This window comes from Anolis carolinensis, chromosome 1 (genome assembly GCF_035594765.1).
Source record: "Anolis carolinensis isolate JA03-04 chromosome 1, rAnoCar3.1.pri, whole genome shotgun sequence".
Lineage (NCBI taxonomy): Eukaryota > Metazoa > Chordata > Lepidosauria > Squamata > Dactyloidae > Anolis > Anolis carolinensis.
This window is the reverse complement of record NC_085841.1, coordinates 365,040,391-365,112,479: the sequence shown is the minus strand read 5'-3', so window position 1 is coordinate 365,112,479 and position 72,089 is coordinate 365,040,391. Positions and strand designations below refer to the sequence as shown.

General features: G+C 44.5%; 1 long non-coding RNA gene across 1 annotated transcript; it reads right to left on the bottom strand.

Annotated features, from left to right (window-relative positions):
• Nucleotides 1–59,601: 59,601 nt before the first annotated feature.
• LOC134295625 (uncharacterized) lies at nt 59,602–68,275 on the bottom strand. The gene is made up of 2 exons (XR_010002256.1): nt 64,821–68,275; nt 59,602–61,500 (listed from the first exon to the last, which is right to left on the bottom strand). It is a non-coding gene; the product is annotated as an uncharacterized LOC134295625 (long non-coding RNA).
• Between the last annotated feature and the right edge of the window lie 3,814 nt (nt 68,276–72,089).

Genomic DNA, 72,089 nt, shown 5'->3' with positions numbered 1-72,089 from the left:
GGAGAAGAGAGCCTTCTTTCAGCAGCCGAACTCAGGGCCAATGCTAAGCAGCTACCTGAGCAACCTGACACTTTGGCGCTCATTACTGTTGTGCAGGGCCCGGGCCTTTCTTTCTTTCTTTCTTTTTTTAAGTGATCTTTATTGAAGATTTTCCATAACATAGAATAAAACAACTGTAGTATGTGGGGAGGGGGTGCGGTGAGTTAAGGGATGATGGGAGGGAGGGGACTGTGAGGTGGGAGGGGAGAAGGAAGGAATTGGGGAAAGAGGGAAAGGTATTGGTCTTCTGTTGTCTTCCGTATCGGTTAGTATTGTCTAGTATTTGTAATTGTTCTTTCTAAGTTTATTGTGAAATATAGTTTCTAAACTTTTCCCAGTTTGTTTGCTTAGTTCCTTTTCCTCTTGACTCTTTCAATAAAAATGTTAATTTGTCCATTTCTTGAATTTCTGTCAGTTTCTGAAACCACATTTCTTTCGATAGGGTTTCGTCCGTTTTCCAGCATTTGGCAAAAGCTATTCTTGATGCTGTGGAGCAATATATAAATAAAATGTCATCGTTTTTATCGAACTGTGTGTCTGTGTCTGTTATTCCCAGTAGATAGTATTCTGGTTTAATTGGGAATTTCCTTTTTAGTATAATTTGTATCTCTTTGTGGATTATCTTCCAGTATTTTTTAGTCTTTCCACAGGACCACCACATGTGGTAAAAGGAGCCTTCCTGCATCTTACATTTCCAACAAGTGTTGTTATAGGATTTATACATCTGTCCTAGTTTTTTAGGCGTCATATACCAGCGGTGAAAGACCAGGGGCCCGGGCCTTTCTGATATGGAAGTATCTGTGTCAGGACAGGATCAGGTTGAAGAACAGGAGCTGATCTGCCCCACCTGGCTTCAGCTGATGAAGGGACCATAAACCAGAAAATAGTAAACTTTTGCCTATGTGGCTTTGCCTCTGCATATGCCCCTCCCTTCCTGTGAGCTGGTGCCTTTCTCCAGAAAGTTCAAAAGAGAGAAGAAAGCTCAGAGTAAACAAGTGAGGTCACAGGTGTCATTTATGCCAAGTAGGTGTGGAAGGTGAGGAAGACCCTCAGCCATTGGTCAATTTTAGATAAGCCAAGATATATATTCTTTGTTTGCTACGCACATGTTGCAATGGTCATTTGCATGGTACGTCCCCACTAGAGTGGGTGCCTACGGCTGTTTGACTTATCATTAGCTGTGGTAACAATAAATGTCGCACCGCAGGATAGCTTCACCTTGCGGAACACACCAGGCTGTACACAGGTTGAAGTCTTTTGTAGTTTATTAGGAAATAGGAAATAAATAGTTCCTAAAAGGCAAAAGTAAACCAAGGCTATACAGATTAATCCAAGAAAATCTTAGGCATAAAACAAGGTTCCACTAATACATGACATAGTCCCATGAACTTGGTTACAGGATAACCCAAGAAAGCAAGAGCTGCTTCTAACTCAAACGAGACGTTGCTTTGACAAAGATTCCTCGACTGTTTTAATAGCATAACATGAAGGCATTCCTTTGTCCTTTGACCTCTCTCTTATTTGCAATTCTAAGACTTCTACGAACTCCCCTAAATTCCAAGCGGCTGGCCTGATCCAGAGTATCGTCAAGGCCAAATTGCTTGTTAGTGTTATCAGGCTGAGAACTGCTCTCCCTTCCTGCTTCTTGCACCTGAGAAACATCAGCATCAACAACACTATTCTAATGCACTTTTATCTATTTACGAATTTGTTACTCATAATGTGCACCTTGCTTATCCACTATTGCAACCTCATTGTTTTTAATTTGATGTTTTAATTCTGTGTTGTGTTTTTTCACATATTGTGTATATTTTATTATTGGTTTGTTGTTGTCCTTTGATGTTTTATATTTTATCATTGCTTGTATTTTGATTTTGCTGTAAGCCGCCCCGAGTCCCCTTCGGGGGAGATGGAGGCGGCATATAAATAAACTTATTATTACTATCAACACAACGACGTTGTATGGCACAGCAAACAAGATAGATATGCTGGATTTCGTTTCGCAAAACCACAAGTCGAACACTTCCCAAGTGTCTAGGACTGTGTGATGTATTTTCGGATGATGTGTGCAGATCCCAGTAGGGTGGCCTTTTGCAGTTGGCAGATGGTGATTTTGTCAATGTCTATTGTTTCCAAATGCCGGCTGAGATCTTTTGGCACAGCACCCAGTGTGCCCATCACCACCGGGACCACCTGTACTGGTTTCTGCCAGAGTCTTTGAAGTTCAATCTTGAGGTCCTGATAGCAGCTGAGTTTTTCCTGTTGTTTTTCATCTATGCGACTGTCACCTGGGATGGCAACATCAATGATCCAAACCTTGTTCTTTTCCACAACTGTGATGTCTGGTGTGTTGTGTTCCAGAACTTTGTCAGTCTGGATTCGGAAGTCCCACAGTATCTTTGCGTGCTCATTTTCCAATACTTTTGCAGGTTTGTGATCCCACCAGTTCTTTGCTGCTGGGAGGTGGTACTTGAGGCATAAGTTCCAATGAATCATTTGGGCCACATAGTTGTGCCTCTGTTTGTAGTCTGTCTGTGCGATTTTCTTACAGCAGCTGAGGATATGATCAATGGTTTCGTCGGTATCCTTGCACAGTCTGCATTTTGGGTCATTAGCTGATTTTTCGATCTTGGCCTTAATTGCCTTTGTTCTGATGGCTTGCTCCTGGGCTGCAAGGATCAGGCCTTCTGTCTCCTTCTTCAGGGTCCCATTCGTGAGCCAGAGCCAGGTCTTCTCCTTATCAGCTTTTCCTTCAATTTTGTCAAGGAACTTTCCATGCAGTGTTTTGTTGTGCCAGCTGTCAGCTCTAGTTTGTAGTGTGGTTTTCTTGTACTGGTTATTATTATTATTATTATTATTATTATTATTATTATTATTATTATTATTATTTCCTCCCGTGGGAAAGCCTCCTTGTTCCCCATCTTCCACAGCAGGAACACCCTGCACTTCAATCCCATAATTCCCATCAGAGTCATCTTGAAACTCATCCTGAACCTGAATCCCTCTATCTTGAACCTGTATCCCAAAATCCTCATCAGAGTCACTCTGAGGCTGAGTCACAACAATAAAAGGCTTGTTTTATTGCACTCTTGGAATTCTCTCCTTTACTTCCCCTCCGGCCCAGTCTCCAACACTGAGAGTTGATGCAATTAACTGCGAAGGTCCAATCACACCTGGAGGGTCATGACCAGTGCCAGGGGTCAGGGTGCGTGTTGGGTGGGTTTCTTCAAACACCATTGATCAATCATGCTCCGGACCAGCACCCTGATGAATTGATGAATTTCTGCCCTCACCACTTCCTCCAAAGTCAGACTCAAAGACATCTGCAGTCTGAAGTTCAAACATCTATTTAATATTTACAGAGATATTTACAATTGCAGCAAACTCCATCGCTCGAAGCCGGCATTCTTCAGCTCGGCTCTTCTCTCACACAGCTCAACAGACAGATAAGAAGGCACATTCCTTAGTCCAAAGGAGGTTCCGACCTCCAAGGCCGGAAATCATGTCTCATAGGTCACAGCAGGCTGTCAGTCAAACTGGCCTGCTGTTAACTGTTTCATTGCTGAAACACACACTTGCAAAACAGCAGAAACACTTGATTTACATTTCATATACACACAACCAAAAATCCAACAAGTTTGGCCAAGCCTGGGATAAATGGACACAGGTCAAACATCAGAAATGGGAACCACAAAAATCAGCTGCAGAACTGTGCATTTCGTGTCAGACCTCAGAATTTTGCATACTGATTCTTCCTTTCGGTGTGCAAAGTACTTTCAATATAAATCTTCCCTCCTGTAATGTGAACCCATTAGACCTGGCCCTTCATCTGTGGGCAGGGCAGCAGAGAACCAACCCGTCCGCTCTTCCCTGTGGCATCGCTCCATCTTCTGAACATGCCCAGCTCCACCAGCCTTTCCTGCCGGGCTTTGTTCTCCTTGGCTGGGCCTGCTTTCTCGACGCCACGCAACACTGTCAGGACACAAAACTGTGAGTGACTGACTGTGGCTGCTGTTCCTTTGCCTGTTATCCCCAAACGTTCGTCTTGATTATTCCTGCTGTTTTGCCCATAAAGCCGATCGTTTCCTCCGGAGGCCAGAATTAAGCCCGCCGCCTCCTTCAAAGAATGGAGCAGGGAGTGAATAAATCATCGGGGCCGTGCTGTACGCAAATGGTATCAAAGGCCCAGCACGGCACCGACATTTGATTGAATCCCGCCCCTCCCCTCTCCCCAAATCCACCCTTGAAGAACATCTCCGAACTATTTATTTCTCTCCTCTGGGCAAACTCCGGAGATAATGGACAAAAAATGTCAGAGGCAATGAAGAGGCATGATGATGCTTCCCAGCAGAATAGAAAGCATATTCCGAACAAGAGTCAATACAGTCCCGGAGCCGGAAAATGCCAAAGACGGCAACAGAGCCGGCGAGGGAACGGGCAGTTCAGTCAAAGTGCAGGACACGCTCGGTGGGTTTCCAGGCAAAGGGAAATTGTCCACCCAGAAGGGAAGGCTCTTAGACAAAGCCATTTTAAGAATTAAACGAGTCCTAGAGCAAGAAAATGGAGTAAACCCATGGATTCAAACCAACGGAGTGGAATCCGCTGCTACCTCAAAGTTGATGGAGTCGCCTTCTTTGGAGATATTTAAACAGAGGCTGGATGGCCATCTGTTTGGAGTGCTTTATGTCTGCATGAGAGATGTAGGTTGGACTGGATGACCCTTGCAGTCTCTTCCATTCTCAAAAACCTCTGACTATCAATTGATTGGTGCCTCTGGTGGCTCAGTGTGTTAAAGCACTGAGCTGCTGAACTTGCAGACCAAAAGGTCCCAGGTTCAAATCCGGGGAGCAGAGTGAGCGCCCGCTGTTAGCTCCAGCTTCTGCCACACTAGCAGTTCGAAAACATGCCAATGTGAGTAGATCAATAGGTACCGCTCCGGCTGGAAGGTAACGGTGTTCCATGCAGTCATGCCAGCCACATGACCTTGGAGGTGTCTGTGGACAACGCCGGCTCTTCGGCTTAGAAATGGAGATGAGCACCAAACCCCAGAGTTGGACACGACTGGACTTAACGTCAGGGGAAACCTTTACCTTTTTATCAGTTGGTTGTTGTCGAAGGCTTTCATGGCTGGAATCACTGAGTTACTGAGAGTTTTCCGGGCTGTATGGCCATGTGGGTTAAACCTTTGTGCCGGCAGGACTGTGCAAATCCGGGGACAGCATGGATGAACTCCTTCTGTCAGCTCCAGCTCCCCATACTAGGACATGAGAAAATCTTCCCACAAGGATGGTAAAACATCGAAACATCCCCTGCATCCTCTGGACAACATCCTTGCAGATGGTAAATTCTCTCACACCAGAAGCGACTTGCAGTTTCTCAAGTTGTTCCTGATACAAAAAAAAGTTGCAACAAAACTCCATGAGTATATGATCTTTCTCCTTGATGTCATCAAGGAATCAGAGAATTGAAAAAGACCTACAGTGCCATCCAGTCCAACCCATTCTTCCAAGCAGGAAGACACCACCCAAGCCCTCCCAACAGACGGCCATCCAGCCTCTGCTTAAAAACCTCCAGAGAAGGAGACTCCACCAGACTCCAAAGCAGCACCATATTCCATGGTCAAACAGCTCTTCTCAGAGGCGGTTATGGCTAATGTTTACATGGACCCTCTTATCCCAAGATTTGAATCCATTGCTGTCTTGGGCAGCAGAAAACAAGTTTTTCCCTTCCTCCTCCATGTGACAGCCTTTCAGCATTTAAATATGGTTCTCAGGTCTTCTTCTCTTAACCTTCTCTTCTCCAAGACATCCAGCTGTTTCTATAGGAAAAATATAGACATGTGTAAGGCACTAACAGAATGCTAGGCATCGGCTACATGAGAAATGCAACCCCATGCACATCGCATCCTCATTTTGGGCACATCTCATGCGCATCTGCATACAGCAATGATGGGCAACCTTTTGCGCTTGGTGTGTCAAAATTCACCAAAAAACCTAGCATGACTTGGGTGGTGTGTCACTTAGGGAAAAAAACCCACAATTTCACAATATATATAGTTTAAATAACAAAAATATATAATTGTAATATATAACTGTATTTAATAAATCAAAAACTATTTACTACCATTATTTCCATGTACAACAATCTATGGTACCTCTTGCAGTTTCCACGCTGATTTCTCTCTATCGTAGTTTCAATGTAGTCATGAATAATCAATAATATAATAATATAATAGTAATAATACGAGGGCTATCCAGAAAGTAGGCTACGTTTTGGATTTTAAAAAGTATAGGATAAATCATTTACCATATGCAGCTGAAAGACACATCTCAAAACTACAATCTCATGTAATCCCCATTTAAATTTAGCCACGTTTCTTATAGATAAATGAGTTTGAAAAGTACTGCACCAGTACATTTGCCGCCTCTCTCCTCCGTTTCCAACAATGGGGCCGTGGCTGGCAGCGCAGCGTTTTGGCTATGCTGCAGGAAGGGAGAAGGGGGAAGAGCTGACGACACAAGCGGGGAATTTACTGGTGCAGTACTTTTCAAACTCATTTATCTATAAGAAACGTGGCTAAATTTAAATGGGGATTACATGAGATTGTAGTTTTGGGATGTGTCTTTCAGCTGCATATGGTAAATTATTTATCCTATACTTTGATCTTTTTAAAATCCAAAACGAAGCCTACTTTCTGGATAGCCCTCGTATAATAATATACTACAATAATATTATATATATTATATATGTAATGTGCATAATTCCCATGGAGTAAAGAGCAAAACCACTGGACCAAATCACACCAAATTTGGTCACAAAAGGCTTTATTTATTTATTTATTTATTTATTTATTTATTTATTAGACTTGTATACCGCTACTCCCAGTTTGGCTCGGAGTGGTTTACAGAAATAGATTAAACAATACAATTTGCTTTAAAATAACAAGAAAAACAGACATAGCCCCGAGTTTTTCACCCATCAAAAGCTTGTCGGAAGATAAATGTTTTGCAGGCTTTCCGAAAGGCAAGTAGGTCTCAGATAGTCATCCAATCAATCTGCGTGCGGCAGCATGTCAGCAAAAATGGCTAGGCGTGTCAGTGCTGACACACGTGTCATAGGTTGACCATCACTGGCATACAGCATGGCACCAAATGTCCACATCTGCTTCCGCCGACCTCAATTCCACATAAGACAAATGTCCAGCTATCTCTCCACCAGAATCGAAATTGGGGCCACCCCGGAGCAGATAATCCCAGGTTTTGTTGTCACTGCTTTTTTACAAAAGGGAGTGAGCTGTTTTTCTCGCACCTCCCTCCCGAAGGATGAAGCATTTGCATAAAATGTGCTATTAAGCGATAACTCCGTTATCCGAGACCTCGGGGTCTGCCTTTAATGCTAATTGGATTCACGTGTCTTCAGGTCCTCCCGAGGAGCAAGAGGCAGGGTGAGAACAAGAAAGATTACAACAACAACAAAAGGGCTTTGATAACCAAATGCAAGCGCGAGGCAAGGTTTTGCAGAATTAAATCTTTTAAATTTGTCTCCCCGTTCGACAAGTCAGTCGCAACTCAAGTTATGAAAACGTTGCCAGTTGCAATTACTCTCAGTGAAACAAGAGCGTTTAATATCCGCTGACAAAATAACCAGGATTTGCAGTGAGATTAGAGATGCACCTGCGCTGTAGGCTTAAGGCAGTTGGATCCTAATTAACTCTTAAGGCTCAATGCTATGGAACCCTGGGAGTTGTAGTTTCACAAGGTATTTATGTTTCTTTGCTAGAGGGTCTTGGTGCTTCCAAACTACAACTCCCATGTTTCTATAGCATTGAGCCATGGCATTAATTCTGCCCTGCCTTGGTTTTCTCTGATTTGTCAAAACCTTCCCAATTTCCTCTTAGCATCCAGGAGTTTCAGGCATGCAGTTGTGCCATGTCACTCAGCAGGTTTACTCAGAATTAAGAGTTATTAAGATTAGCTTGGCTTATTCCCTGGTGGGAAATAATATGTCTAAAACCGCACACTGACAGGGGGATTCTAGGCATGGCTTACATGCGCATCAGTCACATGAGGTTCAATGAGACGTCCCATCCGGAACGTGAGAATGGGACAGCGGCCTCAGGAACCTTGGATACCAATAAAGACTTGAAGGAGATCTCAGTGACCAAATGATAGTAAAATATAGTTATTGGGTTGCTGTGAGTTTTCCGGGCTGTATGGCTTTGTTCCAGAAGCATTCTCTCCTGACATTTTGGCCACATCTATGGCAGATGTGAGTGAAATGTCAGGAAACAATGTTTCTTGAACATGGCCATGCAACCTGGAAAACTCACAGCAACCCAATGATTCCAGCCATGAAAGCTTTTGACAACACATTAAATATAGTTATGTCTAAAAAGGAATCTTGAAGCACCTTAGAGCAGTGGTTCTCAACCTGGGGTCCCCAGATGTTTTGGCCTTCAACTCCCAGAAATCCTAACAGCTGGTAAACTGGCTGGGATTTCTGGGAGTTGTAGGCCAAAACACCTGGGGACCCACAGGTTGAGAACTACTGCCTTAAAGAGTAAGGGTGCATCCACACTGTAAAATTAATGCAGCTTGACACTGCTTTAACAGTCATGACTCAATGCTAGGGAATCCTGGGAATTGAAGTTTGATGAAACAAGAACACATTTTGGCCAATTTCAGGTGTCTTCCCAATGAACCCACCAAGATTGACACAAGCACTGCAGGTGCACCCCACACCTCAAGGCACATTTCAACATTCAGTTTAGGAAAAGCATATACCTCACAACCTCTGAGGATGCCTGCCATAGATGTGGGCGAAACGTCAGGAGAGAATACTTCTGGAACAGGGCCAGACAGCCCGGAAAACACACCACAACCCAAAGCCTTAATCCCCTCATAATGCCCTGGGGAACACTTAATGGGTTTAAGAAGAACCACTGGGTTTTCCCAGATTCCCTTTCACTTTATTCCTGGGAACATTTCCTCATCCCAGTCCCCAGATCAGACCCATTATGTGACCAGATGAAATCCATTGTCCCATTTCGGACCAGAGCCATTAATACCAATAGCCCCAGAGCAGGCACATTCCTTTCCTCCTGCTCCCCATCCCCAGGTGGACGGAGAACAGCCACTAACTTCAAATCATGCAATAAAATTTTATCCAACTCTTGCCACACCTGCAAACCAATCAACAGCAATGACAGGTGGCATTCCTCCACCTATTAAGAAGTGGATCCTAGCCGGCACCGACCTGGGCCAAGCAGCATTCGGCACAGCAAAGTGTCTTGGCTTTGAATAGTTGTCAACGTACTGTAAATAAACCTGCATGTTCACAATTGCAGGTATGTCAGCACAGATTCTGCTGGCATCCACGCTTGGCCAAGGTGAATATAGGCATCTTTGGTCGTTTGGGGAGCTTTAAACACCGGGCTTCTGAACCAGAGCGGAAATCACTTGACAAAACTGCATCTCCCACGATTCCATCATATTGAGACATCAATTCCACAGTGAAGAGGCACCCTAAGAGAAGAAATTGACAGCAGAAGATTTCATAGACTAAGGAAGAAAATATCAATGCAGTTTGACACTACTTAAACTGCCATGCGTTGATGCTATCCAATCCTGGGAGTTGGAGTTTGGTGAGGCAGTGGCGTACTTTGGCAGTGAAGGATGAAGACTGTTGGGAATCACCCTGGACTACTCAAGTCTAGATGTAGTTAGATAGATGATAGAGTTAGATTGAGGGAATCCTTTCCCTGTTTCCAAAGCATGCCTAGACAGGCTTTACTGTGTTACACTCTATCCTGTTCATGTCACATCCCTTACTTTGAAGTTAGCAGAAATGTGAATCTCTAGGGACACTAACTTCTCATTGGTCAGAATGTCTTTTATGGCCCTAATAAACTGGACCATGAGGTTGGAACCACTTTGGTTCTTTCTTCTCCCCTTGTTCTTCAAGCTAACAACATGTCCTGCCATCTCTCCTGGCAAGATACAGGGAATGCTGTGGATGTAGCCTACCTGGATTTCAGTAAGGCCTTCGACAAAGTCCCCCACGACCTTCTGGCAAATAAACTAGTAAAATGTGGGCTAGACAAAACTACGGTTAGGTGGATCTGCAATTGGCTAAGCGAACGAACCCAAAGGGTGCTCACCAATGCGTCATCTTCATCATGGAAAGAAGTGACAAGTGGAGTGCCGCAGGGCTCCGTCCTGGGCCCGGTTCTGTTCAACATCTTTATTAACGACTTAGACGAAGGGTTAGAAGGCACGATCATCAAGTTTGCAGACGACACAAAACTGGGAGGGATAGCTAACACTCCAGAAGACAGGAGCAGAATTCAAAATGATCTTGACAGACTAGAGAGATGGGCCGAAACTAACAAAATGAAGTTCAACAGGGACAAATGCAAGATACTTCATTTCGGCAGAAAAAATGGAAATCAAAGATACAGAATGGGGGACGCCTGGCTTGACAGCAGTGTGTGCGAAAAAGACCTTGGAGTCCTCGTGGACAACAAGTTAAACATGAGCCAACAATGTGATGCAGCAGCTAAAAAAGCCAACGGGATTCTGGCCTGCATCAATAGGGGAATAGCGTCTAGATCCAGGGAAGTCCTGCTCCCCCTCTATTCTGCCTTGGTCAGACCACAACTGGAATACTGTGTCCAATTTTGGGCACCACAGTTGAAGGGAGATGTTGACAAGCTGGAAAGCGTCCAGAGGAGGGCGACTAAAATGATTAAGGGTCTGGAGAACAAGCCCTATGAGGAGCGGCTTAAAGAGCTGGGCATGTTTAGCCTGCAGAAGAGAAGGCTGAGAGGAGACATGATAGCCATGTACAAATACGTGAAGGGAAGTCATAGGGAGGAGGGAGCAGGCTTGTTTTCTGCTGCCCTGCAGACTAGGACACGGAACAATGGCTTCAAACTACAGGAAAGGAGATTCCACCTGAACATCAGGAAGAACTTCCTCACTGTGAGGGCTGTTCGACAGTGGAACTCTCTCCCCCGGGCTGTGGTGGAGGCTCCTTCCTTGGAGGCTTTTAAGCAGAGGCTGGATGGCCATCTGTCGGGGGTGCTTTGAATGCGATTTCCTGCTTCTTGGCAGGGGGTTGGACTGGATGGCCCATGAGGTCTCTTCCAACTCTACTATTCTATGATTCTAAGATGTAACTATTTAGATGTTTGTTATTTTTCCTTTCTTATTTTTCCTTAGAAACCAGTCTAGGGTAGACTAGACAGCTCCCAAGCCTTTCTATCTACAATGGAGTTCTTTTTACCTGAATAAATACTTTTTGAACTTTTATTGAGACTCTGCAGTCCATTGCAATCCTAAATAGACAAAGGCTTCTCTTGCTCGCCCCGTGTAAGTAACTGTTGCATTTGAAAGCTTTGCTTTTGCTACTCTGCTGATTTTGGTGGAATCTCCCCCAGAGAGGGTTGAATTGAGTCTAACCGCTCAGAGATTACCACAACAAAGACCTTGTAAAATGACAACTCCCATGATTCCATAGCATCGATCTATGGCCGTTCAAGTGCTATCAAACTGTATTATTTCTAGGGAAGTGGTTCTCAACCTGCGGATCCCCAGATGTTTTGGCCTTCAACTCCCAGAAATCCTAACAGCTGGCAAACTGGCTGAGATTTCTGGGAGTTGTAGGCCAAAATACCTGGGGACCCACAGGATGAGAACCACTGTTCTAGAGGATGCTAGGATCCATCTGATAAATAGATGTTTTCTTTTGCTGCAGTCCATCTGCTGCATCCATTTACCACCAATAACCCTGATCCAACAGCATTGATGTTTGCCATTTTTCTTGGACAAAGTTTTAGGAAGCCCTGGAATTGCATCCAGATCCAGATCTAACCAACCATCTTGAAAAGTGGACCTCCAGCCGATCTACCAACACCTATCATGTTCTTGTTTTGGAGCTGGCATCAGAATGAAAGGGGCACGCTGACCCAGGACTCTTGCTAATTATTGGCTCCAATCCTATATGTGATTGTACCTCCCGCATTGCCACCCTTCATTAGGGCCATTCAAGAAAGCAAACCCCATTGAGCTCATTGGTGCTGATTCTCAGTAATTGCAGTCTTCAGGACACCATCTATCCGCTGCATGAAGCCCGTAATTTGCTGTATAAAGACGAAGCGTCCTGTTCTCATTTAATTTCCACGTTAAACGAATTCCAAACAAAATCAAGGAGGCAAAATGGATCAGCTGTTAAGACTCAACTAATCATCCCTGTTTGCTTCCCTCTAAATGCCCAGCAGGAGCAGAGGCAGAAGAAAGAGTTTAAAAACAAATCAACTTTGCACATTAAAACAAAAAGAAAGACCAAGATTTCTCCAGCTGGGTGAGAAATATCAAAGCACTCCAATTGCTGTTAATTTGCCAAAGCAATCTATATAAACTCTAATTATGCCTCTCAGACTCTTCGGAATCTGATAAATAGCTGCGTTTGATGTGAAATATCATTATAATGTCCGCCCCACCCTTCCCTCTCTGTGATTGTTTTGAGATCCCCAAGAGTTGAAGGAACAGGTCCAGGAGGGCCCTTTCCAGCACTTAGGAGCACTGCAACTTCCAGAATCTGGAAGCTATAGTCCAAGATAGTAACTTCTCCAAACTTGGTCCCTCAAATGCCGTTGCATCAACAGGAAAGCGGTGCATCAGTAGTTGATGGTTGGAGCCCTCAGTGGTGCAGTGGATTAAACCTTTGTGTTGGCTTGAAAGTTGTGTTGCTGACCTGAAGGTTGCCTGATCAAATCCAGCCCAGGGAGAGTGTGGATGAGCTTCCTCTGTCAGCTCTAGCTCCATGCGGCAACATGAGAGAAGCCTCCCACAAGGATGGTAGTAAATATCAAAACATCCGGCCAATGTCCTTGCAGACAACCAATTCTCTCACACCAGAAGTGACTTGCAGTTTCTCAAGTCACTCCTGACATGAAAAAAAAAAGTATTTGATGGAAGCCAAATCAAGTAGAATTTGGTCATACAAATGTTTTGGACTTCAGTTTCCATAATCTGGCTAATGGTCAGGAAGTCTTGGAGCTGAAGTCCTAAATGCTAGAAAACCAACATTTCAATAGAACTGGAATAGGTGGTTTATATTAAATTTAATACAGTTTGTATTAAAATGCTCCCTGTTTGTTCTGCTGCAAGGAAACCATGTTGTTGGTTTGTCTTCATTTTCTACTTGGGCCATCTTCAAACAGCACTCTCAACTTCTGGAACAATTCCACCAGTGTTGCCCTGAAAAAATCCTGCAAATCTCTTAGGAGGAAGACAGGCAGACAAAGGTCAGTGTGAGGATTTGTAAAAGAGGCACCATGATGTGATGAGTTGACTAGAAAGAGTATGTGGCGACAGCTGATTGGCTGAGCCAGTCAGGAGCCAGAATTCCAATTGGCTGCTGTCTCTAGCTTGGTGCTGAGACAAACGGTTTTAACTGCCACTTTCATCTCTGAGAGGGAAGAGAGAAGCTGACTGAAAACGGACAGGAAGGAAATGGCTGCCATACTCTCCAAAGCCTGATTATTTATAAGGCAAATGAGGCATATTTAAAGACTGTTTAAAGAGACTGTTCATTCCCTATGTTCTCTGTGTAAATTTAGAAAGACTGCTGTATATATTGTTGCCCTGTCTGAACTTTTGAACTGAAGTAAAGATATTGTTACTTGTTACACAAGCCTGAGTGACATTTTATTATACCGCAGGGTTTATCTTGATTCAGAAACTGTGGTAAAGCTTCTTTTTATTTATTTCTACAACCCTCAACAGTCAGCATCTGGAAGAGGAAGCGAAGACCACCAGCATCAAAGCCATGATCCCCCACCATCAGCTTTCGCTGGACTGAATGTCCCGTTGTCCAAAAGCCACATCAACATCTCCCAAAGCAATGACTTTACTGTCAGCAAAAGAGATTTAACTAGGAAGCCCTGGCCCTTGAGCATCTAACTGGAGGTCAGCTGTTACCAACAATGCTATGGATTTTGAGGAGAACGCAGGGAGGGTGAAAGGGAGAAACCTGCCAGGAGGAAGGCACCTCAACCAAACCCTCATCATGACCACCTCCACTTGGAAATGCATATCCTCACTGTGGAAGAAAGACCATGTAGATCCAGAACAGGTCTCTGTAGTTATTTACGGACCCACCGCCAAGACTCTATCCTTGGAAGACAAACTCGGCCACAAGTGATACCCTATTCTATTAAATTTAATACAGTTTATATTAAAATAGGGCCAGGCTGTGGCACAGGCTGGTTAGTAGCCAGCTGCAATAAATCACTATGAGTTCGAGGCCAGCCCATGTCAGAGTGAGCACCCGACCATTAAAATAAAAAAATAGCCCAGCTCGTTGTTGACCCAAGCAACACGAAAGATAGTTGCATCTATCAAGTAGGAAATTTAGGTACCATAATAATAATAATAATAATAATAATAATAATAATAATAATAATACAGTAGAGTCTCACTTATCCAACATAAACGGGCCAGCAGAATGTTGGATAAGCGAATATGTTGGATAATAAGGAGGCATTAAGGAAAAGCCTATTAAACATCAAATTAGGTTATGATTTTACAAATTAAGCACCAAAACATCATGTTATACAACAAATTTGGCAGAAAAAGTAGTTCATTACACAGTAATGCTACGTAATAATTACTGTATTTACGAATTTAGCACCAAAATATCACGATGTATTGAAAACATTGACTACAAAAATGCATTGGATAATCCAGAACGTTGGATAAGCGAGTGTTGGATAAGTGAGACTCTACTGTAATAATAATAATAAGAAGAATAAGAATAAGAATAATAAGAATAATAACTTTATTTTTATATGCCACCTCCATCTCCCCAATGGGGACTCAGAGTTGCTCACACGGGCCAAGCCCAGCAAATCATATAACATCATAAGATAAGCGGTTAAAACAAACAAGCATCTGGTTAAAACTAATTACAGTAATCCTCACTTATCCAAGTTTCTGGATTATCCAAGGCATTTTTGTACTCAATGTTTTCAATATATCGTGATATTTTGGTGCTAAATTCGTAAATACAGTAATTACAACATAGCATTACTGCGTATTGAACTACTTTTTCTGACAAATTTGTTGTATAACATGATGTTTCAGTGCTTAATTTGTAAAATCATAACCTAATTTGATGTTTAATAGGCTTTTCCTTTACCCCTCCTTATTATCCAAGATATTCGCTTATCCAAGGTTCTGCCGGCCAGTTTAGCATGGATAAGTGAGACTCTACTGTAATAGCAAAATATTGAAACAATCATTCAAGAAATTAAAAGTCCAATATAGGACAACAATGTGTCCTATATTGTGTCCCCACTATGTGGGGAGGCTAATTTAGCTAATTTACGACACCATAAAAATCGTTCAGCAGCGTTTGGAATGAGGAAGTATCCAAGGACTCGGCATCACAGTGGATGATGAAGCAGCAGCTCCCCCTATGGCTGGAATCGAGCATATTCTCAGGAAGCTGGAAGCTGGAGAAGGTTAAATTGCCTCTGTGTCTGTCTCTGTCTCTGTCTCTATGTTCATATGGCACTGAATGTTTCCCTTGTATGTGTTAAAGTAGGAATGATTGTATATAGATTTGTTTAAATGTAATTGAGTCATGGTGGTGCAATGTGTGCTGGAGATTGCATCATGCACTGTGTACTGTTTACTATGTCAGTATGTAAAGGGTTAAGTGCCTGCAAACTTGGATTGCATCAGACAGCAGAGTCTGGGGTAAATTGCCCTCTGCTTCCTATCTTACTTTCTTCTTTGTTTTTCCTTCCCATCTGTGCCTGCGTGAGTACTGTGTATTCCGCTCGTGAGTAAAACTTTTGATAGAGAGCTGAAGACTCCAGCGACATTTTTATCTAGTGTTTTCTCGTCTCTGTCTCTATGTTCATATGGCACTGAATGTTTCCCTTGTATGTGTTAAAGTAGGAATGATTGTATATAGATTTGTTTAAATGAAATTGAGTCATGGTGGTGCAATGTGTGCTGGAGATTGCATCATGCACTGTGTACTATTTACTATGTCAGTATGTAAAGGGTTAAGTGCCTGCAAACTTGGATTGCATCAGACAGCAGAGTCTGGGATAAATTGCCCTCTGCTTCCTATCTTTCTTCTTTGTTTTTCCTTCCCGTCTGTGCCTGCGTGAGTACTGTGTATTCCGCTCGTGAGTAAAACTTTTGATAGAGAGCTGAAGACTCCAGCGTCATTTTTATCTAGTATTTTCTCGTCAGCGACTTCTGCTGCATGTGTGCCTAGCAAATCGCTCTGACAGTATGTGTACATTGTGATCCGCCCTGAGTCCTCTTTGGGGTGAGAAAGAAGGGCAGAATATAAATACTGCAAATAAATAAATAAATAAATAAAATGCTCTCTGTTTATTCTGCAACACGGAAACCGTGTTGCCAGTTCTTTCGTTTTCTGCATTGGTGCATCTTGAAGTCCAAAGGTCTTTAAGGTGCCACTCAGACAGGAGGATGTAACACTTGCCATTGGTTTTCATTGCCTTGAAATTAGCCTGCCAATGAGCCATGACCAAGTCCTTCTAATGCGGAAGGGAAACAACCAAGCCCTGGGCGCTGCAGGCACGATGCTACTAAAGGGGTATTCGTCATTCTCCTGGAGCTGTCCGAATGATGTCAAACTGCATTGTAGATCCAGCATGGTCCAACTTGGTCCCTCCAGGTGTTTTGGACTCCAACTCCCACCATTCCTAACAGCCTCAGGCCCCTTTCTATCCCCCCTCAGCCGCTTAAGTGGCTGAGGGGGGATAGAAAAGGGCCTGAGGCTGTTAGGAACGGTGGGAGTTGGAGTCCAAAACACCTGGAGGGACCAAGTTTGACCATACCTGGTGTAGATGCACCCTTAGAGAATGAATCATAAGCCATAACCAAGGCCATAGAAGAAGAGATGATCAAGAATAGGCAAGATTCTGCATCACTTCAGCAGAGTCTTAATATCTATGATTCTTTAATAGTGACTTTCAGCTTGTGTTGTTTTGTCCAACGTGCTTCCGATTTCCCTCTCCTCCTTTTTCCTCTTCGTTGGAAGATCTGGCTGCTTGCGGACAACGCCATTCGTCTTCCTTCCCCCACCCAGTTCCATGTTAGCAGCTAGCAATAAAACTTTACTTCAAATTAATTTCACCAACGCATGTTCCGCTCTGCCTGACGTGAATGCATTAATAGCCGGTTGTTCTTATGCAGTGCGCAAACGGTTCTTGGCGCGACCATGAAGAAGAGCTTGGAAATGTTGCTTTTTTCGCAGATTTAGCTTCTAGATTCCTCAAAGAAATGCAGGCTGTGTCCCAAGCCATGCCGCCTGGGGATTCTGGTTCAGCTGGTTAGGAATTTGCTGGGAGATATTTTGCCTAGTGCTGTCCTCCTTGGTACGAGGGTTGAATGAAAAGTAATGCCTCCACCTTCATAACTCCTCAACAGATGGCAGTCCTGGTCTGCGACAGGTACGGGCTTGTTCAGTAGATTCTCCTCTACAGTTCCATTTGGCGGGAAGCCTTAGCATTGAACAGTTGTGTTGTTAAAGTATGAAATATGGAACCCTGCGCAGATGGTCAGTCAATGCGACTTAAGCAAAGTGCAGTAATTGAATTCTTGACAGCAGAAGGTGTCACCCCAAAGGAAATTCATCCGAGAATGCAAGCTGTTTATTTATTTATTTATTTATTTATTTGCAGTATTTATATTCCGCCCTTCTCACCCCAAAGGGGACTCAGGGCGGATCACATTATACACATATAGGGCAAACATTCAATGCCCATATACGCATAGAAACGAGACAGAGACAGACAGACGCAGAGGCAATTTAACCTTCTCCTGAGGGGATGTTCAATTCGGCCACAGGGGGGAGCAGCTGCTTCATCATCCACTCTGACCGCACTTCCTCATTCCAACGTCGTAAATTAGTGTAATTTGCCTCCCCACTTTTTATAAGTTGTACCTTATCTCCTACTTGATAGATGCAACTATCTTTTGGGTTGCTAGGTCAGCAATGAGCAAGGGCTATTTTTTATTTTTAATTGACGGATGCTCACCCCACCACGGGCTGGCCTCGAACTCATGACCTCATGGTCAGAGTGATTTATTGCAGCAGGCTGCTTACTAGCCTGCGCCACAGCCCAGCCCCTATGGTGATTGTGTTGATGTGAGTACTATGGGAGTAAGTTGAAAGATGTTGAGGTGGGAACATCTGACTTGCGTGACAAACAAAGAGTTGGACGTCCTGTGACAACAACCACTGAGTTTCACAAGCAAAAGTTTGGCAGATTGATTCAGGATGATCGTCATATCACCCACAGAGAAATTTCAAGCATAATCAGCATTTCACAAGAACATGTGGGTCACATTATTGCTTTGCTTGGCTATCGGAAGATCTGTGCACAATGGGTCCTGTGTGATGCTGGTTGCGGAAACGGAGTGTCGACTTCTTCCGTGACAGATTCAGAAAACTTGTTCATTGCTGGCAGAAATGTATCCAATTGTCTGGTGATTATGTGGAGAAGTGAATAGTGGTAGTTACAGAGCACATTCTAAGGATTGTTTCTGCGTTTGATTTATTAAAATATTCCCATCCAAACCCAAGTAACGAAGGTGAAGGCATTACTTTTCATTCAACCCTCGTATTAGCTTTCCCTCCCAATTTGCATCTGCAAATGTGATAAGTGCATTCTATTCCTTCACTCAGATGATAGATAGAGATCCTGAATGGCCCAGGACAGAACCCTGTGGCTCCCCACTGGCCCCTTCTTGGAAGCTCCCTTTGAGTTTGGCCAGTCAACCCATTCCCCATCCAACGCACAGGAGCATTGTCCAGCCCACATTTTATGAGGTTCTTTGCAATAATTGTCACAGGTTTTATACAAGAATAAAACAACGGGAATACTGTGCCCAATTCTGGGCACTGCAATTGAAGAGATGTTGACTCTAAGCTGGAATGTGTCCAGAGGAGGGTGACTCAAAGGATCAAGGGTCTTGAGAACAATCCCCATGTAAAGCAGGTAAACACAACACTGAATGAGATGTGTAGAATAACCACAGGATGTCTTAAACCTTCACCTGTTGATAGACTCTATAAGCTAGTTGGCATCCCCCCCCCCCCGATGTGCAATGGGAAGTTGCTGCCAATTGCGAGAGAAATAAGGTTGAACACGATGAAAGCCACCCACTGCATGGCTATCAGCCTCCTCCCAGTAGACTCAAATCAAGGAAAAGTCTCATGAGAACCACCACTCCTCTAAATGTTCCTCCAGCAACAGCAAGAGTATACCTTTGGGCAGCAAAATCAGGCAATTCCAACTGAATGGCCCCCCATGAGGGTCTTCCTCCAGGGATACACCAAAAATGGGCAACTTGGCAGTCCCTGGACAGACTTAGAAGCGGAGTCAGCAGATCAAAAGACAACCTGGCAAAATGGCACAACCTAGAAAAATCCTCCACCTTGTGCGACTGTGAAGCAGAACAACTAAATCTGCATCCATATGCTTGCCCATCATGCCCTGCCTCACGCACATTGGAAGAACTATGTCAAGCTACAGACAATGCAGTCGCTGTTGCCCTTTTTTGGTCTAAAACTATTTCGCTGCTTGTGATCCCCTTTTAATCTATTTATGCAATGCTTTTGACATGAAAATAATCAAGCTAAACATGCCCAGATCCGTCAACCTGCTCTAGCCTGTTCTCCATCCCTCTTATCGCCTTCTTTGCCCTTAACATTTTATACAAGGGTTATATTCAAATCTAGGCACTTATCATAGCAATGAATGAGCTTGGCAACTCCTTCCCCACAAAACTCTGCAGCTTGCATCCCCAACGCAGTGTTTTGGCAACAATGCGCAGCTGTGGTAAGGGGTGACCAGCTGGCTGAGGACGCAAGCGGCAGAGTTTTGTGGGGAAGGAGTTTCCAAGCTCATTCATCGCTATGATAAGTGCCTAGATTTGAATGGGGACTATGTTGAAAAGTTGTATTTGGGTGTGGCTTTCAACTGCATTTGGTAAATGTTTTCTCCTATACTTTTTTCACTTTTAATTCCAAAACGTAATCTACTTTCTGGATAACCCTCGTAATAAGGCACCTCAAATTTCACGTCTGTCACTTCACATCCTGTACAACACACCCTAATTTTAAGCTGACATGACTCACTAGGAGTTAGTGGAGAAACTCCAAAACAAGTCTTCATTTTGATCCTGTCTTCCAAGATAGGGTTAACCCTGGAGTGAAAATCCAAAAAGGAGAACTCTGCCAAATATTTTAAAAAGCAAGCATTCTGAAATGTACATTTGAAAAACAGCAAAGGCCACAGAAGCTGCGTCTTTGAACAAGGACTTGTCACCAGCAACAAACATCCCTTGATTCAGATAATAGGAGGTTCTCCCATGCAAACATTTGAGTCACGGATTTGAAAAGGGCTCTTTTGTTCTCTTCTAATTAAACATGATGACATGTTGAAAGGAACACCAGCCAGAAAGAGACTTCCCGATTCCTTATATCCCGCCGATACAAAGCCACGCAACATAAGCTACACAAATGGGCTGATAAATATTCTGTACCCTGGAGTGAGCCTTTGATTTCGGTAATGCGTTGGGGTTGTCAAATCCAGAGGTGTTTCTAAGGGCAACCAATAAATCCCGGTGCTGATAAACTCAACTTTCGATGCATCGCCGCGAATGGGAGAGATGGCTTTCACGGCGTCTTAATGCGAGAGATGATTGTCAAAGAACTGTTTACATGCGCTCCAGATTGCTTGTAAATGGAAAAATCAAAGAAGTAAAGAAATTACAATGCTTGAGGGCAGACAGGGGGCCTGGGGCTCTAAGACACACAGCTCCAGATGACTGCCTATCCCCAATTCTTTCATTTCTGTCCTGAGATCATAGAGAAAGCAGAGAAACAGACATGATAGCAGCCGGAGGTTTCCATGGCATGGTGGATCTCTTTAAGTTTGAAATCTTGAACTCAAAGAAGCTCTCTGTGGTCCTGATGCCAATCTCAAAAATAGCTTCAGCACCCTGGATAGTTCCGTTCAAATTGAGACTTATGATGGATTTATCCACATGCTCTCCTTTGATGTAAAAGTCACCAACTATCCCAGCCAAGCAGTGGAAGAGTGTTGATGTTGATGTGAAACAGCCTATGGAAAAGGGATCTAGGACTCTTAGCTGACCAAGTTGATCAGATGTGGGAGATAAGAAAGCCCAAACAATTCTAGACTGGATCAATAGGAGGATAGTGTCTGGATTGAGAGATGTTATAATTCCATTCTGTTCTGCTTTGGTCAGTCCACACCTGACATAACACCAGGGAAGGGTGAACAAAATGATCAGTGGTTTGGAAATTATGAATGCCTATATGGAGCAGCTTAGGGAGTTGGAGATGTTTAGTCTGGAGAAGAGAACATTGAAAGAGGACATGAGAGATAAATAAAAATACTTGAAATGATGTCATATTGAAGATGGAGCAAACCTGTTTTCTGCTGCTCCAGAGATTAGGACACAAGGAGCAATGGATTCGAATTGCAGGAGAATCCACTTGAATATTAAGATGAATTTCCTGAGAGTAATAATAAAAAATTATTTATATCCCGTAAGGATTCAGGGCAGTTTACAACAAATCGGCAAGCGTTCAATGCCATAAGATGCTGGATGAAGAACAAAATAACCAAAACCAACCAAGTCCCACAAAACGAGTCAACATTCACATTAAAATAATAAAGACATAGTAAGAACTATTCAACAGTGGAATATACTATGCTGGAGGCTGGTGGATTTTTCTCTTATGGAGGTTTCTACCAAGAGATTGAATGGTCACCTCTTGGATTCCTATGTGATAGAATGGAGTTGGGGCTACTCAAAAGGATTCAGGGTCTCCAGACCAAGCTCTTTAAGATGCTACTCATAAGGATTCAGGGGCTCCAGACCAAGCTCTTTAAGATGCTACTCATAAGGATTCAGGGGCTCCAGGCCAAGTTCTTTAAGATGCTACTCAAAAGGATTCAGGGTCTCCAGACCAAGCTCTTTCAGATACTACTCATAAGGATTCACGGTCTCCAGACCAAGCTCTTTAAGATGCTACTCATAAGGATTCAGGGGCTACAGACCAAGCTCTTTAAGATGCTACTCATAAGGATTTAGGGGCTCCAGACCAAGCTCTTTAAGATGCTACTCAAACGGATTCAGGGTCTCCAGACCAAGCTCTTTAAGATGCTACTCAAAAGGATTCAGGGTCTCCAGACCAAGCTCTTTAAGATGCTACTCATAAGGATTCAGGGTCTCCAGACCAAGCTCTTTAAGATGCTACTCATAAGGATTCAGGGTCTCCAGACCAAACTCTTTAAGATGCTACTCATAAGGATTCAGGGGCTCCAGACCAAGCTCTTTAAGATGCTACTCATAAGGATTCAGGGTCTCCAGACCAAGCTCTTTAAGATGATACTCAAAGGGATTCAGGGTCTCCAGACCAAGCTCTTTAAGATGCTACTCAAAAGGATTCAGGGTCTCCAGACCAAGCTCTTTAAGATGCTACTCATAAGGATTCAGGGTCTCCAGACAAAGCTCTTTAAGATGCTACTCATAAGGATTCAGGGTCTCCAGACCAAGTTCTTTAAGATGCTACTCAAAAGGATTCACGGTCTCCAGACCAAGCTCTTTAAAATGCTACTCATAAGGATTCAGGGTCTCCAGACCAAGCTCTTTAAGATGCTACTCATAAGGATTCAGGGTCTCCAGACCAAGCTCTTTAAGATGCTACTCAAAAGGATTCACGGTCTCCAGACCAAGCTCTTTAAGATGCTACTCATAAGGATTCAGGGTCTCCAGAACAAGCTCTTTAAGATGCTACTCATAAGGATTCAGGGTCTCCAGACCAAACTCTTTAAGATACTACTCATAAGGATTCAGGGTCTCCAGACCAAGCTCTTTAAGATGCTACTCATAAGGATTCAGGGTCTCCAGACCAAGCTCTTTAAGACGCTACTCATAAGGATTCAGGGTCTCCGGAACAAGCTCTTTAAGATGCTACTCATAAGGATTCAGGGTCTCCAGACCAAGCTCTTTAAGATGCTACTCATAAGGATTCAGAGTCTCCTGACCAAGCTCTTTAAGATGCTACTCATAAGGATTCAGGGTCTCCTGACCAAGCTCTTTTAGATGCTACTCATAAGGATTCAGGGTCTCCAGACCAAACTCTTTAAGACGCTACTCATAAGGATTCAGGGTCTCCAGAACAAGCTCTTTAAGATGCTACTCATAAGGATTCAGGGTCTCCAGACCAAGCTCTTTAAGATGCTACTCATAAGGATTCAGGGTCTCCAGACCAAGCTCTTTAAGACGCTACTCATAAGGATTCAGGGTCTCCGGAACAAGCTCTTTAAGATGCTACTCATAAGGATTCAGGGTCTCCAGACCAAGCTCTTTAAGATGCTACTCATAAGGATTCAGAGTCTCCTGACCAAGCTCTTTAAGATGCTACTCATAAGGATTCAGGGTCTCCAGACCAAGCTCTTTAAGATGCTACTCATAAGGATTCAGAGTCTCCTGACCAAGCTCTTTAAGATGCTACTCATAAGGATTCAGGGTCTCCTGACCAAGCTCTTTTAGATGCTACTCATAAGGATTCAGGGTCTCCAGACCAAACTCTTTAAGACGCTACTCATAAGGATTCAGGGTCTCCAGAACAAGCTCTTTAAGATGCTACTCATAAGGATTCAGGGTCTCCAGACCAAGCTCTTTAAGATGCTACTCATAAGGATTCAGGGTCTCCAGACCAAGCTCTTTAAGACGCTACTCATAAGGATTCAGGGTCTCCGGAACAAGCTCTTTAAGATGCTACTCATAAGGATTCAGGGTCTCCAGACCAAGCTCTTTAAGATGCTACTCATAAGGATTCAGAGTCTCCTGACCAAGCTCTTTAAGATGCTACTCATAAGGATTCAGGGTCTCCAGACCAAACTCTTTAAGACGCTACTCATAAGGATTCAGGGTCTCCAGAACAAGCTCTTTAAGATGCTACTCATAAGGATTCAGGGTCTCCAGACCAAGCTCTTTAAGATGCTACTCATAAGGATTCAGGGTCTCCAGACCAAGCTCTTTAAGATGCTACTCATAAGGATTCAGGGTCTCCAGACCAAGGTCTTTAAGATGCTACTCATAAGGATTCAGGGTCTCCAGACCAAGCTCTTTAAGATGCTACTCATAAGGATTCAGGGTCTCCAGACCAAGCTCTTTAAGATGCTACTCAAAAGAATTCAGGGTCTCCAGACCAAGCTCTTTAAGATGCTACTCAAAAGGATTCAGGGTCTCCAGACCAAGCTCTTTAAGATGCTATACTCATAAGGATTCAGGGTCTCCAGACCAAGCTCTGTAAGATGCTACTCATAAGGATTCAGGGTCTCCAGACCAAACTCTTTAAGATGCTACTCATAAGGATTCAGGGGCTCCAGACCAAGCTCTTTAAGATGCTACTCATAAGGATTCAGGGTCTCCAGACCAAGCTCTTTAAGACGCTACTCATAAGGATTCAGGGTCTCCAGACCAAACTCTTTAAGATGCTACTCATAAGGATTCAGGGTCTCCAGACCAAACTCTTTAAGATGCTACTCATAAGGATTCAGGGTCTCCAGACCAAGCTCTTTAAGATGCTACTCATAAGGATTCAGGGTCTCCAGACCAAGCTCTTTAAGACGCTACTCATAAGGATTCAGGGTCTCCAGACCAAACTCTTTAAGATGCTACTCATAAGGATTCAGGGTCTCCAGACCAAGCTCTTTAAGATGCTACTCATAAGGATTCAGGGTCTCCAGAACAAGCTCTTTAAGACGCTACTCATAAGGATTCAGGGTCTCCAGACCAAGCTCTTTAAGACGCTACTCATAAGGATTCAGGGTCTCCGGAACAAGCTCTTTAAGATGCTACTCATAAGGATTCAGGGTCTCCAGACCAAGCTCTTTAAGATGCTACTCATAAGGATTCAGAGTCTCCTGACCAAGCTCTTTAAGATGCTACTCATAAGGATTCAGGGTCTCCTGACCAAGCTCTTTTAGATGCTACTCATAAGGATTCAGGGTCTCCAGACCAAACTCTTTAAGACGCTACTCATAAGGATTCAGGGTCTCCAGAACAAGCTCTTTAAGATGCTACTCATAAGGATTCAGGGTCTCCAGACCAAGCTCTTTAAGATGCTACTCATAAGGATTCAGGGTCTCCAGACCAAGCTCTTTAAGATGCTACTCATAAGGATTCAGGGTCTCCAGACCAAGGTCTTTAAAATGCTACTCATAAGGATTCAGGGTCTCCAGACCAAGCTCTTTAAGATGCTACTCATAAGGATTCAGGGTCTCCAGACCAAGCTCTTTAAGATGCTACTCAAAAGAATTCAGGGTCTCCAGACCAAGCTCTTTAAGATGCTACTCAAAAGGATTCAGGGTCTCCAGACCAAGCTCTTTAAGATGCTATACTCATAAGGATTCAGGGTCTCCAGACCAAGCTCTGTAAGATGCTACTCATAAGGATTCAGGGTCTCCAGACCAAACTCTTTAAGATGCTACTCATAAGGATTCAGGGGCTCCAGACCAAGCTCTTTAAGATGCTACTCATAAGGATTCAGGGTCTCCAGACCAAGCTCTTTAAGACGCTACTCATAAGGATTCAGGGTCTCCAGACCAAACTCTTTAAGATGCTACTCATAAGGATTCAGGGTCTCCAGACCAAACTCTTTAAGATGCTACTCATAAGGATTCAGGGTCTCCAGACCAAGCTCTTTAAGATGCTACTCATAAGGATTCAGGGTCTCCAGACCAAGCTCTTTAAGACGCTACTCATAAGGATTCAGGGTCTCCAGACCAAACTCTTTAAGATGCTACTCACAAGGATTCAGGGTCTCCAGAACAAGCTCTTTAAGATGCTACTCATAAGGATTCAGGGTCTCCAGACCAAGCTCTTTGAGATGCTACTCAAAAGGATTCAGGGTCTCCAGACCAAGCTCTTTAAGATGCTACTCAAAAGGATTCACGGTCTCCAGACCAAGCTCTTTAAGATGCTACTCATAAGGATTCAGGGGCTCCAGACCAAGCTCTTTAAGATGCTACTCATAAGGATTCAGGGTCTCCAGACCAAACTCTTTAAGATGCTACTCATAAGGATTCAGGGTCTCCAGACCAAGCTCTTTAAGATGCTACTCATAAGGATTCAGGGTCTCCAGACCAAGCTCTTTAAGATGCTACTCATAAGGATTAAGGGGCTCCAGACCAAGCTCTTTAAGATGCTACTCATAAGGATTCAGGGTCTCCAGACCAAACTCTTTAAGATGCTACTCATAAGGATTCAGGGTCTCCAGATCAAACTCTTTAAGATGCTACTCATAAGGATTCAGGGTCTCCAGACCAAGCTCTTTAAGATGCTACTCATAAGGATTCAGGGTCTCCAGACCAAGCTCTTTGATATGCTACTCATAAGGATTCAGGGTCTCCAGACCAAGCTCTTTGAGATGCTACTCAAAAGGATTCAGGGTCTCCAGACCAAGCTCTTTAAGATGCTACTCAAAAGGATTCACGGTCTCCAGACCAAGCTCTTTAAGATGCTACTCATAAGGATTCAGGGTCTCCAGACCAAGCTCTTTAAGATGCTACTCATAAGGATTCAGGGTCTCCAGACCAAGCTCTTTAAGATGCTACTCATAAGGATTCAGGGTCTCCAGACCAAGCTCTTTAAGATGCTACTCATAAGGATTCAGGGTCTCCAGACCAAGCTCTTTAAGATGCTACTCAAAAGGATTCAGGGTCTCCAGACCAAGCTCTTTAAGATGCTACTCATAAGGATTCAGGGTCTCCAGACCAAGCTCTTTAAGATGCTACTCATAAGGATTCAGGGTCTCCAGACCAAGCTCTTTAAGATGCCACTCATAAGTATTCAGGGTCTCCAGACCAAGCTCTTTAAGATGCTACTCATAAGGATTCAGGGTCTCCAGACCAAGCTCTTTAAGATGCTACTCATAAGGATTCAGGGTCTCCAGACTAAGCTCTTTTAGATGCTACTCATAAGGATTCAGGGTCTCCAGACCAAGCTCTTTGAGATGCTACTCAAAAGGATTCAGGGTCTCCAGACTTTGATCCTTTTAGTCTCCCTCTTTCTCTGGACACCTTCCAGCTTAGAGTCAATATCTCTTTTGAACTGTGGTGCCCAGAACTGGACACAGTGTGATTTCAGATGAAGAGGTCAGACCAAAGCAGAATAGAGTGGCTCCAGAACTTCCCTCAATCTGGACACTGGACTCCTTTGGATGAAGCCCAAAATCCCATTGGCTTTTTGAGTATCACACTCTTGGCTCATGTTCAACCTGTTCTCCATGAAGACTCCAAGATCTCTTCTGCATGTAACTATATTGTCGTGCCAGACATATGTGCAGGCTCATACGGGTGACAGCTCCATGGCCAGCCCTTCCTGTGCAGCGGAGCCTCCTCTTTTGCAGGGTCTGTTCTTCTCCTAGAAACTCTTTTGCCTTCTGTGGCCTTTTGTCACACACCTCATTAGCTGGTCCTTGCTAACAGCTTGAGTGCCAGCTCCGAACTGCTGGGTGGAATGGCTTAAGAACTTGCAATGACCTGGAAGAATCCACGTTCTTGAATAATGAAGTCAAAATTAATAGCTTTAATCTGCTTCTCCCTTCAGGCTCCACTTTCCCTCCCTGGGTCTGAAGTTTCCAGACAGAGGAGAACGGCACTATTTTAGATGGAACGTGTCACTTTCCCTGCTAATCTCCCCACACAGGAAATCATTTCCAAATCCATTCCTGTCGCGGAGGATTTGCATAACTGTCACCGGCGAAACCTCTACAAAGCCGGAGCTTAATACAATGTGAACGAAGGTGTCATAAAACATCGCTACCCTGCCATCGCTCGCAGAAGGCTTTCAAGGTTTAGGGATTTCCAAACGCCAGGAAAGGCTGTTGCCTTTAGGACTGGAAACCGACCCTTTTGCCCTTTGAGGGTCAGCATGAAACTGAGTGTCTCAGGATCCTTCTGCACGACACCTTTTCAGCGCGAGGATCCCACTTTCATCACCATGGCTGCAATCTATAGAAGCCTTGGATCTCTCGTCTCAGGAGGCACTAAAGCTGAGAGTTCTGCTTACTTCTCCCTAAACTGAAAATCCCATGATTCTGTAGGATGTCTGCAGTTATTCATACTTTTAAACACAGAATGCAAAAGTGCCCTTAGGCAGAATTGTGAATAATGTCAATCTGAGTTTAATGAGGTTGCCCAGTGGAGACGAGAGCAGCTCATCTGCAGCCATTTCCACCCAAAGTGGCAAAATAACCACAAAGAAAATTACATCAGTTCATTAGGTTGTGTGGAATATAGAAGTGCCCCAATGGACACATTCAAGAGATTTGGGCCGGGCTGTGGCGCAGGCTGGTTAGTAGCCAGCTGCAATAAATCACTATGACCAAGAAGTCATGAGTTCAAGGCCAGCCTGTGTCGGAGTGAGCACCCGACCATTAAAATAAAAAAATAGCCCTGCTTGTTGTTAACCTAAGCAACCCGAAAGATAGTTGCATCTACGTAAAGGTAAAGGTTTCCCCTGATGTTAAGTCCAGTCATGACCGAATCTGGGGGTTAGTGCTCATCACCATTTCTAAGCCGAAGAGCCGGCATTGTCCATAGACACCTCCAAGGTCATGTGGCCAGCAAGACTGCATGGAGCAACGTTACCTTCCCGCTGGAGCGGTACCTATTGATCTACTCACATTTGCATGTTTTCAAACTACTAGGTTGGCAGGAGCTGGGGCTAACAGCGGGCGCTCATTCCACTCCCGGGATTTGAACCTGGCACCTTTTGGTCCGCAAGTTCAGCAGCTCAGCTTTCTAACACACTGTGCCATTTCCTACCACACTGTGGTAGGAAATTTAGGTACCACTTATGTGGGAAGGCTAATTTCACTAATTTATGACACCATAAAAATCATCCAGCAAGTTTGGAATGAGGAAGTATCCAAGGACTCGGCATCACAGTGAATGATGAAGCAGCAGCTCCCCCTCTGGCTGGAATCGAGCAGACCCTCGGGAAGCTAGAGAAAGTTAAATTACCTCTGCGTCTCTGTCTCTGTCTCTATGTTCATATGGCATTGAATGTTTGCCATATATGTGTACATTATGATCTGCCCTGAGTCCCCTTCGGGGTGAGAAAGAAGGGTGGAATATAAATACTGTAAATAAATAAATAATAAATAAATAAATTTGCTGGGAGAGCTTTTGTCCCATCTGGTTTGTAGATCGAGTCCAGAGGAGGGGCAACCAAAATGATCCAAGGAAACCATGAATCCCTCTGAGGAGCTTTTGCATGCTAGCCCGGGAAGGAACACTTTTCCACTCAGCTCCACACAGAGTCCAGTATGAGCTGTCTACAGCAGTTTATTTATATGCAAAGGCGAAAATGGACATTTCCCAAAAAGCAGTAGAAAAGGTGCTGTGAAATAGTCCAAAAATACAAATAGCCCAAGGTAGCAAGGTACATGAATTCCATGAAATCAGGAACATAGACATACATCCATAAGCATGAAAACATAACAAAACTATTGCTGAACAAAGGCAAACCTGAGAGCTAAACATGAACTTGCTATTAACTCAATGTTGTCTGCTCTAAAGAGACCAGGAAAATATCACTCAACTTAAGCTCAAGCCTGACCAGGAAGCCATGAGATCATCCCTTTGGCACCTGGGTCTCAAGGACTGCTTCCCACTAAGTTTTTCTGACATTCTAATTAACCTTTCTTTTGCTCTCTCTGAGCAAAACCCTAATCTCATATCACAGGATAACTCCCAATCTTCTGAAGGCTGAGAAGGCCAATTCTCACAAGAAACAGAATCCCAAACATCCTCTAACTCAGTGGTTCTCAACCTGGGGTCCCCAGATGTTTTTGGCTTACAACTCCCAGAAATCCCAGCCAGTTTACCAGCTGTTAGTGAAGGGACCATAAGCCAGAAAATGGTAAACTTTTGCCTATGTGGCTTTGCCTCTGCATATGCCCCTCCTTCCTGTGAGCTGGTGCCTTTCTCCATAAAGTTCCGAGGGGAGAAGAAAGCTCAGAGTAAACAAGTTAGCTCATTGATATCGCTTGTGCCAAAGTAGGTGTGGAAGGTGAGGAAGACCCTCAGGCATTGGTCAATTTTAGATAAGCCAAAGGTATATATTCTTTGTTTGCTGCGACATGCTTTGGCGACGGCTATTTGCATGGTACAGACCCATTAAAGTTGGTTTGCCTTATCATTAGCTGTGATAACAATAAAAGCCTGGTTTTATGGCTCTCTTGGAATTCTCTCCTTTACTTCCCCTCTGGGCCAGTCCCCAACATTAGGATTTCTGGGAGTTGAAGGCCAAAAACATCCGAGGACCCCAGGTTGAGAACCACTGCTCTAACTCTTCTGCAGCTTTCGGCCCTGCTCTCTGATTCACAGCCTGCATTTTTGTTTGGGGTTCATCCTGGTCACACAGAGACTTAGTGCAAAATCCATCATTCTCCTCATCCTCCAAAGCAGAATCCCCAGCATCAGGCTGCTGAGCCCCAACAGGAGCAGCTTGGGAAGCTAGGACTGTTTAGCTTGGAGGAAAGGTGGAGAAATGACATGATCACTATGTTGAAATCTTTCATAGGAGGTCATATTGAGGAAACAGAGAGTAGACACGATAGCCATGTATAAATATTTGAGGGAAAGCCATAGGGAGGAGGGAGCAAGGTTGTTTCAGAGTTCACCCCAGTTTAAGGCTCTTCCCATAACCTTGTAGCACCTTAACTTCCTTCTTGTTTACAAGTTCCACTCAGTGCACTTTGCCCAGCTCATTTTATGTTTTTATTGCTGTGTTTTTCATGTGTTTTATCATGATTGTGATTTTTTAATGCCTTTTAAATTTATTTGTGCGTTTTTGTATTTGATATTACTGTATGCTGGTTTTATATCTGTAAGCCGCCCCGAGTCCCTCTGGGGAGATGGTGGCAGGGTACAAAAATAAAATTATTATTATTATTATCAACACAACGACGTTGTATGGCACAGCAAACAAGATAGACATGCTGGATTTCGTTTCGCAAAACCACAAGTCGAACACTTCCCAAGTGTCTAGGACTGTGTGATGTATTTTCTGATGATGCGTGCAGATCCCAGTAGGGTGGCCTTTTGCAGTTGGCAGATCATGATTTTGTCAATGTCTATTGTTTCCAAATGCCGGCTGAGATCTTTTGGCACGGCACCCAGTGTGCCCATCATCACCGGGACCACCTGCACTGGTTTCTGCCAGAGTCTTTGAAGTTCAATCTTGAGGTCCTGATAGCGGCTGAGTTTTTCCTGTTGTTTTTCGTCAATGCGACTGTCACCTGGGATGGCAACATCAATGATCCAAACCTTGTTCTTTTCCACAACTGTGATGTCTGGTGTGTTGTGTTCCAGAACTTTGTCAGTCTGGATTCGGAAGTCCCACAGTATCTTTGCGTGCTCATTTTCCAATACTTTTGCAGGTTTGTGATCCCACCAGTTCTTTGCTGCTGGGAGGTGGTACTTGAGGCATAAGTTCCAATGAATCATTTGGGCCACATAGTTGTGCCTCTGTTTGTAGTCTGTCTGTGCGATTTTCTTACAGCAGCTGAGGATATGATCAATGGTTTCGTCAGCTTCCTTGCACAGTCTGCATTTTGGGTCATCAGCTGATTTTTCAATCTTGGCCTGAATTGCCTTTGTCCTGATGGCTTGTTCTTGGGCTGCAAGGATCAGGCCTTCTGTGTCAGCTCACCACAGCCGCTCCTGAATGAACACACGAGACTCTCTGTGATATCACCAGAAACTTTACTGCAGGAAACATAAACATCAGAAAAGCCAAGAATGGGAGACTCCGGCCAACCATCCTTTATATACCCTCCCCCTCATTTGAAAAGTCTCTTCCCGCTCAGTAAAACCCCGCGCAAATTCCCCGCCAAGTCCAGCAGCCGTTTCTTCTCCGAGTCCTGAGACGCAGGTGTCTTATCAATGTCAGTGACCCTGAAACTCAGAGCCACATACAGGCTCTAGTAGCAGGGTTCTGACATGGCGTCCTCCTCCCCTTCGTCCTGGAAGGAAAAGGTTAAACACAACTATTGTTCTCCGCTGTCCAGAGTTCCTTTATACTTTTTTAACAGGCTGCAATGGAATACCGGGTGTACCTTCCCTAGGTCCTTGGGTAGCTTCAGCTCATAGGTCACTTCGTTTATTCTTTTCGCTATCCTGAACGGCCCTATATAGCGTGGGGCCAATTTCTTAGATGGGAACCCCAATTTCAGGTTTTTTGTGCTCAGCCAAACCAGATCTCCTTCGCCCAATTTGTCCCCCTCTCGGCGCCTACGATCTGCAAAGAGCTTGTACTTCTTTTGTGTTTCCCGCAATGCCTCCACCACGGTCTGCCACCCTTGCTTAATTTTGGCCGGCCATTCCTTGTCGGTCTGGCCCTCTCCTTCCTTCCACTCGGGTAGCCTGGGGAAAGGTGCCACCTCCTGTCCGTATACTATTTCGAATGGGGCACGACCTGTGGCCGAATGTACGGCCCCGTTAAAAGCCATCTCAGCAAACGGAAGAAGGTCCGCCCAATCGTCCTGTCTATAATTGGTGTACATCCTCAAGAATTGGCACAGTGTCTGTTGGGTACGTTCGACCCCCCCGTTGGTTGCGGGATGAAAAGCCGAGCTCAGATTCCTTTCCGCTCCTAACAGCTGTAAGAATTTTCCCCAAAATTTTGCAGTGAATTGGACTCCCCGGTTGCTAATTATTTTGTCGGGACACCCATGTAGGCGATATACATGCTTCACATACAAATCAGCGAGCTTTTCAGCCGAAGGGAGTTTTGGCAGGGCCACAAAGTGTGCCTGTTTTGAGAATAGGTCCAATATTGTCCAAATGTATCTGTGGCCTCTGCTGGGGGGTAGTTCGCCTACAAAATCCATTGCCACGCATTCCCATGGCCTCATGGGCTCCACCACCTTCTGCAATAGCCCCTGGGGCTTCCCAGGTGGTGTTTTTCCCTCTGCACATAATTCACACTGCGTGACGTACCCCCTGGCGTCTTTCCTCATTCCGGGCCACCAGCATTGTTTGGCCAACAGTTTAATAGTCCTGGTGGGGCCTAGATGACCTGCACCCTTGTTATCGTGGCATTTCCTTAACATTTCTTGTCTTAAACATTCAGGAATATACAATTTCTTATTAACAAACACCAAATCCCCACACAGTTCTCCCTGTTCTTTGTTCGTTTGTAACCATTTGTCCATTCCATATGCTCGCTTCAACTCTTCCTCCCATATTTCTCCTCCCCCCGTGGAAATGGCAGTACGTTTGTTTTCTTTGGCCGCTTGTGCTCGAGTCAGTACTGCCAGGCCCCATTGCTTATCTAGGAAAAGGCTCCCCTCAGATTCCTGAATTCCTCCCCTGTGCTGAGGCATCCGAGAGAGAGCGTCAGCGAGTATGTTGTGTTTCCCCTGGAAGAACTTGAGTCTGAAATCAAAACGGCTGAAATATTGGGCCCATCTAATCTGCTTCGCTGATAGTTTACGAGGGGATCTCAGATACTGTAAATTTCTATGATCAGTCCACACCTCAAACGGTGTTCCACTTCCTTCCAGAAAGTGTCTCCAGCACTCTAGTGCTTTCAGAATCGCTAAGGCTTCTCTCTCCCAAATCGGCCAGTTTTTTTCTGTATCGCTAAACTTTTTTGACAGATAGCCACATGGCTTCAGGTTCCCCCCCTCGTCTTTCTGCAGCAGAACTGCCCCATATGCCCGGTCTGACGCATCGCAATGTAGTACAAAAGCCTTAGACATATCAGGGTGCTGTAGGACAGGCTCCTCAGTAAAACGCTTTTTAAGGGCTTCGAAAGCTTCCTGGCATTCTATTGTCCAGGTCAGTTTGGCCCCTGGGGCCTTCACTTTGGCTGTTTCTCCCCTGCCTTTAGTCTTTAACAAATCCGTTAACGGCAAAGTGAGGCGCGCAAAGTCCTTGATAAATGTTCTATAGAAGTTTGCGAACCCCAGGAAGGATTGCAACTGCTTCCGTGTTCTGGGGGCTTCCCACCCCCTTACGTCTTCCACCTTCGCAGGGTCCATCGCCACTCCCTGGGAGGAAATCCTATACCCCAGAAAGTCTATCTGGTCTTTATTGAACTCGCACTTGGCAAGCTTCGCATACAGCTTCGCTTCCCTCAACTTTTGTAGGACTTCCCTGACTAGTTCTACGTGTTGCTCCTTAGTCCGAGACATTATCAATATGTCATCTAAAAAAATAAAGACTCCCTTGTACAATAATGGATGCAACACTTCGTTTATTAATTGCATGAACGCGGCCCCTCCCCCGCATAAACCAAATGGGAGCACACAATAATTGAATAATCCGAAGGCGCAGGAGAAGGCCGTCTTCCACCTGTCCTCTGGTTTGATCTGCAATTTATGGTAAGCCTCAATTAAATCCAATTTAGTGAATATCTGTCCCTCCGATAACTGGGCGATCAAGTCCTTCACTAAGGGTAGAGGGTATTTATTTACAGTACTGATTGCATTCAGGCCCCTGTAGTCAATGCAGAGCCTCAGCGTTTGGTCCTTTTTCCGCCTAAACAACACAGGTGCCCCTAAAGGGGAGTTCGAAGGTTCTATGAAACCCCTCGCTAGGTTTTTATCAATGTACTTTCTCAGTTCCTCCTTTTCCCTAGCCGACATCGGGTATATCTTTGCCTTGGGAAGCTCTGCTCCTGGGACTAGCTCTATTTTCACTTCAACTCTCCGCTTCGGTGGGAAATTGTCTGCTTCCTTCTCGTCAAACACGTCCACAAAATCCCGATACTCTGGGGGTAATTTATCTGCCAGTTCTGCTATTCTGATAGAGTCTTCCTCCCCCCTTTTCCCCGGCTCCCTCTCAACTTCCTGGCTCCCTTCTTCCAAACTCATCCCAAAAATCATGCTCTTATCCTCCCAGTTGATTTGCGGGTTGGCCTGCCCCAGCCACGGCATGCCTAGTATAACATTATAGCTGGCTATTTGTGATATCACAAATGACACCTTTCCTTCCCAACTCCCTATCTTACACTTTACATCTTCGGCACTGTACCTAGCTAACGATCCTGATGCTGTGGATCCGTCCAACTGCGAAAATGCTATTGGGGATTCTAGGTTCGTTCTTTCGCATCCCAATCCCTCGGCTAATTCAGGGGAAATGATGTTCCTGGAACATCCACAATCCACAAACGCTTTGCAGGTTGCTTGTTTGCTGCCATTTTCAAGCTGAATGGGGACCACTATCATAGCTTTGTCCTGACTTACCAACCCCCCCGAATGGTGCCTCATCGGTGTTTCTTCCTCGGCGCGTTTTCCTGCCACGGCTCTTGGTTTGGGCTGGCCTCCGCTTTCCCCTTTTCTCTGCCAGCACTCGGCAGCTCTGTGGCCCAACCGGCCGCACACAAAGCAGCCACTCCTGCTGGCGCTCACGTTCCCTGTCGGCTCCGCTCTCCTCCCGGCTGGGGCTGATCCCTCCTTCCGGTTCCCCTCTTTCATCTGCGGCCGTTGCTGTAGCGCTCCTCGGTGCATCCTCGCCTGGGCCAGCGATGTCTCGACGCGCCCCGCCAGCTGAATCCATCCACGCAGTGTGTCAGGCTCATCACGATGCACCGCCCAGGAGAGGATCTCCCGCCTGAGCCCCTCTTTGAAGAGTTCCATCTTTGTCACTGCAGACCATTCCGGCACCTTTTCGGCGAGGCATTGGAACTCCTCCGCATACTCAGATACCGACCTCTGCCCCTGGGAGACGGTCTTCAACTTCTCCCTCGCCCGGATCTGCTCCAATGGATCTCGGAAACGGGTCTCCAGGGCCCCCATAAAGCGTCGGACTGACCCCAGACATGGGTCGCGCCGCGCGTGCAGCTGAACGTACCAGCTAGCCGCTCCCCTCTTCAACACTGCACCAATGGCCCGTATCCGGCTGGATTCCGTTCTAAAAGTGTGAGCGTTGTCCTCCATATAGCCCCTCACCGTGGTAAGGAAAAAATCCAGTTCAGAGGACTCTCCCCCAAACTCGATCCTTAGTTCCTCTCGTCTCGGTAGGGGTCCCTGTGGTGGCAATCCCCAATTCTCCGCCCGTCGCAAGCCCCCTTGCGGACCAGTGGGCCCCGCTGCTGTTTCTCTTTGCCCTGTGCCACGCCCGGCATTCGCCAGGGGCACTAGGGTCTCAGCTGGGAGCGTAGCCGGGGTTCTCGGAGGCTTTTCCCCTTCGTCGTCACTCTCCTCCACCCGCGTCAGGCTTGTTTGGGTCTTGGGCCGGGCGCCGGGCTCCTTTCGCATTTCCCTTCCCTTCGGTGCTGGGAGGTCTGCAAAGCCCTGGCTGCTTCCCACGCTCACGTCCCACATTGAGCCAGCCCGAAGTTCCCTTCCTCTCTCTGGCTCCGCCAAAAACGCCAGGCGCTCCATCGCCCTCGACATTACTGCCAGGGTGGTCTCTATCGCCGACATCCTCTCCTCCAGAAACACCATCCTTTGTGGGCCTGGGGAAGGTGAACCTTCCTCTCCTCCGGTGCTGTCTCCCCGCACCACTCCACGCCTCTGGGTTACCCCATTTGGCTGGGCATAAGCGGTGGATGACGCCAGGGCCGCCAGCTGGTGGAACTCAGCGTCCGGCTCGGGAGTGGCCCTTCCCGACCTTCCTCCTCCTGCGCCCAAGAGCTCTTCATCCTCCACTTGCATGTTACACCTCACCGCTACAGCGGGATGGTGTCTATATTCTTGGCTTAGTGTCAGCTCACCACAGCCGCTCCTGAATGAACACACGAGACTCTCTGTGATATCACCAGAAACTTTACTGCAGGAAACATAAACATCAGAAAAGCCAAGAATGGGAGACTCCGGCCAACCATCCTTTATATACCCTCCCCCTCATTTGAAAAGTCTCTTCCCGCTCAGTAAAACCCCGCGCAAATTCCCCGCCAAGTCCAGCAGCCGTTTCTTCTCCGAGTCCTGAGACGCAGGTGTCTTATCAATGTCAGTGACCCTGAAACTCAGAGCCACATACAGGCTCTAGTAGCAGGGTTCTGACATTCTGTCTCCTTCTTCAGAGTCCCATTCGTGAGCCAGAGCCAGGTCTTCTAATTATTATTATTATTATTATTATTATTATTCATTATTATTCATTATTATTATTATTATTATTATTATTATTATTATTATTATTATTTTCTGCTGTTCTGGAGACTAGGACTCAATGGAACAATGGCTTCAAATGACATGAAAGGAGATTCCACCTGAACATGAGGAAGGACTTCCTGACTGAGAGAGCTGTTCAGCAGTGGAACTCACTGCCTCTGAGTGTGGTGGAGGCTCCTTCTTTGGAAGCTTTTAAGCAGAGGTGGGATGGCCATCTGTCGGGGGTGCTTTGAATGTAATTTTCCTGCTTCTTGGCAGAATGGGGTTGGACTGGACGGCCCACGAGATCTCTTCCAACTCTAGGATTCTGTGATTCTAAGAGACAAACTTGTTTTATTTATTTATTTATTTATTTACAGTATTTTTATTCCGCCCTTCTCACCCTGAAGGGGACTCAGGGCGGATCACATTACACATATGAGGCAAACATTCAATGCCTTTAACATAGAACAAGGACAATACAAACGTAGGCTCCAAGCTGGCCTCGAACTCATGACCTCTTGGTTAGAGTAATTTTGTTACAGCTGGCTGCAGCTGGCTGGCTGCTCACCAGCCTGCGCCACAGCCCAGGCCCGTTTTCTCCTGCATCAGAAGCTAGAACACATACATATGTGGTGGTCCTGTGAAAAAATAAAACCCTATTGGAGAGAGATACATAATAAGTGTCAGAAGATTCTAAAAACACAAATTCCTTTTGTCCCAGAATACTTCCTATTGGGGATGTCTAACATGCAATGGGGAAAGAACGAAGATAAAATATTTACATACTTAACAACCGCAGCCAGAATAGTGCTTGCCAGACTATGGAAACAAAAAGTAATACCAAAGAAAGAGGATTGGATAAAGAAAATATGGGATATAATGAATATGGACCAATTAACCTTTCTACTATCAAGATCACAGAACAAACCAAAGACAATGACAGACTGGATGCCGGTAAAGGATTGGATGAAGAATGAAAAAATTAAAGTACTGATATAACGCCCATTAACAGACTGAGACAAGTAAACTATTGAAGACAAAAGTAGTAAAGACAGAAAGTAATAGATGAAAACATCATTTGAACTACACCATTATAGAGAAAAAGGGAAGTTAAGAAAGAAAAGACTCCCCACCCCCATCCCCCTCTTTTTTTCCCCCTTTTTTTCCCCTTCTTCTTTTTTTCTTTTTTCTTCTTTCCTTCTCCTTTTCTTTTCATTTCCGCTTTGTGCAAATCTTTCCCTTCCCCCCCCCCCCCCAGTCCACTAAGGTGGTTTTTCTTTTTAAGCTATTTTATGTATGTAATATTCAATAAAAATTATTTAAAAGAAGAAACTAGAACACAATTCACCCATTGATTCGAATTCCAGGAAAAGAGATTACACATAAAAGTTAGGGAGAACTTCTTGACAGTGGAATATACTGTCAGAGTATTGCAGAGGTAGTAGTATGAAAAGCAATGGAGCTCAGAATGAAGCGACACTTCGAGACATCAGTAAAAGCAATATACAAAGCTTTACTGAATGGAGCAGTAAACAGCACAAACAGACTCTTGCAAACAACAAACAAACACAGGACTGATCTGTTCTCCAACAGATCTCAAACTCGACTTGAGCTCAAGACAGACTGAACTGATGCAATAGATATGCACATACTCTTGTGTCTGGATCCTCCCTAGTTCCAGCCACACACCAAGGTCATCATAGCTCATTAACTCTTTACACACTATGTCAAGAGTCAGACGCCAGTTAACAAACAAAACAGAGTTTATTCTGAAGATAAGCCAAAAATAACACAAAAACAAGCCATGCTATTTTCCCATGCTGGCATTCAATAAAAACTAAGGACGCTTCAATTCAGCTTAGAAGAAACAAATAGAGTTGACTGCAAGATAACATGCAAAATAAACGAAGGCTTGCAACCTTCCAAAAGCTGCAGAGTTAAAGGGACAGTTCCCAAAAGAAAAATAGCAAACTGGCTTAAAAACAAACAAACTAGAAGAGCAGTAAACTGCTTCCATGGTGCAGATAAAGCCAAAGCTTCAAAGGGATGATGAATAGCCGTCATCAGGAGAATCCAAGGTCAGGTCGAGAGACAGCAGCAAATTCCAGAAGTCAGAAGCCGGGAGTAGTCGTCAGTCAGGGAGCGTAGACAGAAGCCAGGTCAAATTCAATCCAAAGTCCGAAAAGGGTGCAGTCATCCAAACCAGGTCCACGATAAGACACAGCGAGAGCCAAGCCAGATGGTATCAGCAGCTAGAAATAGTAATCAGAATGCAGTCCAGGGAAACCCACACAGCTCCATCCCTCTGCTGTAAAGCAGTCCCAGATAACTTACATCCAAATCACAGTCCAAGTCCAGTCTTCACGGAAACACAGAGATCCCAATGGCGCCTCAGCAACACCTTGCCACACGCAAAGTGCATTGGCCAAACATTCCCATTTTATTCCCCTTCCTCCTGGGTGACCAAACACTCACACCCAAACACCAGGTGTCCCAAATCTACTCAGAGTCCGAACTCCACACAGCTAGAGCTCGTGGATCTGGAGTACCTAGCAATTCATCGGAGTCCCAATCATCCTGCCCATACTTAGCCCCATGAGCACTTAAAGAACCATCCTCCCTTCTCCAAGCATCCCAATTGGGATCAGCTCCTGCAGAAACCCCAGGTTCAGTAGTATCCATAGGCCCCAAATCCCCAGACATCTCCGGTGGCTGTGCCCATTCAGTGCCCACTTCCCCAGCCACCACCTGTTCCTCAGCATCCATCTCCCCATCTGAATCTTCCTCAGAAGACCCCCCATATAGCTCTCTAAGTCACTTCCTGCGCAACTCCTCCAGTGAACCCTCATCACGAGGGTTTTTTCTTCCTCTTCGGATCCCATCACCATCAACCATAATCCCCGAAGGCGCAGTCACAACACACTATCACACACTCTGGATGATGCAATCTGACTGCAATACAAGCATGGCACAAATTACATTTAAACACTCTCATTACACAAATCTCACATTGACATATACTGCTACCTGGGAGTCTAGTGGAGTCTTTCTTCTCTGGAGGGTTTTCACCTGGTGCTGGAGGGACATCTGCTGGGAGGGCTTTGATTGTGTCTTCCTTCCTGGCAGAATGAGGCTGTCCTGGGGTCTCTTCCAACTCCATTTCAAAGGCAGGCTGGAAATTCTGGAGGAAGACATATGGCTTGCTCTTCTCTCGCTTCTCATAGGCCACGAGGCTTACGAGAAAAGCCTGGACGCTCAGCCATTGTTTTGGACTCTGAATGCGGAGAATAGATTTCCAGATCGATTAATGAACACATTAAACGGTTCAATTAATGGGTTGGCTTTTAAGCAATTAATCCTCTATGCCCTGCTTACCTTGTCCTGAAGGATATCAGGTGTGAGAGAGGAAGGGGGAAATAATCCATGATGGGCCAGCTAATGTCCATCTATCAGATCTCCATCTGTTCATCTTTCTTTGCAAACGTGGCCAGGGCTTCCATGCCTGTGGCTCCATGAATCCACTTTGGGTTTCAGTCTGAACTTTTCAAGAGTCATCCAAGGCCTTTTTTGGTGTTTGCCCCCAGGTTTCTAGGGATCTTAGAATAACCCCATACTTGCTTTCCTCTGGTCCAAAAAGAAAGTCCTTTTTTATTCAAAAGGAGATTTGGAAAACTAAAAGATCTTACAGAAAGTGCTTTAAGAGCTTATAGTTTTAAATACACTGCTTTAAAATCTAATTTTTAATATTATTTGTCATGACTGGCATCTACTGTCATTGATTGTGTGCCGTCAAGTCATTTCCAACCTATGGGGAACCACAGACAACAAAAAGACTCCAAAATGAGTGTCTCAAATGTCTGGAAGAATCCTGGACATGTAAGAATGTCTGCTGTTCAGGACTTATTCTACACATTAAACAAACACATAGGGTTGCTGTGAGTTTTTTGGACTGTATGGCCATGTTCCAGTAGCATTCTCTCCTGATGTTTTGCCTGCATCTGTGGGCTGGCATCCTCAGAGGTTCTGTTGGCAGTGAGGCAAGTGGAGTGCCTATATACATGTGGGATAATGACCAGGGTGAAAGAAAAAAAAGCTCTATCCATTTAAGCGAGTGTGAATGTTGCAATTAGCAAGCTTGATGCTGCAAAGTCAATCAGGGAGGGCATCTGTATAGGAGAGGCCTGGCCTCTGTTGCCTGGAGGCACCCTCCATTTGGGAGAGGTTAACTGGCATTTGATTACTTGCTGTCTGGAGATCTCCTGTTTCTGAGTGTTGTTCTTTATTTTCTGTCTTGTTTCTGGTGTTTTTTAATACTTTGTTCATTTTCATGATTTCCTCCTTTCTGTTGAAATTTTTCACGTGCTTGTGTATTTCAAACACATGGGTTCTTTTGCAAAGAAAATGCAACACTACTTTTCTGCACAGAAAATGCTGTTTTCTGGGGCAAGGGACCCAAAAAACATAAATTGAATTTTCAGATAATAATAATAATAATACTTTTTTTTTTTTTACCCCGCCTCGATCTCCACGAAGGGACTCGGGGCGGCTTCCATGGGGCCAAGCCCAGATAAAACAATAAAACATAGAGAAACATTGAAATACAAATACAGTTTGTTGTCGAAGGCTTTCATGGCCAGGATCACAGGGTTGTTGTATGTCTTTCGGGCTGTGTGGCCATGTTCCAGAAGTATTCTCTCCTGACATTTCGCCCACATCTATGGCAGGCATCCTCAGAGGTTGTGAGGTATGGATAAACTAAGTAAGGAAAGGAAAGAATATATATCTGTGTATAGTCCAAGGTGTGGCAAGAGTTCTTTGTCACTGGGAGCCAGCATGAATGTTTCAGTTAATCACCCTAATTGGCATTGGAAATGCCAACCTACAAACTATCTACAAACCCACAAAGAAAATCCAACAAATGCTACGGTCAGCGAAGGACAAGAGGGATCCTCTCTCCTCTGCAGGAGTCTACCAGATACCATGCAGCTGTGGACAAGTCTACATAGGGACCACCAAACACAGCATTGCCCAAATACGAGTCAAAGAACATGAAAGGCACTGCAGACTAATTCAACCAGAGAAATCAGCCATAGCAGAGCATTTGATGAACCAGCCTGGACACAAGATACTATTTGAGAACACAAAAATGCTGGACCATTCTAACAACTATCATGTCAGACTACATAGAGAAGCCATTGAAATCCACAAGCATGTGGACAACTTCAACAGAAAGGAAGAAATCATGAAAATGAACAAAATCTGGCTACCAGTATTACAAAACTCCAAAATCAAAACAGTAGATGGGAACCAACTCTCTGAGGGCTTGGCTGAACAAGGGATGCCCCCAGGCAAGGGACAAAACATTTCCAATGCCAATTAGGGTGATTAACTGAAACATTAATGCTGGCTCCCAGTGACAAAGGACTCTTGCCATACCTTGGACTCTCCACAGATATATATTCTTTCCTTTCCTTACTTAGTTTATCCATACCTCACAACCTCTGAGGATGCCTGCCATAGATGTGGGCGAAACATCAGGAGAGAATACTTCTGGAACATGGCCACACAGCCCGAAAGACATACAACAACCCCACAAATACAGTTATTAAAATCCAACATTCCAAAAACAAAACAAAAGAAATATTAATCATGTTAAAAGCATATTAAAACGTGGATTTGGCACCCAAGTAAAAAGATAAAAACGAGACCCAAACTGTGACTATCTTTGGAGACTATGCGGCTTTTTGCAACTTCTTTGCAGCGAGGACTAAGATGCTCCAACGACTCCTTCTTGCCTATGAGGGAGGAATTCATAAAGATTTACATACGATGGAGGTTGAGTTCAGCTTTAGCGTCAAGGAGAGCCAAGGAGAAGGCTCGGCTGCGGGGCATTCGTACTCGCAGCTCCTGTTTCGGAGAGGCGCCTCTACACGTCTATTCCGTGACTCCAGGTGCACCGTGAGACCTGACACATCCCATTACGAAAAGCAAGCATCACTGCTCCTGCTTCCGCCACCTCCCTGGGCCCTTGGCTCTCTTGCTTAGTCACTCTCTTTGGATCAGACACCTGGGAAAGAAGGATAGAATCGTAGAGTCAGAAGAGACCCTCAAAGGCCATCCAGTCTGGCCCCATTCTGCCACTCAAGAAGACACAGAGAAGGAAGCTACAATGAACTCCACACCACTGGTTTCTGCAATTGCAAAAACGAGCGCAATGCCTTCCTCAGCCACATTCCCCAAGATGTAGCTAAGTCTCATCCAAACCATCCCAAAACCATCCTCTTTCAGCTGCAGACCCTCAAATCATTTCCTAGCTGGTGGAGAGCATGGAGAAGAAACAAGAAACATGTCTGGTGTGTTGTGTTCCAGAACTTTGTCAGTCTGGATTCGGAAGTCCCACAGTATCTTTGCGTGCTCATTTTCCAATACTTTGGCAGGTTTGTGATCCCACCAGTTCTTTGCTGCTGGCAGGTGGTACTTGAGGCATAAGTTCCAATGAATCATTTGGGCCACATAGTTGTGCCTCTGTTTGTAGTCTGTCTCTGCGATTTTCTTACAGCAGCTGAGGATATGATCAATGGTTTCGTCTGTTTCCTTGCACAGTCTGCATTTTGGGTCACTGGCTGATTTTTCTATCTTGGCCTTAATTTCATTTGTTCTGATGGCTTGCTTCTGGGCTGCAAGAATCAAGCCTTCTGTCTCCTTCCTTCTTCAGTGTTCCATTGGTGAGCCATATCTAGGTCTTCTCCTTATCAGCTTTTCCTTCAATTTTGTCCATACAATGTTTTGTTGTGCCAGCTGTCAGCTCTAGTTTGTAGTGCAGTCTTCTTGTACTGATTATTGTACTTATTATTATTATTATTATTATTATTATTATTATTATTATTATTATTTGCAGTTGGACACTTCAATTGCCAGGGTTCAATGCTATGGAATCATAGGAGTCAAAATGTGTTGTCAAAGGCTTTCATGGGTAGAATCACTATGTTACTGTGAGTTTTCTGGGCTGTATGGCCATGTTCCAGAAGCATTCTCTCCTGAAGTTTTGCCCACATCTATGGCAGGCATCCTCATATAACCTGGCCATATAGCCTAGAAAACTCACAGAAACCCATAGGGGTCATAGTTTGGTGAGGCAACACCACTCTTTGGCTACAGAGAAGGCTAAAGAGTCGACCTTGTAAAACTGCAACTCCCATGATTCCATAGCATGGAGCCATGTGTGTTAAAGTGGTGTCAATTCTGCATTCATGCTACAGTGTGGATGCATCCATGGGACATTTAATCACTAAACTATGTGTTTGGATGCTGAGGCTCAGAGAAACAACAGCAGGGATTGCATTCAGAAACATGTGGCTTTGAACTTTCCTGTCCAAGTGATGACCATGGGTCAATATGGTAAGGAAGATTCTGCAACAGACATATTTTTTCTCCCACAAGGAGATTTTGAGACATGTGTCTCAGGAATCAGACTCTCAAATTAAACCTCAATTTGCCTTCCAATGAATAATCACAAAAGAAAGCAGGCTGAATGCAAGGTACAGAGGTAAAGGCAATCACATGGCATCCCAAACTCATCTTCTTCTCACTCCTTTTTCCAGCTAAAGGAGCCAAGTGAGATTTCTTGACAGGTCCATTTGCACCCACAAGGGGATCGTGAGACATGCATATTGGGAATCAGCTTTGCAAGTTAAGCCCCAGTTTGACTTCCAGGGAATAAGTGCAGGACAACGCATTCTGAACACAAGACAGCCCCATGCCAATGACAACCCCATGCCAGTACCAATAATCTTCTCCAGCTGAAGATCATATCTTCCAAAAAATATACCAAATTATGGAGTGGTTTTGCTCTCAGAAAACTGGCTATTTGTTTCTTCCTTCTGTATAATCTCAGGCCTGTTGGAGCTGTTGTGATCCATCCTGAACTGTCCTCTCTCATTGGAGATGTCTCTTTTGTCCTTTTGGGTGTCACCTTCTCCTGCCTATGAACCTCAGAATAGCTTTCTTCAGCTCCTTTATTCATCTCTACTACTCCTGGAATCATCCTGGACTACTCAAGTCTAAATGTAGTTAGATAGATGATAGAGTTAGATTGAGGGAATCCTTTCCCTGTTTCCAAAGCATGCCTAGACAGGCTTTACTGTGTTTCACTCTATACTGTTCACGTCACGTCCCTTACTTTGAAGTTAGCAGAAATGTGAATCTCCAGGGACACTAACTTCTCATTGGTCAGAATGTCTTTTATGGCCCCAATAAACTGGACCATGAGGTTGGAACCATTTTGGTTCTCTCTTCTTCCTTTGTTCTTCAAGCTAACAACACGTCCTGCCATCTCTCTTGGCAAGATGTAACTATTTAGATGTTTGTTATTTTTCCTTTCTTATTTTTCCTTAGAAACCAGTCTAGGGTAGACTAGACAGCTCCCAAGCCTTTCTATCTACAATGAAGTTCTTTTTACCTGAATAAATACTTTTTGAACTTTTATTGAGACTCTGCAGTCCATTGCAATCCTAAATGGTCCAAGGCTTCTCTTTGCTCACCCCGTGTAAGTAACTGTTGCATTTGAAAGCTTTTGCTTTTGCTACTCTGCTGCTTTTTGGTGGAATCTCCCCCAGAGAGGGTTAAATTGAGTCTCAGAGATTACCACAACAAGCTTGTTGTTCAATTTTGTCAAGGAACTTTCCATACAATGCTTTGTTGTGCCAGCTGTCAGCTCTAGTTTGTAGTGTGGTTTTCTTGTACTGATTTTTTGTCTGCTGTGCTTTGAGGAGTTTCTGATTTTTGACTTCAATCAAAGCAGATTCTTCACTTTGCTTTACACATTCTGCCAGGACTTATTATTATTATTAGGCGAGGAGAGATTTCCAGCCTTCCCAAGGATGGGATAAGTAAGTTGTTAGTCCAACATACTAGCATTATAGTTTACCAACTGCCTGTCAGTCTCCACTGTACAAAAGCACAGGTGGCACAGATATCACCAAATATGTCATTGGTTGCACAATATTGAAGTTGAGAATAGTTCTGTGCTGCACAAGCACCATATGCTGGCTACCAACTAGAAGAGGACTGAAAACGAAGGCATGCTTAGTTTCTCTCTTGCACACAAAGGCACACCCTGCTTAGAAAGGTCCATGTCTCCACTTTCCTCTGCTTTGCCAATGTTTTACAAACCTGTTTGTGGTGGGGAGGAATTTAACCCCGGCATCTCTGTAACTCACTTCGCACTGCATCAGGGAGTTTGGGAGTCCTCTCAACTTATATAATAAAGTATTTTTATGATTAATTAACTCCCCATAAAATGGTAATTGCAATTAGGCTCATAACTCCACAGCCGTGTCATTATCATCATAATTGATCAAACGGTTTCACTGTGCAAGCATTTTTGGTTCCCAAGGAGGGGAGGGATCAAGAGGAAGCGATTTTCCTCTTCTAGTCCTGCTGTTAGTAAGTACTATTGGTATTTACTGTAGCTCAATGCGAGTTGGTTTCTGCCATATCAGTAGGGAAACAAATCCATTTAGGGAGCTTTCCAAGGTGCTGAACCAATTGGAGGATTGGACAGCTTGGATCACTCCGTTGAATTTTGGACTCCAACCCTGAGCAGATTCTACTATTTTTAGAGTAGACTTAGGCATCTTTTTTCATGAAATTTCTACAAGAACTCTACCGGCTGTTACGAATTGTGGGAGTTGTAGTCCAGAACACCCAGAGGGCCCAAATTGGCCCATGCCTGGTGTAGATGCACCCTAAGAAGGGCTAAAAACATTTATCCAGCTTCAGCATTCCCAGAGCAAATAAATCCCACAGGAATATTTTAATACAGGAGCAGAAATTGATTTTCTCATACAGTGATGTTGCTCATTGTGTTTATTATATGAGGGTTGAATGAAAAGTAATGCCTCCACCTTTGTTACTTGGGTTTGGATGGGAATATTTTAATAAATCAAACACAGAAAAAATGCTTAGAATGTGCTCTTTAACTACCACTATTCACTTTTCACATAATCACCAGACAATTGGATACATTTTTCTGAATGTTTTCTGAAGACGTCACGGAAGAAGTCAACACTCTGTTTCCGCAACCAGCGTCTCACAGGACCCATCGTGCACAGATCTTCCGATAGCCAAGCAAAGCAATAATGGGACCCACACGTTCTTTGAAATGCCAATTATGCTTGAAATGTCTCTCTGAGTGATACGACGATCGTCCTGAATCAATCTGTTAACCTTTTGCTTGTGAAACTCAGTGGTTGCTGTCACAGGACGTTCAACTCTTTGTTTGCCATGCAGGTCAGATGTTCCCACCTCAACATCTTTAAACTTACTCGTCCAGTGACGCACAAGACTCACATTAACACAATCACCATAAACAGCTTGCATTCTCTGAGGAATCTCCTTTGGGGTGACACCTTCTGCTGTCAGGAATTCAATGACTGCACGTTGTTTAAGTCGCAGTGACCGACCGTCTGCGCAGGGTTCCATACTTCACACTTTAACAACACAACCGTTCAATGCTAAGGCTTCCCGTCAAATGCCCCTTCCTCTGTAATGGGACATCCTTTCAGAGATTTAAACCTGGCTCTCATGTCCCCTTCTCTCAGCCTTCTTTTCTCGGAGCTAAATATCCCCAGCTCCTTAAGCCACTCCTCACTGAGATCCATGTTTTCCGTCCCACTGATCATTTGGGTCTCCCTTCTCTGGACACTGTCATCTTGCCCACCTCCTTCTTGAATCGCTTTGCCCATAACTGGACACGGTCTTGGTCCAGGAGAAGTCTGAACACAGCAGAAGTCTTTGACTTTATTTGATCTAGACACCAAACTCCTATCAATGCAGCCTAGAATTGTATTGGCTTCTTGTTGGGAATCTATTGAGCAGTTAGACTCAAAATAACCCTCTTTTGGGGGTGATTCCTCAAAAATGCAGCAGAGTGGCAGAACCACGTTTCATAAGCAGCAGAAACTTACGTGTGGTGAGCTTGGAGAGGCCTTTGTTCCTCAGGATGGCAAAGGATTGCAAAGTCTCCTTGAAAGTTTAAAATCATTTATTGAGGTAAAAAGAAATCCATTGTAGATAGAAAAGGTTCTTGAGGCTAACTAGCTCACTAGGCTAGCTACTAAGGAAGGCAAGAAGGTAAAAATAACAAAATATCTAAATAGCTACATTTTGCCAGGAGAGAGGGCAAAATGTGACCTTCTCAGGTTGAAGACAAAGGAGGAAGAGAGTCAAAATGGGGCTGACCGAATGGGGGAATTAACATTCCAATAGATAGAGGAAGTTGCCTCATCTCAAAGAATCACATTACTACAACAACAAAGTGAGGAAGTGAAGGTAAACAGGAAAGCAAAAGAGGGAAAACAGCAAAGACCTATCTAGGCATGCTTGGGAGTACAGAGAGGGTTCCCTCAGTCTAATCCTATCCTCTACTTTATTATTATTATTGTTATTATTATTATTATTATTATTATTATTATTATTATTATTATTATTATTTACAGTATTTATATTCCACCCTTCTCACCCCGAAGGGGACTCAGGGCGGATCACATTATATACATATAGGGCAAACATTCAATACCCATAAACACATCGAACCAAGACACACAGACAGACGCAGAGGCAATTTAACCTTCTCTTGAGGGGATGTTCAATTCTGGCCACAGGGGGGAGCAGCTGCTTTATCATCCACTCTGACAGCACTGTGACAGCACTTCCTCATTCCAACGTCGTAAAATAGTTAAATTTGCCTCCCCACTTTATAAGTGGTACCTTATTTCCTACTTGATAGATGCAACTATCTTTCGGGTTGCTAGGTCAACAACAAGCAGGGGCTATTTTTTTTTAATTGACAGGTGCTCACCCCACCACAGGCTGGCCTTGAATTCATGACCTCATGGTCAGAGTGATTAATTGCAGCAGGCTGCTCACCAGCATGCGCCACTTGTGCAGTCCAGGATGACATCCAACACTTTTTAAGCTACTGCATCACAATGTTCACTCAAGTTCAACTTGTTGTCCACTAAGGCTCCTGGACCCTTTTCAAGTCAGGCTTCATCCATCCTATATCTTGCATTTCATCCCTGTACATGTGTTGCACAAATAGGGCTTGTATATAGAGTTCTACATGCAGATATTTGTGATTTGTGATGAGTGGATGTTGGTCGCAGCAGCCTGTACTTTTCAGAGGAATGAAACACAAAATCCAAGCCCCGTTCAGTACTCTTTTCCCCACCTGAGAGCTTCTCCGCTTATTTCCAGACGAGGCCGATTTCAAAGGCCCAGCCATCTCTCCTGCCTGAGGTTTGGGCTGCATCTCATTTTGTCCCATCAGGTATTCCAGCTTTCAAGTTGCGTTTCATAAACATTTAAAGATACTCGTCATTTCCAACAGATTGTCAAAGACTTTAATCTGTCGAAAGGACAGTCGAGCTGTCCTGTGGCTCGTTGATGTGCTTTTATCATTTATATTTTATTTTCATATAAAAAAGTATTTCAAAGCAAGGGGTTTCCCGCAGGAAAAGCCTGTTGCAGGAACCCTGGGAAGGTGCTCGGTTTCTCATGCAGAAAGGGCTTCTTGACGAAACGGCACCGAGCTGGACAATTTGGGGATTGCATTGAAAAGGGAAGGTACTCTTCCTTCATAAGAGAAGTATACTTTCTAATAAAAGTTGGTTTTAGTTAACACGTGTGGAAGCAGGACTCAACATGCAATGCAATTGCACTTGTGATGCTATTGTGCTTTCAACCATGCATGCACCTTGATCCATGCAATGTTTGCACATTCAGTTGTACACTTTGCCAAATTGTACTCCATTTTCTTGGTGTTAGATCTCAGCTTTGATTAGCAATATCCATAGCAGCATATATTGACAGCTTGTACCTGTAGATCTGGGAGGGAGGTCTGTTGAGGTTTGTAAAGACACCATTATGGATGGGTTAACTGGAAAAGTATGTGTAAGAAGCTGATTGGCTGAGCCTGTGAACAACTAGAAATCTGATTGGTCAGTTTCTCTGCCATGCTACTGAGGAACCATTTGAGCAGGTTTTTACTTCAGAGTGTGTGTAAGCTGACTGGAAACAGCCAGGAGAGAAGATGGCTGCCGGCTCTCAGAGGCCTTATTGTTTCTAAGGCACTGAGGCAATTTTATGGACTTTAAATAGACTATTTATTCCTACTGTTCTCCGTAAGCAATCAGAGAGACTATTGTAAATATTATTGCTCTGTTTGACCATTTTGAAGTCAGTAAAGTTCCTGTTAATTGTTCTACAAAGCTGAGTGGCACATCATTACCTTGCAGGGTGACTTTGGTTCACAGGTGGATGTAAGAGCTTCTATTAAACATAATCTGCAATCCTTAACAAGGTCCACCTGCATCTCAACAGATATATTTCTGCCCATTTTATAATACAGTAGAGTCTCACTTACCCAACATTCGCTTATCCAACATTCTGGATTATCCAACACAGTCTGCCTTTTAGAAGTCAATGTTTTTGTAGTCAATGTTTTCAATACATTGCGATATTTTGGTGCTAAATTCGTAAATACAGTAATTACTACATAGCATTACGGTGTATTGAACTACTTTTTTGTCAAATTTGTTGTATAACATGATGTTTTGGTGCTTAATTTGTAAAATCATAACCTAATTTGATGTTTAATAGGCTTTTCCTTAATCCCTCTTTATTATCCAACATATTCGCTTATCCAACGTTCTGCTGGCCCATTTATGTTGGATAAGTGAGACTCTACTGTAACAGGTTTTGCCTTTTATTACAAAACTTGTGCAAGCAAAGCTGCTGTCCTCTGCTGACCATGTACAGGATGACTCTTGTACCCAAGGGGAACACTATGAGTGATACTGAGCCATAGATATAGATAGATAGATAGATAGATAGATAGATAGATAGATAGATAGATAGATAGATAGATAGATAGATTCCAGCAAAAGCATACCATTCAGTCATGCTGGAGGACCCAAGAGATGTCTTGATAGGATACCTGTTTCAACATTGCTCGATTTCTGTGGTCAACATCCACTGGAAGCATAACATAGAGTTATGCTAGAGAACATGGGAAATGTATAGAGAGGGCACCTCTTTAGGCTTTGTTAGATCCTCCAGGACAACTTTATATCCAACAGACCATATGATCACCTCTTACCTCCCCGGCAAAGAAACCTGCTCTTGCTTCAAATGGGATCTGCAGCCTCTTTCTTCATAAGGCAAAGCACACATTTCAACTTCCAAAAAAGTGAGGAAAACTCTCTCTGTGTGTTTCGGAGAGTTGACATTGACCACAACATCAACATTCAGTACAATGCACACAGCCCTATTCTGGTCCCCATTAGAGTAGACTCACACAGCCAGTGGGATTTACCTATGTGGGCCGGGCTGTGGCGCAGGCTGCTGAGCAGCTGCAATAAATCACTCTGACCACGAGGTCATGGGTTCAAGGCCAGCCCGTGGCGGGGTGAGCACCAGTCAATTAAAAATTAAAAATAGCCCCTGCTCGTTGCTGACCTAGCACCCCGAAAGATAGTTGCATCTATCAAGTAGGAAATAAGGTACCACTTATAAAAAAAGTGGGGAGGCAAGTTTAACTAATTTATGACCTGGAATGAGGAAGTGCCATCAGAGTGGATGATGAAGCAGCTGCTCCCCCCTGTGGCCAGAATTGAACACCCCCTCAGGAGGTTAAATTGCCTCTGAATCTGTCTGTCTCTGTCTCTGTTTGATGTGTTTATGGGCATTGAATGTTTGCCCTATATGTACATAATGTGATCCGCCCTGAGTCCCCTTCGGGGTGAGAAGGGCGGAATATAAATACTGTAAATAAATAAAATAAATATATGTGTTGACTCTCCATTCAACAATGCTTTCGCTTGAGCACTGCCTACTTATTTTGGCCAAAGTGAGCACATGCAAGTTAACCCCACGACCAATTCTGAGTCCCAATGCTTCCTGTAGAACTGACCTATGTCTGCATTCAACCATGGATCCAATGGGTTTGCTCTAGATGTCTTATTATCCTGTGGGATCCAGATCCTTCCCAAACCATGACACAACAGAATGCAACAGAAGTTCATCTTCGGCACCTGACTGTACACTTTGAGAGGCCAAAGACACTGAAAATGTGCAGAACCATTCCCATCATCCAACCTAGGCTTCTGTCTTTTCTCAGCTCACTATGCTTGACTTGACAGCAAATACCTGAGGCCCAGCATATTATACAGGGTGGATGATTCCTTCTAAGCATACAGATGACAAGTTGCGAAAACATATGTATTGGACTCAAACTTACTTCCTTTTCATTTTGTCATGCAAGCTACTTAGGCCATCAATTCCCCAAAGACTCGTCGGCATCTTTGAAATCTCCGGCACTCACTCAATGGCTCACGCGATGGCTATGCGCCATGTATCTAATGCTGCGAAATCCATCCTAAGACGGGGAGGCCTGATTAATCCTGCCGAGGAGCTCCCCAGAGGGAGTGTGTGATTATGCCGTTGAAGCCGTGAGGTCAAATGCAACTCCACGTGCCTTCAGAGGAATCTCTCAGTCTCTCCTCCGCAACAAGGAACATCAATAAGGCTTCTGGGTTCAACCATGGCTAGGAATCTTAATCAACACGAAAGCTTTGTGGCCAAGTCCTTGCGGCGGGAAGTAGACTGTGAGGTTTACTAAAAAGACAAGGGTAATGAGATGAGGCCTTGGCTACGGGATGGGGCTGGACCCAGGAGGGCTGAGTTCAGTCCTGACTCATTTGTGATCTCTCCGAGCGGATGTGGGCAGGACGCATTCACTTGTAGAGACTTTGCCATGGGGTTTTACTGTGAAGAACCAAAACGGGGCTAGCCAAGGTCCTGAAATCTTGCCAGTTCAGAACCATGGAGAGATCCTTTAGAGTTTAGTGGCTCTACAATAAAACCCAGATTAAACTTCAGATAATTTGTTTTGGGATTCAGTCTGAACTTTAAAAGAGCTATCCTCAGAGCTCAGGGCACATTCTCAGCTCAACCAACATTTTTTATTTATTTATTTACAGTATTTATATTCCACCCTTCTTTCTCACCCCAAAGGGGACTCAGGGCTCATCACAATGTACATATACGTGGCAAACATTCAATGCCATTAGACATATGACACACACAGACAAAGACACAGAGGCTATTTAACATTTTTTCCAGCTTCTGGCTTCCTGAGGGTATGCTCGATTCCAGCCACAGGGGGAACTGCTGCTTCATCATCCACTGTGACGCCGAGACCTTTGAAGGAGTACTTCCTCATCTTCCGGCACACGCACTGCTGGACATTTTTATGGTGACATAAATTAGTTAAATTAGCCTCCCCGCTTAAGCGGTCCCTACATTTCCTACTTGGCAGATGCAACTGTCTTTCGGGTAAATAACACGTTGGGGCTATTTAACGATCAGGCACTCAATCTGACCCGGGCTTCGAACTCATGACATCTCGGTCAGCAGTGATTTATTGCAGCTGGCTACTAACCATCTGCACCACAGCCCGGCCCAACATGAATACCATCGGCTGCCACAGAGAAACACAATGTCCCCTTGGAGTCACAGAATCATGGAATAATAGAGTTGGAAGAGACCACATGGGCCATCTAGCCCAAACCCCTGCCATTTAGGAAAAGCACAGTCAAAGTATCCCTGACAGATGGCTATCCATCTTCTGTTTAAAAGTGTCCAAGGAAAGAGCTTCGACTGGTTTCTGAGGCAGAGAGTTCCACTGCTGAACAACTCTTCCTTCAGGTAAGAAGTTCTTCCTAATGTTCAGGTGGAATCTTCTCTCCTTTCATAGAATCATAGAATCCTAGAGTTGGAAGAAACTTTATGGGCCTTCCAGTCCAACCCCATTCTGCAAAGAAGCAGGAAAATCGCATTCAAAGCACCCCCGACAGAAGGCCATCCAGCCTCTGTTTCAAAGCCTCCAAAGAAGGAGCCTCTCCCTTTGTCATTTGAACCCATGGCAGCAGTTTTGAAGGCAGCAGAAAACAAGTCTGCTCCCTCTTCTTTAGAACATCCTTCACATATTGAAACATGGCTCTCATGTCTCCTCTCAGCCTTCTCTTCTGTAGGTTAAATATGCCCAGTTCTTTAAGACGCTCCTCAGAGGGATTCATGGTCTGCAGGCCTTTGATCATTTCAATCACTCTCCTCTGGACACCTTCCAGCTTAGAATCAATATCCCTCTTGGATTGTGGTGCCAGAATTGGACACAGGGTTATTCCAGGTAAAGGGATCTGACCAAAGCAGAATAGAGAGGCACCAGGACTTCTCTCGATCTAGACACCAGACTCCTTTGGATGCAGCCCAAAATCCCATTGGCTTTTTTAACTGCTTGAGGCCTGCAAGTGCCGTGGTCAGCACACCTACCAGGAAAACCTCCAGGAAAACATTAGGCCAGTGCCAGGGTCACAAGCAGAGTCTAGGTTGAAAAGCAAAAAGCTGTCTTGAGCAAAGTCCAAAGCCGAAAAGGAAATAATCAAAAAGTTCACTCCATAAGTGTCTGCTAAAGGTCAGAGGTCCAGAATGCTGGAGATGTCAAACAAGGGTTCACAGGAGCTTGGGATCTGTTGTTTTGTAGCAACAGAATGGCCTGGTTTGAGTTAAATTATGGGAACAATTGACCTCATGAGCTTTGGGTTGTTGTATGTCTTTCGGGCTGTGTGGCCATATTCCAGAAGTATTCTCTCCTGACGTTTCACCCACATCTATAGCAGGCATCCTCAGAGGTTGTGAAGTATGGAATAAACTAGGTAAGGAAAGGAAAGAATATATATCTGTGTAGAGTCCAGGGTGTGGCAAGAGTCCTTTGTCACTGGGAAGCCAGTATTAATGTTTCAGTTAATCACCCTAATTAGCATTGGAAATGTTTTGTCTCTTGCCTGGGGGCATCCTTTGTTCAGTCATTAGCCGTCCTCTGCCCTCAGAGTGTTGGTTCCCATCTACTGTTTTGATTTTTGAGTTTTTTTAATACTGGTAGCCAGATTTTGTTCATTTTCATGGTTTCTTCCTTTCTGTTGAAGTTGTCCACATGCTTGTGGATTTCAATGGCTTCTCTGTGTAGTCTGACATGATAGTTGTTGGAGTGGTCCAGCATTTCTGTGTTCCCTAACCCAACAACCCTGTGATCCCGGCCATGAAAGCCTTCGACAACTCATGAGCTTTGTTTTTAAGGTAGGGTGGGGTCTTGCCTGACCTTGTGCTCCTGGTGCTTTAATTGATATTGTTTGAGAGGCGAGAGTTTCTCCCCAATCTACAGCTTCTGATTGGCTGGAGTTGCTGCCTCTTCTGCTGTCATTAACCAGGATATCCAAATGGGACCCGTTATCATCACACTTCTCTTCCCTGTTGAAGGAACTTTCCTCCAGGCAGGATATGGCATGTCAAATCACGAGCCAAAATCCTACAATCTTTCATAGTGTAATTGATCACAGGCTGACTTATGCATGGATTGTGCCATGCAGCCCTGATGCCGGATGGTAGTGTTGTACAACCAAAATGTAAATAAAGCAACAGGCTACACAAGCAAGAGACCTTCATGGAGACCAAGTTCCAGGAGTAGTAGAGATGAATCAAGGAGCTGAAGAAAGCTATTCTGAGGTTCATAGGCAGGAGAAGGTGACACCCAAAAGGACACTCTGTAACAAAGGAAACCTCTCCAATGAAAGAGGACAGTTCGAGACGGAGGGAATGGGTCACGACATCTCCATTGGCTCCTTCAGCTGGAGAAGGAGAGAGAAGAAGATGAGTTTGGGTTGCCATGTGATTGCCTTTACCTCTGTACCTTGCATTCAGCCTGCTTTCTTTTGTGATTATTCATTGAAAGGCAAACTGAGGTTTAATTTGCAAGTCTGATTCATGAGACACATGTCTCAAAATCTCCTTGTGGGAGTGAAAATAGGTCTATTGCAGCATCTTCCTTAACATATTGACCCACTGTCATCTAACCACATGGTCAGGAAAGTTCAAAGCCATATGTTTTTGAATGCAATTCCTGCTGTTCTCTCTCTGAACCCCACACCCAACTACATAGCACAGCAATTAAATCCCCAGGGATGCACCTACACTATAGAATTAATGCAGTTTGATACTTCTTTAACACACATGTCTCCATGCTATGGAATCATGGTGGTTGCAGTTCTAATAATAATAATAATAATAATAATAATAATAATAATAATAATAATAATAAAACTTTATTTATACCCCACCACCATCTCCCCAACGGGGACTCGAGGCGGCTAACATGGGGCCACGCCCAGAGCAATACAATATAATACAATACAATATAAAACAGCATACCATAACACAATTAAAAGCAATACAATACATGATGATAGACATTACATCAAAAAAGAAAAAACCAGTAAAAACAGGGCAGGCTGCAAGAACACAAGAATAAAAACTCGAAGTGAGAGGGACAGAGGAGTACTCCACTGTGGACAGGGACACATGATAGTGGGGCAATCTAGAGGGTAGATGTTAAGGGGGGAGCAATACAGAAATATATAACAGAAATTACTCACCGAAAGCACAGCGGAAGAGCCATGTTTTCAAGTCTTTCCTAAAAGCTAACAAAGTGGGATCTTGCCTGATCTCGGTGGGTAGTGAATTCCATAGTCGAGGGGCCACAGCGGAAAAGGCCCTCTCCCTTCTACTCACAAGGCGGGCCTGGGATATAGACAGCGGTGATAGAAGGGCCTCCCCAGATGATCGCAATGGTCGGGCAGGTTTATGGTAGGAGATACGGTCACGGAGGTAGGTGGGTCCCAAACCGTTTAGGGCTTTATAAATGATGGTCTGTACCTTGAATTGGGACCGGAAAATGAACGGCAGCCAGTGGAGCTCCTTAAACAAGGGAGTGGATCTCTCCCTGTAACTCGCCCCTGTTATTAATCTGGCAGCCGAGCGTTGGACCAATTGTAATTTCCGGGCCGTCTTCAAGGGAAGCCCAACGTAGAGTGCATTACAGTAGTCCAGTCTAGAGGTAACTAAGGCATGGACCACCGTGGTCAAGTCAGACTTCACGAGGTATGGTCGCAGTTGGCGCACAAGTTTGAGTTGTGCAAAAGCCCTCCCGGCCACCGCCGACACCTGACCCTCAAGCGTCAGCGCTGAATCCAGGAGGACCCCCAAACTGCGGACCTGTGATTTCAGGGGGAGTGCGACCCCGTCCAGCACAGGTTGCCACCCAATACCCCGATCTGACGAGCGACTGACCAGGAGGGCCTCTGTCTTGTCAGGATTGATCCTCAGCTTGTTCCTCCTCATCCAGTCCGCCACAGCGGCCAGGCACTGGTTCAGCATCCGAGGGGCTTCCTTGGAGTCAGGTGGGAACGAGTAGTGGATTTGCGTGTCATCTGCATAGAGATGGCAACGCCCTCCAAAACTCTGGATGACCTCTCCCAGTGGTTTCATGTAGATGTTAAATAGCATGGGGGATAAGATAGACCCCTGCGGAACCCCACAGGTCAATGGCCAGGGGTCCGAGCAGGTGTCCCCCAGCTTCACCATCTGGGAGCGGCCCTCCAAGAAGGACTGGAGCCACTGCAAAACCGTGCCACCAAGCCCCATCCCAGAGAGCCGCCCCAGAAGGATACCATGGTCGATGGTATCGAAAGCCGCTGAGATATCTAGGAGAACCAGCAGAGTCACACTCCCCCTGTCCAGTTCCCTGCGGAGGTCATCCACCAAGGCGACCAAAGCCATCTCAGTGCTGTGCCCAGGCCTGAAGCCAGACTGTGAACAGTCCAGTTTTACAAGGTCGACTCTTAAGCCTTCTCTGATGCCTCACCAAACGATGACTCCTGTGATTCCATAGTATTGAGCCATGGCAGCTGAAGTGGTGTCCAATTGCTACTAACCCGCTGCTGTGGTGCAGCTGGTTAGTAGCCAGCTGCAAGAAATCACTACTGACCAAGAGGTCATGAGTTCAAAGCCCGGGTCGGATTGAGTGCCCGACCATTAAATAGCCCCAGCTATTTACCTAAGCAACCCGAAAGACAGTTGCATCTGTCAAGTAGGAAATTTAGGGACTGCTTGTGCAGGGAGGCTAATTTAACTAATTTACGTCACCATAAAAATGTCCAGCAGCGTGCGTGCCAGAAGATGAGGAAATACTCCATCAAGGACTCGGCGTCACAGTGGATGATGAAGCCGCAGCTCCCCCTGTGGCTGGAATCGAGTATACCCTCATGAGGTCAGAAGCTGGAAAATGTTAAATAGTTTCTGTGTCTCTGTCTGTGTGTGTCGTATGTCTAATGCTTGCCATGTATATGTGTATTGTGATCTGCCCTGAGTCCTCTTTGGGGTGAGAAGGGCAGAATATAAATATGTTGTTGAAGGCTTTCATGGCTGGGTTCACAGGGTTGTTGTGTATGTTTTCCGAGCTGTATGGCCATGTTCCAGAAGTATTTTCTCCTGACGTTTCACCCACATCTATGGCAGGCATCCTCAGAGGTTGTGAGGCTCTGTTTGGTGTCTCCAAGCAGATTGAGGCCAAAGTTGCAAATGGATCATCTTAATGAAGTACTTCGCCTGCCATCATTTAATAGCAGCAGCAAAGGCTTTGTACTCTGTGCAAGTCTGATAACAAGCAATATTTAAATTGTCATCTCAAGGAAACAAAATCTTTACAGCCTCTGAGGATGCCTGCCATAGATGTGGTGAAACGTCAGGAGAGAATACTTCTGGAACATGCCCAAAAAGCCCGGAAAACATACAACAACCCATAGAATGTAAATAGATGCACCCTAAGTCTTGTATGAAACTAACTACCAATTTGAGATACAAAAGAAAACAAAGATATTTGGACAAAAAAAAAGTTATTTACCCTTCGGTAACCTACTACAAAATCAAAGAGTGCTGCTTGTAAGATGCCTAGGTGAGGACTATTATGTGCTATGACAAACAGGCAGCTGGTGAGGATAGATGCCAACATCTGAGACACAAGAATGTGACAGCCGATTTGGCTGGCAACGCCCAAGAAGAAGGCTGTGTTTGGTGTCTCCAAGCAGATTGGGGCCAAAGTTGCGAATGGATCGTCTTAATGAAGTACTTCGCCTGCCATCACTTAATAGCAGCAGCAAAGGTTTCGTACTCTGTGCAAGTCTGATAACAAGTAATATTTAAATTGTCATCTCAAGGAAGCGAAATCCCAGATGAAAGCGGCACATATCCGGATGAGCCTTTAAAAAACCAGAAAAGGCTTTGGTTGCCTCTTCCTCCCCTTGGCATGCGCGGTATTGGCTCAGCCAAATGACAGCAGCCCATGATGCTCTCTGTATTGTTAACACTCCGTAAATAAATAAAGCTGTCATCTGAGGGATTGAACAGCAATGTGTTATTAACTGTGACAACTCTGGGCAATTGTTGAGCATTGTGCGGAATGGAGATATGCCAAGATCTGTCTTCCTTGTTCAGAAGATGTTGGGTCGCTTTTGGGAAATCAAGGCATGTGTTTCATTGTATAATTCTAAACTAAAGCTGTGGGTCAGACGCAAATCCAAGTGTCCGTCTGTTCTGGGATTAGCCAATTTTTTTTAAAAAAAGAATTACCCAGGGTACTGATCCCTGTGACCCAAATATCAAGCATCAAGGGGTGCATGTACACCGTAGAATTAATGCAGTTTGGCTCCACTTTATCTGTCATGGATCTGTGCTAGGAGAGTTGCACTTTTATAAAGTCTTGAGCCAAACTACCAATCCCATGATCCCACAACACTGAGCCATGGCAATTAAAGTGGCGTCAAACTGCATTGATTCTACAGTGTAGATCAGGCCTAGGAAAACTTGGGCCCTCCAGATGTTTTGGACTTCAACTCCCACCATTCCTGACAGCCTACTGGCTGTTAATTGCTGATTAATTGCTGGAAGGGCAAATGGCAAGGTCTTCCGTTTGTGTTACATGACAGGAAGATACACCATAAGCCATGGAATGCAGAGGAGGTGCTTCGTGTGCACAGAAAACCGACTTTGGAAAGAGACTGACCTCCATGTTTGTCCGTGTGGATGCAACATGTGTCCAGATAGTTTTGGTCAACTAGCAGTGTAAATATTGTAAATAAAGCCTTAGTGCCGCTGTCTTCAGCAGACATAAATCAACGAAGCTGTCGTTCTTTGTCAGTGCCACTTTCGCTGTTTGCAGAGTGGTCTGGTAGTGAGCTGAGGGCTAGCTCATCAATCAAGTCAGGGTCGCTGATTCCCTGACATATATACGTGTGGAATGATGTCCAGTGTGCGAGAAAGAACCCATGTATGTTTGAAGCAAGTGTGAATGTTGCAATTGGCCAGCTTGATTAGCACTGAGTAGCTTTGCAGCTGGAAAGCCGGGCTGTTTTTGCCTGGGGAAATCCTTTGTTTGGGATGTGTTAACTGGCACTTGATTGTTTGCTATCTGGAATTCCCCTGTTTTTGAGCTGTGTTCCTTATTTACTGTTTTGATGTCTTTATTTACTGTCTTTATTTGCGGTCTTCATGGATATAGACAGGATGGGAGCGGTCCAGAGAAGGGCCACCAAAATGGTCAAAGGTCTGGAAGACATTTTGACAGGTCCATTTTCTCCCACAAGAGAACTTTGAGATATGTATATTGGGAATCAGTGGCCATGCCCTACTCAGTCCCTGCCTTCTTGATCCGCCTGTAATGTGTTCTTCCTCTGTTGTTCCTACTGCCTTCCACTTTGATGCTGATATATGCCATGAAGTCAAGAGACCTCCATGAGCTCTAGTTCTCAAATGTTCTGCTCGGGCCTTGCAAATTCAGGGCATCTGTCGAAGCTTCCTTGATTTCCACGCTACCCTCCATTCTTCCAAAACTTTTCGTCTCTGCTATAGACCCGCTCCTGCCTTCCTGCCTGGCCGATGGGGTCTGGGTGATAATCAGAGCCATTAGCCAGCAAGACCTGCAAAGACAAGCAATTAATACGTGCAAATATTGAAGCGCAACCGCCATTAATGAATTGTTTAGTAATTGTTGGGAACTGCCTTAAGGCTCCTTTGGATAATAGGGTAGATTAATAATTTAACAATAATGCCATAAATCAACTGTAATGAGTTAATTAGATTTTAATCAACCAAGTGATCTCCCAACTCCATTTGTTCCATCAGTCATCGCAAGTCATTCTGCTTCCGCTCAAAGCAACTCTTGAGAACTGGAAACACGCCAATGGATGCTCCCCTGTGGCCTCCGTCCGATGGTCAGTCCAAAGTAGAGGAGAACTGTAAAACCAATGATTAAATGGTGGGTAAAAATAAAGCAAAATTCCACTTATTACATGGGTCTGTTCTGGTTGGAACTCGTCCCCTCCAGACATGCTTGTAGACTGCAGGGCTCAAGCCGGTTTGTACATGGAGATGTGGTTTTTCAAATACTCTAGGCCTGAACTGTTTAGGGCTTTATAGGTAATGACCAGCACTTTGTGTTTAACCCAGAAGCAGACCGTCAGCCAGTAACGTAGGAGTTGTACACTCCCTGTATGGTGCTCCAATTAGTAACCTGGCTGCCAATCTCTGTACCAGTTGAAGCTTCTGAACTATCTTCAAAGGCAACCCCACATATTTATTTATGTATTTATTTATTTACAGTATTTATATTCCGCCCTTCTCTCCCCGAAGGGGTCTCAGGGTGGATCACATTGTACACGTATAAAGCAAACATGCAATGCCATATACACATAGAACAGATACAGAGACAGACACAGAGGCAATTTAAACCTTCTCCAGCTTCCAGCTTCCTCCACAGGAGGAGCAGCTGCTTCATCATCCACTGCGACAGTAACTTTCTCATTCCAATAGCGGCTGGGTGATTTTTATGGTGTCGTAAATTAGCCTCCCCACATATAAGTGGTACCTAAATTTCCTACTTGATAGATAGTTGCATCTATCAAGTAGGAAATTTAGGTACCACTTTCAGGTTGCTTAGGTCAGCAACGAGCAGGGGCTATATTTTTATTTTAATTGCCAGGTGCCCACCCCGACACGGGCTGGCCTCGAACTCATGACCTCTTGGTCAGATTGATTTATTGCAGCTGGCTACTAACCAGCCTGCGCCACAGCCTGGCATTGCAGTAGTCCAGACGATACACGACTAAGGCATGGACTACCATGGCCAGATATGGCATTTCAAGGTGCAGGCGCAGCCAGCGCACTGGTTTTAATTGTGCGAAGGTGTTCCTGGCCCCCGCCGACACCTGGGGTTCCAGAGACAGCAATGAGTCCAGGATCACCCCCCAGAGTGCAGACCTGTGTCTTCAAGAGGAGTGCAATCCCATCCAGCACAGGTTGTAACCCTACACCACGATCAGCTTTCCGACTGACCAGAAGTAGCTCTGCCATGTCTGGATTTACCCTTAACGTGTTAACCCTCACCCAGTCCATCACTGCTGACAGGCACTGGTTTAGGGGCAGGACTGAGTCCTTGGCATTTGGTGGAGAATGTCTTGGGTGGGATCTGAAATATCATCCCAACTAGATCTCCAAGACAGCTGGGATGAAACCAAGCAAGAGAGCAAACAGACAGCAAACATTAACTTTGGCTAAAGGGTCTGTGATTCTATGAGTTGCTTTTTGTTCTTTCCTAGAAACTCATCACACCCTTTCTGGGCTGGGCTGTGGCACAGCTGGTTAGTAGCCTGCTGCAATAAATCACTCCTGACTGAGAGGTCATGAAATCGAAGTCCGGGTCAGATTGAGCTCCCGACCATCAATAGCCTAGCTCGCTGTTGACTTAAGCAGCTCGAAAAAGCCTTGTGACTTGAAGGTTGGGTTGCTGACCTGAAGGCTGCCAGGTTCAAATCCTACCCGGGGAGAGCACGGATGAGCTCTCTCTATCAGCTCCAGCTCCATGAGGGGACATGAGAGAAGCCTCCCACAAGGATGGTAAAACATCAAAAACATCCGGGCGTCCCCTGGGCAAAGTCCTTGCAGACGACCAATTCTCTCACTCCAGAAGCAACTCCGGTTGCTCCTGACACACGCACACACACAAAAAAAGGCTCGAAAGACAGTTGCATCTGTCGAGTAGAAAATGTAGGTATCGCTTTATGCAGGGAGGCTAATTTAACTAATTTACAACACCATAAAAAAAACTTCCAGCAGCATGCAGAAAGGAATGAGGAAGTACTCCATCATAAGTACTCGGTGTCACAAGTGGACGATGAAGTGGCAGCTCCCCCTGTGGCCAAAATCGAGCATACGCTCATGAAGCTGGAAAATGCTAAATTGCCTCTATGTTTGTCTATATATGTCGTATGTCTAACGGCATTAAATGTTTGCCATGTACGAGGCTTATCCACAAAGTAGGTTACATTCTGGAATTAAAAATGAACAAAGTATAGGAGAAAATATTTACCATATGCAGTTGAAAGCCACACCCAAATACCACTTCTCATGTAGTCGCCATTCAAATCTAGGCACTTACCATAGCGGTGAATGAGCTTTGCAATTCCTTCCCCACTAAATTCTGCCACTTGTGTCCTCAACCACTTGTTTCCAACAATGGGGGCATGGCTGGCAATGCAGCATTTTGGCGACGCTGTGCAGCTGTGGGAAGGGGAGACCAGCTGGTTGAGGATGCAAGCGGCAGAATTTAGTGGGGAAGGAGTTGCAAAGCTCATTCACCGCTATGTTAAGTGCCTAGATTTGAATGGCGACTTCGTGAGATGTGGTATTTGGGTGTGGCTTTCAACTGCATATGGTAAATGTTTTCTCCTATACTTTGTTCATTTTAAATTCCAAAACGTAATCTACTTTGTGGATAGCCCTCGTGTATGTGTATTGTGATCCGCCCTGAGTCCCCTTTGGGGTGAGAAAGAAGGGAGGAATATAAATACTGCAAATAAATAAATAAATAAATAATTTCGCAGAATAATACTGGAGTATTTTTACACAGAGACTCGATGGGTACTATTCAAGGGTATTTCAGCTTGGGATTCTGGCACTCGCCGCTCAGACTGGACTAGATGGTCTTTGGGGGTCCCTTTCAGGCTCTTGACTCTACAATTCGTTCATGGCATTTTGGCAGCTGGGATCCAGCTTCCTTGGCTTGCAGCTGCCAGAATGCGATGAGCGAACTCGATAATAGCACCTGTCCCCGATGCTGATGCCGTTTCCCTCTTTTCTCCCAAAGACGGCTGTGGTGCCAACTTGTTTACCGACTCCCTTTCATCCCTTCCCTTCTCCCTGTTTTGGCATACATAATTTTCCTATCCGTCACACGGTTAACAATTAATACACATGACAGACGGCAGCTGCTTTCAGAGCCGGGCCCATCCCACCCGACAGAAAGAGCCTCGCCACAGATATTAGCAGATCGACCGCCAAACATTATCCCTTGGTTTGATTGCTGCCTCTTTTCAAAGGCTTTCATCCCCTCCATTGACGCTCTCCTGGTAAAGGCTCCTAACGCTGGCAGGAGGAGAGGAAAAGCATCACACCCTGGGAGGAAAAAGGCAAGGTTTGCGTGCAAAAACTCAACATGGATTTCCTCTAGCCATATTCAGACAATGTTCACTGACACATGCAACGCCCAACCTGCTCACCTTTCATTCTTCTTGGATTTTGGTGCCCAGATTTGGACACAGGATTATCCCAAGTGAGGTCTGGATAATATTACTTATTGCGCCAAATTGCTATATGCGTGTGTGTAAAGAAATCCTTGCAAAGATGTTTGCAAGAGATCTCTGCAAAAGGAGAGCTGAGCTCTTTTTGCAGAGGTAAGCCACGCCTCAAACAATGTATCAGTTTGCTGGCAGATGGCTGGATTTGTCAGTTGGAGAATCTGAGCTTGCAAGGAGAGCACAGAAATGGAGAAGCTCTCTAGCTACAGTCAAGTAGCAGTTTAAATATGCTATGCTGGATATATTGAATGCTGATTGATTAGTTATTGATCCTATGCAACTACAAGGACATTGTACGATTGCTGAACTGTTTGTTTGACTTCTACTCAACAAGTAAAGTTCCTTTGTTCTTTCAATTCCTCTGCCTGGTCTGAGTCTTTGGCACATGGTGTTAACTGGACGTTGCTGGTTCCGCTATACAAACACCTTCCTAACATAGGATTATCCCAAGTGAGGTCTGGATAATATTACTTCCATCAATCCAGACCAGGCATGAGCCAACTTCAGCCCTCCAAGTGTTTTGGACTACAACTCCCACAATTCCTAACAGCCGGACAGTCTTATCTTATTAAAGTTTTATATAAATATTCAAAAACATTTAACCTACTGATGCCTCAAATAATGCAATTTTATTAATATCTATTTTTATTTTTGAATTTGACCCTTAGCTGCTGCATTTCCCACCCTCGTCTTATACTCGAGTCAATAAGTTTTCCGAGTTGTTGTGGTAAAATTAGGTGCCTCGGCTTATATTCGGGTCAGCTTATACTCGAGTATATACAGTAAATATAGTAAACAAACAAACAAATAAATAAATACCTTGCAAAACTACGAGTCCTAAGATTTCATTGCATTGAGCCATAGCAATTGTGTCAAACTACATTAACTCACCAATGCAAATACATAAATAAATTAAATAAATACATACCCAAAAAGGAGAGTGACCTCTGCCTGTACTAAGACCCTTCTGGATCCATCTTAATTGACCAAAAGCAACATATTGACAAAACGTAGGGCTATGACTCTAACACTGTGATTTTCTCCCGTCTCTAATAAGATTTTTCAGTATCTTAATGAAGATGCCAATGGATGACGTGCTTTGCAATATTGGGTTGGCCCAATTAAGGGATTGTTGGGTATCCGAGGCAGGACCATTTCCTTCATGATGGACAGCAGCTAGTGAGCCGGGCTTTGGCTGAGCTTCTCTCCACGGAGACCCCCTTGTGCAGCCAGGCCACACTCGTGATTGTGATCAAACGCTTCAGCTGGCAAGGAAACCCAACCACTCAAGGCCGGATCTATATTTCTTAGGCTTCTTGGGCCCTTCAAGCCTTGGGTTCCCCCAAACAAGCTGTAAATAATTGAGCACCAAAGGAACGGTATTTCTCGCTGACTGCCTACAGAGACGTTGTAAACAATCTTCTCACTTGTCTAAACCAGAGCTGCCAGGAGGATGAGAGGCAATAGCTGGGATGCTTCATGGCATATAATTCTACAGAGAGACTTACACATACATTAATTGCTCATAGAGTTGGAAGGAACTTGAATGGTCATCTGGTTCGACCCCTTTTGCCACAATTGAAGCCCCCCTGACAGATGCCCATCCAGCCTCTGCTTAAAAACCTTCAGAGAACGAGACTTCACAGCAGCGAATTGCATAGTTGAACAGCGCTGACCATCAAGAAGTTCTTCCTAACGTTTATATGGAAATGGAATCTCTTTTCCACTAATTTGTATTTGCACATCTTCTCATTTTGTATTTTCCTGAGAGTAATAACTTGTTAGGGATTCCTCTTCTGAAGAAGAGGGAGCAGGAAAGTGTTCATGAATCTGAGGGTGGGTTGGAATCTGAGGAGGAGATTTTGCAAGTACCCACATTTCAGAAAAGCGAAAGGAAACAGAGCAGAGACGTCGTTCAGCTAGAATAGCTTCCAAAAATGCAGCTGAGTAACTAGGAACTGCCCTCGCATCTGGGAGGGGACTCAGGGCTATAAAGCAGAAGCAGGTGAAGCCAGCTCTTGCTGGTAACAAACGTACTCTTTGCTTCCCTTGTGCCTGCTTCAAGTCTGCATCTGGGAAACTGTTCCTAAGGATTTATTGCTGTTTCTTTGTCTGAATGTTTTAAGGCTGTTCTTGAAAGACAAAACAGGACACAATTGTTCAACAGTTGACTATGCTACTTTGGAGGGTGGTGGAGTCTCTATCTTTGGTTAGCATTTGGGCTGCCCTCCAAAATCATGTTTCATCCCAAATAATGACCAAGATGGTAGGGACATCAAGGGGAGATGTTTGGAATGGGCTTCATTCCATGTGAGATGGAGATGGCAAAGGAAACATTAAAGCCTGCCCTCTGTTGGTGATGAGGGGCACAGGACATTAGGAAGAACCTCTTGAGGGCCAAAGAGCTTTGTTTGACCACGAAATCCACCGCTGCCTGGGAGTCCTTCTCTGGAGGTCTTCAGACAGAGGCTGGATAGCCATCAGTGTTAAATAGATAATGCATTGTTAGATAGGAATGCATTGGCTGTAACCTTATTGTGTGAAACCGATGGAAAATACAGTTCTAATGGACATGTAGTCACACACCTATTGAATGATTAAGTGACGTGTAACTTAAGGGACATGCTGAAGAAGCTGAGTCATGACCATGTGACATTCATGACGAGGGTTACATCATTCACTTTTGTCCGTGATTGATGACAAGAAAATAGTGGGTATAAAAGAGAACAGGAAGTGTGTTGTTCTTTCTCTTGCCTTGATTCTCTTGTCTTCTTGCCTTGTGAAATCTCTTGCCATATATCTGTTACTGATATCTGTTACCTGCGTTGTGAGTGTATCACTCTATATGCCACCCACTGATAGGAGATCTGGGGATCCTGATCTGTGTGTTTATATTTTGTACAGAGATCAATGTGTCAAGATTAAAAGCTTCCTCTGAGTTTGGATGAAAACTGAATCAGAGAGTTTTTCTAAACAGTGAGCAGCACAAGGTCAGACAGTGTGGTAACACTCTGCTGACAACTGATAAGGACTCTGCTGTGTTTTGTTTCAGTTTGCCTTTGAGACATTCAGTCCACTGCACAGTCTATCCAGGAAGGGCATGATTGGGAAAAACTATAAATCACACGCCTATTCTGCCTTGATAATCTATAGGGAGTGTTTCGATAATGGAAGGAAGGAAGTTGAATTGGATGGCCTTTCAATGAAGTGACATTTCTCTGGAAGCTTTTAAGCAAAGGTTGGATAGCTATCTGTTGGGAGAACTTTGATAAGGTCTTCTTGCAGGTCAGAATGCGGTTGAACTAGATGGCCTTTGGAGTCTCTTCCAACTCAAGGATTTGTTAACAAAAAGTAGCAGAATTTCTAAAAATCTATCTTGGTAATTTTGAGGGGAAGAGTGGCATTGCTAAGGTTGGTGTCACTCAATGTGGCAATTCATTGGGTCACCCCATGCAGTTCCAACTGTTCCAGTCTCCGTCATTGTTCTGGTTCAGCTAAAAGATTGATGAAAAAATGTATAGATGGCCTTTTTGGTTGTAGCCAGTGTGACCTACAACTTCTTCATGATGCCACTGAGGAGAGGGGATGAGATATATATTTAATCAATAGAAAGTTAAAGCTTTGGATTTGGAGGGAGAGTATTTGTTGCAGAAGCGAGGAAACAGAAAGACGAAAGGGTGGCCTTTAGGTAAAAGTAAAGTCTAGCTGTGTCCGACTCTGGGGGTTGATGCTCATCTCTATTTCTAAGCCAAAGAGCCGGCGTTGTCCGTAGACACCTCCAAGGTCATGTGGTCAGCATGACTGCATGAAGCGCTGTAACCCTCCCGCCAGAGCGGTACCTATTGATCCACTCACATTTGCATGTTTTCGAACTGCTAGGTTGGCAGAAGCTGGCGCTAACAGCAGGAGCTCATCACACCCAGAAGATCTGAACTGCCAACCTTCTAGTCAACAAGTTCAGCAACTCAGTGGTTCCGGCCAAAAAGGGAGGGAGGAAGTGAAAAATAGATGTAGGCCAATATGTTGGGGGGTTTTTTGAGATGGGGTGAGTGAAGGACATACCATAGATGTGTTGGTGTGTTGTGGCCAAATTTGGTGGCATTTGTTCCAGTGGTTTTGTTGTTAACTCGGTCCTAATTATGTACATTACATTTGTATATATAATGATTCCCCCCACTCCCCAACTTCGTAATGAGTATTGAAACATTTTTTTCATTGATCACACATATATTCCTGGGACTGCATGAAAATGTTTCAGACAAAAAGGAATCGCCGAATAGAAAACGTTTAAGAATCTCTTCTCTGGAAGACCGACCTCCTTCTCTTCCATTCCGAAGAAGGGGAACCAAGGAGGCAGCCGTTGCTCTGGCCATGTGCTGTGTGTAGAGAGGCCTATGGAAATATGCTCCACGGGAGCCGTGGGGGGGGGAGGGGATTGGGGAGAAACGACCTTTTGATGAGAGTTTACACAAATCCATCATCAAGGCCCCACTGATCAGGGACTTGCTTTTCCAATGATCCATTCACGCCATACATCTTCCCAGCGTCACCCAACGATGATGGATTTGCAGCCGGGACCATCGGAAAGCCATTGCTCAGCGGAGGAGGAGGGGGCACGGCAGGCGCAAAGGCCACGCTTCCATTTGTTTTGAAAGTCATTTAAAATCTATTCCTTTCTTTTAAGAAGGGGCTTCCAAAAGGGACTTCCAGGAGGGTGAAGAGGAAACCCACACTTGCCATGTCCTGCCTGGCTCAATTCAAGGTGTTATTTTTTTTGGAAGAGACCCCAAGGGCCATCCAGTCCAACCCCATTCTGCCAGGCAGAAAGACAAATTAAGCACTCCTGACAGATGGCTGTCCAGCCTCTGCTTAAAAACCTCCAGAGAAGGAGGCTCCATTATACTCTGGGCCAGCATATCCCACCGTCAAATGGTTCTGCCTATTGTTTAGGTGGAATCTATCTTCCTAGAGTTTGAGAGTGGAACTCTCTGCCTCGAAGTCTGATGGAAGCTCCTTCTTTGAAAACTTTCAAGCAGAGGCTGGATGGTCATCTGTCAGGGGGTGCTTTGATTGTGCTTTTCTTGCATGAAGGAAGATTAAAGTTGGACTAGATGACCTTTAGAGGTCTCTTCCAACTCTACTATTGTTATTATTGTTGTTGTTACTATTACTGTTACTAAAAGGGCTAACAAAGTAGATTACATTTTGGAATTAAAAATGAAGTATATGATAAAACATTTACCATATGCAGTTGAAAGCCACACCCAAATACCACATCTCACGTAGTCGCCATTCAAATCTAGGCACTTACCATAGCATTGAAGGAGCTTTGCAACTCCTTCCCCACTAAATTCTGCCACTTGTGTCCTCAACCACTTGTTTCCAACAATGGGGGCATGGCTGGCAACACAGCGTTTTGGCGATGCTGCGCAGATGCGAAAAGGGCTGACCGGCTGGATGAAGACACAAGCGGCAGAATTTAGTGGGGAAGGAGTTGCAAAGCTCATTCATCACTATGGTAAGTGCCTAGATTTGAATGGCGACTACGTGAGATGTGGTATTCGGGTGTGGCTTTCAACTGCATATGGTAAATGTTTTCTCCCTCATATTACTATTATTGATACTGGATGGCCATCTGTCAGGGGTGCTTTGACTGTGCATTTCCAATATGAAGGTATCTTCCAACTCTATTATTATTACTTGCTGTGCCCGGTCACGCGTTGCTGTGGCGAAGTATGGTGGTATGGGAAATAAAGTATCTTATATTATCTGCTTAGAACTGAATTATATGAGGTCCCTTCTACACAGCTGTATAAAATGCACACTGAAATGGATTATATGGCAGTGTGGAGTCAAGATAATCCAGTGCAAAGCAGATAATATAAGATTATAAATGGGTTATATAGCTGTGTGGAAGGGCCTTGAGACTGCACTGCCATATAATCCAGTTCAAATCTGATAATCTATATTTTATAGGCAGTGTGGAAGAGGCCTAAGTGAGGCCTAACTCTGCCTGTCCTCTGTGTTGAGTGAGTTGCTAGGAGACCAAGTGGGCGGAGTTTAGCCTTCTAACTGCCAGCAATTGGCTAAAAACAATTATTCCCCTCCTTCTAATTAGGACTTTATTTTTCTTTTCTTTTTGTTGTATGAATGTAGAGGCATGGATGAGGGGTTGTGCTGCCAAGTTTAGTGTTTCTGGGATGTGTAGTTTTGTTGTTTTGTACTAGGCTGAAATTTCATTACCCTTTTAGATTACTACTACTACTACTACTACTACTACTATCATTATTGAGGCTGGATGGCCATCTGTTGGGGGTGTTTTGATTGTGTTTTTCCTGCATGGCAGATTAGGGTTGGACTAGATGGCCCATGGGTCTTCTTCCAACTCTATTATTCTATGAATCCATGGCTCCATTGTGTCCTTGAATGTGCATCCTAGAATTGCAACAGCTTTTTTAGCTGCCGCATCACACTGTTCACTCGTGTTCAGCTTGTGGTCTATTAAGTCTCTTAGGTCCCTTTCACATGGATGGTCACATCTCCTTCAGCTGCTTCCAAATCATTGAACCTCTTTCCCTTGTACTGTAGACCAAAAGACCCTTGTCACCTCTTGGACATCCGGATTCAACATCTGGTCTAAAGAAGGGTTTGGGGGCAGTGTAGACAAGGCTTGAGATGTTGGAAATTATTCACAGCCACAACATGATACATTGGCTTGGTTCCCATTTCCTTATCTGTTTTGTCCACCAATTATCCTGATAAGCCTGAATTGTACAGTTGGCTCCTTTTACCCACGGATTCTATCATAGAAATTTGAGGACTAAAGGAAAGCTTCATGAAGGGATTCAGATACAGGATGGCTGACGCCTGGCTCGACATAATCCATGTGGAAAAGATCTTGGAGTCTTCATGGACAACAAGCTGAACATGAGCCAAGAGTGTGATGCAGCAGCTCAAAAGGCCAATGGGATTTTGGGCTGAATCAGAAGGAGAGGGCTTGTTTTTTGCTGTTGTTCAAACGAAGACTCAAGAGAGCCATGGGCTCCAATGACAGGAAAGGAGATTCCACTTGAACATTAGGAAGAACTTCCTGACTGTAAGTGAAGAGCCCATAAGCCAGAAAATAGTAAACCTTTGCATTTGTGGCTTTGCCTCTGCATATGCCCCTCCCTTCCTGTGAGCTGGTGCCTT